This window comes from Symphalangus syndactylus, chromosome 2 (assembly GCF_028878055.3).
Source record: "Symphalangus syndactylus isolate Jambi chromosome 2, NHGRI_mSymSyn1-v2.1_pri, whole genome shotgun sequence".
Classification (NCBI taxonomy): Eukaryota; Metazoa; Chordata; class Mammalia; order Primates; family Hylobatidae; genus Symphalangus; species Symphalangus syndactylus.
The window spans coordinates 5,006,212-5,077,203 of record NC_072424.2 but is presented as its reverse complement, the minus strand read 5'-3'; the positions used below and the strand labels follow the sequence as shown (position 1 = coordinate 5,077,203).

At 45.2% G+C, this 70,992-nt stretch overlaps 2 protein-coding genes and 1 pseudogene across 7 annotated transcripts; 2 read left to right on the top strand and 1 right to left on the bottom strand.

Moving 5' to 3' along the window:
• The first annotated feature begins 36,585 nt into the window (after positions 1–36,585).
• LOC129478097 (uncharacterized) lies at positions 36,586–36,634 on the top strand (annotated as a pseudogene).
• Positions 36,635–39,848: 3,214 nt separating this feature from the next.
• On the top strand, positions 39,849–52,109 carry CYP2E1 (cytochrome P450 family 2 subfamily E member 1). Its single transcript, XM_055244549.2, has 9 exons — positions 39,849–40,059; positions 40,870–41,029; positions 43,958–44,107; positions 44,497–44,657; positions 44,976–45,152; positions 46,042–46,183; positions 49,299–49,486; positions 49,985–50,126; positions 50,983–52,109. Exons 1-9 carry the CDS (start codon positions 39,883–39,885, stop codon positions 51,165–51,167), a joined length of 1,482 nt encoding a protein of 493 aa, XP_055100524.1. The 5' UTR covers positions 39,849–39,882; the 3' UTR covers positions 51,168–52,109.
• Positions 52,110–58,194: 6,085 nt separating this feature from the next.
• SYCE1 (synaptonemal complex central element protein 1) lies at positions 58,195–69,836 on the bottom strand. 6 transcript variants are annotated; one of them, XM_055244605.2, is made up of 14 exons: positions 69,710–69,836; positions 64,378–64,440; positions 63,597–63,656; positions 63,173–63,247; positions 62,462–62,509; positions 62,159–62,213; positions 61,366–61,455; positions 61,056–61,119; positions 60,277–60,343; positions 60,076–60,199; positions 59,892–60,002; positions 59,646–59,733; positions 59,260–59,424; positions 58,195–58,620 (listed from the first exon to the last, which is right to left on the bottom strand). In XM_055244605.2, exons 1-13 carry the CDS (start codon positions 69,780–69,782, stop codon positions 59,287–59,289), a joined length of 1,056 nt encoding a protein of 351 aa, XP_055100580.2. In that variant the 5' UTR covers positions 69,783–69,836; the 3' UTR covers positions 58,195–58,620; positions 59,260–59,286. The 6 variants fall into 6 exon arrangements, with proteins under 6 accessions (XP_055100580.2, XP_055100570.2, XP_063472243.1 ...); XM_055244595.2 differs by having other exon boundaries at positions 69,707–69,816; XM_063616173.1 differs by lacking the exon at positions 69,710–69,836 and adding an exon at positions 65,972–69,681.
• Positions 69,837–70,992: the final 1,156 nt, after the last annotated feature.

The following is a 70,992-nucleotide window of genomic DNA, read 5'->3' as shown; positions in this document are numbered from 1 at the left end:
TTCTGCTTCCTCCACAAGGTTCCAACACTCAGTTGATAATGTTTGACATTCTAACAGGTATACAGTGCTGTGTCCTTGTGGTTTTAATTTGCATTTATCTAAGGACTAATGATATTGAACACCTTTTCATGTGTTTATTTGCCATCTGTATATGTACTCTGTTGAAGTGTCTGTTCAAAATTTTTGCTCATGCTTTATTAGGTTGTTTGAGTTTTGAGCGTTCTCATGAGCTCCCCTGGGGTGGTCCTTTCCAACTGTGGCCCTGGTACCGAGGGGTCCTCCCCACAGCAGGAACACAGGAAGAAAGTGTTCAATCAAGTCCTGCAGGGTGGCCTCAGCCAGGTCCAGATGTGGGCTTGGGGGCCAGGCCACACTAAGCACCTTCCTCCCTCTGGGCTGTCTCCCCACAGGACTCACAGAGCCCAGCCAGGTGTCCCATTGGGCACACAGGGGACCCCACCCTGACAGTGGCCCCCATTGTACTTTGGGCTGTTGCTGATCTTTGCTCTTGGTGGGCTGGCAGCTCAGATGTTGCCCAAGAGGCTATGGGGCAGGAGCAAAGGTTGGGAGACTGGGAGGCTCTGGCTCTTAGGAAGTATCAAAGGACACCCAGGCCTGTGGGAAGAGGTGTCTTGGAGAGGAAAATGGCGGTGGGAGATGTGTCTGCCCCAGCCGTGCGGGGCTGGAGAGTTGGGGAGAGAATAGATCTGCTATGGTAATTCAGTGTTAGAGTCCACGTGCTGGCAGAGCAGCCCCTCAACCTTGGCGCTACTGACCTTGGGGCTGGGTTGTTCTCTGCATGGGGCCATCCTGTACATCATAGGTGCTGAGCAGCATCCCTGGCCTCCACCCACCAGGTGCCAGTGGCAGCCCCCTTCCAGTTGTGACAATAAAAAAATGTCTCTAGACGTCACCAAATGTGCCCTGGGGGCAAAATCAGCACAATTGGAACTTCTGGGTTACCAGCAGATTGGTTAGGATGATGGTGAGTGACTGCCTAAACCGTCACCAGCCTGTGTGAGCTGAAAAAGGAGGGCTCCTTACTTATGAGTTTATTTGTGTAAAGTCTTAAAAATTTAAAGATATTAGCTTAGTAATTATACATGTAATGAATTTACTGAAAAGAATAGTATGTAGAAAAAATGAGAATTTTAACAAAATTATTAGATGGCAATGAATGTGGTGTCTCCCTCCTGAGATCTGGTTGTTGAGTGTGGCGTCTCCCTCCTGAGATCTGGTCGTTGAGTGTGGCGTCTCCCTCCTGAGATCTGGTCGTTGAGTGTGGCGTTTCCCTCCTGAGATCTGATCAGTGGAAAGTGTGGCGTCTCCCTCCTGAGATCTGGTCGTTGAGTGTGGCATCTCCCTCCTGAGATCTGATCAGTGGAAAGTGTGGCGTTTCCCTCCTGAGATCTGGTCAGTTGAGTGTGGCGTCTCCCTCCTGAGATCTGATCAGTGGAAAGTGTGGCGTTTCCCTCCTGAGATCTGGTCGTTGAGTGTGGCGTCTCCCTCCTGAGATCTGGTCGTTGAATGTGGTGTCTCCCTCCTGAGATCTGGTCGTTGAGTGTGGCATCTCCCTCCTGAGATCTGGTCAGTTGAGTGTGGCGTTTCCCTCCTGAGATCTGGTCGTTGAGTGTGGCGTCTCCCTCCTGAGATCTGGTCAGTTGAGTGTGGCGTTTCCCTGCTGAGATCTGGTCAGTGGAAAGTGTGGCATCTCCCTCCTGAGATCTGGTCATTGAGTGTGGCGTCTCGCTCCTGAGATGTAAGTTGTTGAGTGTGGTGTCTCCATCTTGAGATGTGTTCAGTTGAGTGTGGCATCTCCCTCCTGAGATCTGGTCGTTGAGTGTGGCGTTTCCCTCCTGAGATCTGGTCAGTGGAAAGTGTGGCGTTTCCCTCCTGAGATCTGGTCGTTGAGTGTGGCGTCTCGCTCCTGAGATGTAAGTTGTTGAGTGTGGCGTCTCCGTCCTGAGATGTGTTCAGTTGAGTGTGGCATCTCCCTCCTGAGATCTGGTCATTGAGTGTGGTGTCTCTCCCTCTTTCTTGTTCCTCTTTTGTCACGTGAGGCACCTGCTCCCCCTTCACCTTCCACCATGACTGCAAGCTTCCTGAGGACTCCCCGGAAGCAGATACCACTCTCCTTCCTGTACAGCCTGCAGAACCATGAGCCAATTAAGCCTTTTTGTCTTATAAATTACAGAGTCTTGGGTATTTTTTTACAGCAGTGCGAGAACAGATGAATACAGAGCCCCCTCCCAAGGGAACATCCTGTGTCTAATTGGTGGTGGGTGTCTCACTGACCCCAGAGTTGAAGAAGCCCCTTTGCTTAGCTTGTTTCCCATAGGCTGAGCACAGGGTCCCCCAGGGAGTGCCTGGTTGACAGTGGTCAGGTGACTCAGACCTGCTGAGCCTTACTGGGGGTGGCCCTGCTGCCTGAGGATCCCAAAATGTTGGAAGATGAGGGACTGTCATCGGGCTTTGAGGATCCCCGTAGCCCTAGGACAATTCCAGGTATGTAGCAGGTGCTCCCCACATCTTACCACTTAGCTTGGATTTTGAGGTTTAAATGCTACAAATATGGTTACTTATTGTGGGCCATGAAATAACCTTAAATCAGTGTTGCAGTGACCTTTGATACTGAATGTTTTTATAAATCAACATTATTTTTTAAGAAAAGTGGTGTGCTTGATTAGGAAAATCTGGCATAGCTGAAGGTTATATCACATTTGAATAAATTAGAGGAAGTGTTCAAATCTTGGGTTGCTGAAATGCTATTACATACACTGTCATGGCAAATAGATAATCATTGGCCAGAGATTAAAAATATATGCCGATTGATTGAGTTGAAGGATGTTAGGAGGTTTGGAAAATCAAAGGGGCCAGTTGTCTTCCTTTGATGAAATTAAGAACCACTTTAAATCAGCCATGGCCATGTCTCTGGTTCTTTTGCAATGACTGTTTTCTGCATGTCTTATTTTCTGCACTTGGTCACTAAGATAAATTGCTAGGTTTCTCCTGAGCACAATTATCGTCTCAGTTCTAACTATGGGCACTTTCTGTGACCACCTACACATGCTTTACCAATCAGTTGTGGGCCTTTGGCCCAAACAAGGAAGCGAGTCCACCCCCATGGGCTCACAATGCCTCATCTACATGGCCAGGCCTGCTGGGTGCAGAGTGGGGGTCTGGGCTCCAGCCTGCCCGAAGACTCTTCGTCTCCTCAGACCCTTTGGATGCTCCATCCTTGAAGGCAGGACAGTGTCTCCCTGGACACTGCAGGCCACCTCAGCGTCTGGATGGACACATAAGAATTGTGATGAAAATATTAACCTTCTCAAGTTCACATCAACAGCAAGACATGCTGACAGTGTGCATCCCGGTGTGGTGTGATGAGAATGTCACGTGCCTCTGTGTCCTTCCGCCCCAAAACCCATCACTTTAATCATGAGTAAAAAAATAATCAGGCACATCCCAGTCAAGGGAAGACATGGCAAATACAAAATACCTGGCCAATGTTCTCCAAAACTACCAAGTTCATCAAGAGCGAGGGAAGTCTGAGAAAATGTCGCAGTCAAGAGAAGCCTAAGGAAGCTCCTAACTGTGATGTGGACAGAAGGACGTTAGGGGAACACGGAGGAACTGGGAATCAGCCACGGATTGCAGTTGATAGTACAGGATTGATACTGGCACATTAATGTAACACACGCTAATGGGAGATGTCAGTAACAGGGGAAACTGGGTGGGGGCAAATTTAAAACTATTCTAAAAGATTAAGTCTATTTAAATAAAATTCCATCCTCCTGCAGGGAGGGTTGCACATGGCCCTTGCGTGTCCAGGGCAGAGGTGCTGGGGAGAAGCCTCCAGCTCTGGCTTTGTTCTCCCCAGGTCCATCACCCAGAAGCCCTGCAGGTGCCCTGGCCTGTCTCTGCTCGAGCCTGGGGGCGGTTCCCACGGGGACCTCTTTCTACCTCCGAGTGGGGTAATTGCTCCCTGAGAGCCGCTCCTGGGGGGCACATGGGCCTCTGTAGCAACCTCAGCGTCCACCCCAAGGGGACAGACTTTACTCAAAGGTCAGCATCAAACACAGGAGACACTGACTGGGAAGAGATGGGCATCAGCCTTGAGGCACCATCATGTCCATGGACATGTGGACACCCATTTAGACAGGAGCTGGCCCAGCCACACTCCTCACTCAGTGAGTGGCTGCAACCCTCCGCGCCTTCCTCCCACATGGATGACCCACCTAATTTTCCTTTCAATGTTTTTGAAAAGTCAGATCTGATTCTACCCTGCCCTGACCTACTTTAATGTGGAAAAAATGTTGCTGAAATTGCTTTGCTGTTGTGTTGAGGGTTTCCGTTTGAAACTGTAAGTGCCTGGGAACCTCTGTGGACCTGCTCTGTGCCCTATCTGTGCCCTCGATCAGGTGATCAAGAAGCCGGAGCCCTGTGGTTTGGCCTTTAAGGCAGATCAGGATCTGGAAGAGGGGCCTGGAAGCTTCCTGTGAATCTGGTGCAAGGCTCTGGGGTGCAAGGCTCAGCCCTGCCCTTGGTTTCGCGGACAAATGGGGCTCCTGTGATGGAGGGTGGATTTCGGGCCTCAGACTGGACAGCCAGGGGGTCTTTGGGACTGCCTGGGCTGAGGGCTGCCTGACTGAGGGCTGCCTGGGCTGAGGGGCTGCCTGGGCTGAGGGCTGCAGCTGAAGGCTGCCTGGGTTGAAGACTACCTGGGCTGGGTGCCTCCTGGGCTGTGAAGGAAGTGGGCTGGGCCTTGTTTCCTCTGATGTTGACTAAGCAGCCTCTCCTTGCCCTGGGCTGGGCCTGTCCTGCCCGAGGAGGCTAGGTGGTCAGAGATGGGTGGTGGGAGAGGTACGTGAGGTTGGTTGAGTGGAGGCACTGGATTAGGGGCTGCGCAAGGCTGGGTCTGTGCCTTTCTTTGATGTATCCAGTCTCGAACACAGCCTGACACCCGCTGAGGGAACAAACCTCCCGTCCAGACCAGGAACAGGGATGACCAGTCCGTGCCCGCTTCTACATGGAGTCTGCCCTCCCGAGGGAGCGGCCTGGGGTGGCCGAGGTAGGGCCGCAGTTGTGGTTTCCACTAAGGAGCTGTGGCCAGGTCAACCCACAGCCGAAATCTGACAGCTGCGGTCACCTGGCCAAAAGAGCTGGAGTCTGGCCTGGCGGTAGTTGGAGCCACTCACTGCCCTGATGTCTCCACGTGCCTCCCATTGGAGAGTGCCCCTCACAGCCTCTGCAGGTGAAACCTGTGCTGTCCCGAGGCTAACTCTCCATAAAGCCCACGCCTGCTGGGTGGTTTTCCTTCTCTGGGACCCAGAGTCCTGTGCCCAGGTCACTGATGTGGTGGTCTCCGCCTGCCTCGGGGGCCAAACACACTTGCACACCACGAGCTTCTGTGTGCTGGAATAATGGAGGAAATGTTTAAAATCAAAGCAATGAGAGGCTCTTGCTGCACTTTTGTTATTCACTGTGATGCCGGCCCCGCTGCAGGCCGGCAGGGAGCACTGTCCTCGGGGGTGAGTGACGCTGGGCTTGTTGACCCCCCCGCAGAGTGGAGGGTTAATGCTCTGATTCTCCCCGGGCGCAGGGACCCATGTTAACATCTTAATTATGTGCTTTCTGCAGCAAAGTTGCCAACAGCAAACTTTCCCAGAGAGTCTCAGCAGGACAGCGAGCAAGGGGACAGGTCGCCTAGCCACCCTGTTCCTGTGCTGGTGGCACTAGCTGTGCCCAGTGACCCCTGAGGGCCTCGCACTCCTAATGGCAGCAACCAATCACACAGCGTAGAGGCGTTTGTCCTGCAGGGTTTCTCTGAAGACCCTCCACTCCAGGGCTGCTGCTTTGCTTTTTTCCTCCTCTTTTACCTGATGGCACTTGTAGGAAACATCCTCATGGTCGTGGCCATCAGCCTGAATCCAGTACTTCTTTCTCACGAACCTGGCCCTTTAGACATCGTCTGCACATCCATGGACAACAGCAGAGTGGTGGCTGTGCTGCACACAGTGGTCAGCCCCACCCCGAACCCCTCACCTACTCCCTGGGGAACAAGCACGTATCAGTGGCACTGAGGAGACTGTTTCCTTCCATCAGGTAAAAGGAAGGGAAGTTTCCAGTGTGAAATGTTCCAGGTGTTAACAAACTAATTTCAACATATGACTTTGAGAATCTCATGCAAGCAGCAAGGAACAAGAAAGTAATTAACGCCACATATTTATAAATAATGTGCTCCCCCACGGGGCTGCCGTCATTCAATGTGGAACTCCCAACATCCCAAGGCCATATGGATAGGTGCAGTCAGGGCTACAAGGCAGCAGGGAGCTAAGGGAGGGCCAGCGGCTAGCAGAGCAGGAGCCCAAAAAGGCCACTGAACACCCTCCGACACCCCATGCACCTGCTTGACTCCCTTTCGCTGGCAACTGGGACTCAGGAGCAATGCGGGAGCATTTACCTTGGGGGTGCCGCTGGCCATGTCTTCTTTTAGTCAGGGGTTCTTGCCCGGGGATGAGTTGAGAGTCACATATGCGCACTGTGCACACTGCCTGATCTATGTTGACGGGGTGGGGGCGTTTCTTGATATCCTGCTTTGGAGAAAATCACCCAAACCCCAACTCTCCAACCCAACGCCTCTTGGTGTGAGGTCAAGGAAAACACGAGAAATGCTCTCCTCCCTGTGTGAGGTTTCGTGGTCCTGGCACCATAAAGGGTGAGAGATGGGGTTATCCAGCCTTTCTTTTTAATGACCTACAGGAAATACATGGGGCTTTACTGATTCACTTCCTTTCAGAGAAGGGCATTCTCATTCTTTAATTTATGCACCAATCACTTACATTCTGTCATTAACTTATTATTTTTGTTTAATTGATTATCCTTGTGTCCATCACCAATCCATCTTATTTTATGCATTTCAAAGCCAGTTGCAAACATCAGTTCACTTCTTAAATACTTCTGCGTGCATATCATTAAACATTTGTTTATAGTTATTTTTCCTTTTAAGGTAACATTTTCAAACAACAAAATGCATAAATAAGGGTGTACGTTTGCTGAGTAATGCAATTATCAAATCAGGTGCCCGTGTGTGATGATCGAATCAGTTACTTGTGTGTGATGATCAGACCAGGTACCCATGTGTGTGATGATCAGATCCTTCTGTCTAATTGTATGTTTGTACCCCTTAACAACCTCTCTTCATCCCCTTCCCCCACACCCTTCCCAGCCTCTGGTAACTATCATTTTGCTCTCTACCTCCATGAGATCAACTTTTTAAGCTCCCACATGTGAGTGAGAACATGCAATATTTGTCTTTCTATGGCCGGCTTATTTCACTTGTCATAATGACCTCCAGTTCCATCCATGTTGCTGCACATGATAAGATTTCAGTCTTTTTTATGGCTGAGTAGTATTCCATTGTGTATATATACCACATTTTCCTTGTCCCTTCCTTCACTGATGGACACTTAGGTTGATTCCATATCTTGGCTATTGTGAATAGTGCTGCAATAAATATGGGGGTACAGGTATCCCTTTGATATACTGATTTCTTTTCCTTTGGATAAATACGCAGTGGGATTGCTGGATCATATGGTAGTTCTATTTTTAGTTTTTGAGAAACCTCCATACTGTTTGCCATGATGGCTGTACTAATTTACACATCCACTAACAGTGCACGAGAGTTCCCTTTTATCTGCACTTTTGCCGCCATTCGTTATTTTTTGTCTTTTTGACAATAACCGTCCTAATTAGGATGAGATGACATCTCATTGTGGTTTTGGTTTGTGTCTCCCTGATGATTCGTGATGTTGAGCATTTTTCACATACCTGTTGTCTATTTGCATGTCTTCTTTTGAGAAATGTCTATTCAGATTATTTGCCCATTTTTAAATCTTCTTTTTTTTTGTTGAGATGTTGCAGCTTCTTTTATATTCTGGACATTAATCACCACTCTTTTGATTGTTTCCTTCACCATGTAAAAATCTTTTAGTTTGATATAACACTATTTGTTAATTTTTGCTTTTGTTGCTTGTGATTTCAAGGTCTTATTCATAAAATCTTTTTTTTCAGACCAATATTCTGAAGCATTTACCCTATGTTTTCTTCTAGCAGTTTTATAGTTTTGGGTCTTACATTTAGATCTTTGATTCATTTTGAGTTGATTTTTGTATAGAGTAGAAAGGGGTCTAGTTTCATTCTTCTGCATGTGAATATCTAGTTTCCCCAGTACCATTTATTAAAGAAGCTGTCCTTTCCTCAGTGAATATTCTTGGCACCTTTGTCAAAAAGCAGTTGGCTGTAGATATGTGGATTAATTTCTGGGTTCTCCATTCTGTTCCATTGGTCTATATGTCTGTTTTTATGCCAGTACCATGCCATTGCTGTTTTGGTTACTGCAGCTTTGTAGTATATTTTGAGGTCTGCTAATGTGACGATAGCTCCAGCTTTGTTCCTTTTGCTCAGGATTGCTTTGGCTATTTGGGATCTTTTGTGGTTCCATTCAAATTTTATGATTTTTTTTCTATTTCTGTAGGAATGTCATTGGTATTTTGATAGAGATAGCACTGAATCTGTAGATTGCCTTGGGTAGTATTGTCATTCTGCTATCCATAAGCATGAGATATCTCTCTATTTGAATCCTCTTCAATTTTGTTATCAATAATTTGTAGTTTTCCCTGTAGAGATCTTTTACTTCCTTGGCTAAATTTGTTCCTAGGCACTGTTTTTTTGTATCTATTGTAAATGGGATTGCCTTCTTGATTTCTTTTTCAGCTAGTTCATTGTTCATGTGCCTTAATCCATTTGTGTTGCTATAAAGGAATACCTGAGGCTGGGTAATTTATGAAGAAATTAGGTTTATTTGGCTCACAGTTCTGCAGGCTGTAACAGAAGCATGGCACTAGCATATGCTTCTGGTGAGGGCCTCAAAGTTTCCACTCATGGAAGAAGGCAAGAGGGAGCTGCCTCACATGGTGAGGCGAAGGGAGAGAGAAAGATGGAAGGAAGGTGTCAGGCTTTTAAAATATAATCAGTTCTTGCTCATTACCATGAAGATGGCACCAAGACATTCATTAGGGGTCTGCTTCCATGTTCCAAATACCTGCCATTAGGACCCAACAATGGGGAACAAATTTCAACATAAGATTTGGAGGGGACAAATATCTAAACTGTATCGTTATGTATAGAAATACTACTGATTTTTGTATATTAGAATCCTTCAACTTTACTAAATTTATCAGTACTAAGAGTTAGAACTTTCTTTTCCTCTAAGCACTGAAACAAGGATACCCCCCCCCCAACTTTTCTTCATTCAGTAAGATGTTAACTCTGGGTTTGTCATATATGTTTATTATGTTGAGTTACTTTGATTATATATTTAATTTATTAAGAGTTTTTATCATGAAGGAGATGCTGAATTTTATCAAAACATTTTTCTGCATCTATTGAGATGATCATGTTTTTTTCCCTTCATTCTACTGATGTATGTATGATGTTTGTTGATTTGTGTATGTTGAACTACCCTTGCATTCCTGGGATAAAGCCCACTTGAGCATGGTTATTATTTTTTTGATGTGTTGTTTAATTCAGTTTGCTAGTATTTTGTTGAGGATTTTTGCATCTATGTACACAAGAGATATTGGCCTGTAGTTTTCTTTTTGCTGTTGTTGTTGTATCCTTGTCTGGTTTTGGTATCAAAGTTATTCTGGTCTTGAAGAATGAGTTAGGAAGAATTCCCTCTGCTTTAATTTTTTGGAATAGTTTAAGAGGAAGCAGTATTAATTATTCTTTAAAAATTCTATAGGATGCAGCAGTGAAGCCATCCAGTACTGGACTTTTCTTTGTTGAAGGACTTTTTAATTCCTGATTCAATCTTGTTACTTGTCTTGGTCTGTTCAGGTTTTCTATTTCTTCTTGGTTTAATCTTGGTAAGTTGTATGTGTCCAGAAATTTATCAGCCTCTACAGTTGTTCATAGCAGTCTCTAATGATCCTTGATAGTTCTGTGATATCCATTGTGATTTCTTCTTTTTCGTTGCTGCTGTTATTTATTTAAGTCTTCTCTTTTCTTAGAGTTAGTCTAGGTAACGGTTTATCAACTTTCTCTTTTCAAAAAACCAACTTTTCATTTTTTGTTATTTTGTATTGTGTTTTTGTTTAATTTTATTTCTGCTCTGATCTTTACTATTTCTTTTCTTCTACTAATTTTGGGTTTGGTTTGTTCTTGCTTTTCTAGTTCCTTGGGGTACATTATTAAGTCATTTATTTTCTTTCTAGTTTTTTTTTTATGTAGGCATTTATTGCTGTAAACTTGCCTCTTAATACTACTTTTCCGTTGTGTTTCTATTTTCATTTGTTTCAAGAAGTATTAAAATTTCATTCTTAGTTTCTTCCTTCACCCATTGTTTGTTCAGGATTATGCTGCTTAATTTCCATGTATTTTCATAGTTTTGAATGTTTTTCTTGTTATTGATTTCTAGTTTTATTCCATTGTGATCAGATATTTGATATAATTTTGATTTAAAACATTTGTTGAGACCTGTTTTGTATCCTAGTATATGACCAATCCTGGAAAATGCTCCATGTAGCGATGAAAAGAATGTGTTTTATGTAGCTGTTGGGTGAACTGTTCTGTAAAGGTTTATTAGACCCATTTGTTCTATGGGGCAATTTAGAACCAATGTTTCTTTGTTGATTTTCTGTCTAGATGATCTGTCTAGTGCAGACAGTGGGGTGCTGAAGTCCCCAACTATTATTGTAGTGGGGTCTACCTCTCCCTTTAGATCCAAAGATATTTGCTCTATATATCTGGGTGCTCTAGTATTGGGTGCATATATATTTAAAATTGTTATGTTCTCTTGCTGAGCTGATCCCTTTATTATTATATAATGTCTTTCTTTGTCTCTTTTTACAGTTTTTAGCTTGAAGTCTGTACTTTCTGATATAAATACAGGTACTCCTGCTTGTTTTTGTTGTTGTTTGTTTGTTTGTTTGTTTTTTGTTTTGACAGAGCCTCATTCTGTTGCCCAGGCTGGAGTGCAGTGGCAGTATCTTGGCTCACTGCAACCTCTGCCTCTCAGGTTCAACTGATTCTTCTGCCTCAGCCTCCTGAGTAGCTGGGATTACAGGTGTGTGCCACCATGCCCAGCTAATTTTTATTTTCAGTAGAGTTGGGGTTTCACCATATTGGCCAGGCTGGTCTGGAACTCCTGACCTCGTGATCTGCCTGCCTCGGCCTCCCAGAGTGCTGGATATATGGATGTGAGCCACCATCTCTGGCACTTTTGGTTTTCATTTGCATGAAATATCTTTTTCCATTCCTTCCTTCACTTTCAGTCTTTGTGTGTCTTTATAGGTAAGGCAACGCATATAGTGGGGTCTTGTTATTTTTTTGTCCTTCAGCCAGTCTCTAGCTTTTAAATGGGCAATTTAATCTATTTACATTCAAAGTTATTACTGATAGGTGGCAACTTACTCCTGTTATTTTATTGATTGCTTTCTGGTTGCTTTGTATATTCTTTGGTCCTTGCTTCATCTATTATTATTTGTTTTTGCAGTTGGGTGGTTTTCTGTAGTGATAAGGCTTGATTCCTTTATCTTTCCCCTTTGTTATATCAGTTAGTTTTATAGTTTTGCATGTTTTCATGATGGGTTATTGTCTTTTCACTTCCAAATGTAAGGCTCCCTTGAGCATTTCCTGTAAGACTGGTCTAGTGGTGATGAATTCTCTCAGTTTTTCCTTCTCAAGAAAAATTATTTCTCCTCCATTCTTGAAGGATAGATTTGCTGGGTATAATATTCTTGGTTGACAGGTTTTAAAAATTTATTTCAGTACTTTGAATGTATCATCTCATTCTCTTCTGACCTGTAAGGTTTCTGCTGAGAAATCTGCTGTTAATCAAACTGGGATTCCCTTATATCTGAATTGATGCTTTTCTCCTGCTACTTTAAAAATTCTTTATGTTTGACTTTTGACAGTTTGACTATAATATGCCTTGGAGAGGACCTGTTTGGGTTGAATCTATTTGGGGTTCTTGGAGCTTCCTGGGCTTGGACGTTCATCCCTCTCCCAAGATTTGGGATTTTTCTGCTGTTATTTCATTATATGTGTTTTCAATTTCCCTGTTTTTTGCCTCCTGGAATGCCCATAATATTTGTTTGCTTAATGGTGTCCCATATATCCTGCAGGCTTTCTTTATTCCTTTAAATTATTTTTTTGTCTGCCTGTATTATTTCAAAAGACCTATCTTCAAGTCCAGAAGTTCTTTCTTCTCCTTTGTTTAATCTGTTGTTGAAGTGCTTGATTGTATATTTTAATTTCATTCATTGAATTCATCAGCTGAGGATTTCCGTTTGGCTCTTTTTAATGATATCTACCATTTGGTTAAATTTCTTATTTAAATCATAAATTATTTTCTAATTTCATTGAATGTTGTATCTGTATTCTCTTGTAACTCACTGAGTTTCCTTAAGATTATTATTTTGAATTCTTTTTCTGGCATTTTATATATTTCCTTATGATTGAGATCTGTTATAGGAGAATTATTATTTTTCTTTGGAGGTGACACGTTTCCTTGCATTTTCATGGTTAATGTGTTGAGGTGTCTCTATGTTGATTTCTATACATCTGGTGGGAAAAAAAATCACCTCTTTTGCTTGTATGGAGTAAGTTTTGAAGGGAAAGACTCATTCATATGAATGGGCCTCAGGGCATCAGTTCAGTGGGGTGCATTGCCCTGGGCTCTAGATGGATGCAGTAATGTAGTCTCTGTGTAGTTTTTTCAGCTGTAATCTACATTAGTGGTGTTTCAAGTTTCTCAATGGCCTATTCTGAGAGAGTCTGTGGCACTGGTGGTGCAGCTTTCCCTCTCCTTTTTAAAGAGCTTGTGCACTTAGGTCAGGCTTACCAGGCTGTTTCTCAGGTTGGGGTGTGTGTGCATAGGCACAATGGGCTGGTCAGCTTGAGGTCTGGCTCCCTGGGGTTGGGGCCACTGGGCTGTTACTCTGGCCAGGAGCATGAGCATAGATATTTGGCCAGCTTATGGGCATGCTCACCATGTGTGGCGGACAGGGCTGTTTCTCAGGTCTGGTATGCAGGCACAGGGCTGCTTGACTGGCCTGGGGGGTGTGTCTGCTGCAGGCAGCCCATGGGACTATTTCTCAGACCCAGGACACAGCTGCATGACTGCTCAGCTGGCCTGAGTGTGTGTCTGCTGAGGGTGAGCCACCAGGCTGTTTCTTGGACCTGGGATGTGGGTGTGCATCTGCTCAGCTGGACTGGGGATTCGCCCACCAGGATTGGCCAGCTGAGCTGCTTCTCAGTCCCAGGGCACACAACTGCTTGGTTGTTCTGGGTGTGTTTTGCAAATGGCAGCCCCTAGAGCAGTTTCTCAGCCACTGATTGTGGACATAGGGCCATTGGGCAAGTCGGGGCCTTGTCTGCAGGGAATAGGGCACCTCAAAACTATTACTCAGGCCCTGAATATAGGCACATAGCCACTCCACTGGCCTGGAAGTGTGTCAGCTACTCAGAGTCTTGAGGACCTCTCCCACTTGGAGGAGGGCATGCAGTAGTGTGGCTGGCTCAAGGGCAGTTTTGCCCTGGGTGGGACTGCCAGACTTTTCCTCTGTCTGGAAGTGAGGGTGGTAGGAGTTGGTTTTTCTGCTCTCCAGGGTCACAGCCAATCCTGGGCCCAGGCTTCATGCTGCCAGCATTGTGGTGCTCAGCCTCCAGTGTGGGCTTGGTGGAATAAAGACAGAGCTCCAGTGCTGGAGAGGTGCAGTGGATACTGGCCTCCAGAATAGGGTGCACTCCAGACATGACTCTGATCTCAAGATGGTGCCCTGCTGCAGCAGACTGGCTTACAGGGGATAGTTGGGGGATGGGGAGTGCACACTTTGTGCTCCTAATCTAGGGCAATGGAGCTGTGTGAATGCCCTGCAGCTCTCCAAACTGGGTGACGATGGGATTCTCCTGTTGTAAGGACTTTAGGTGTTTGCAGTGGCAATCAGGGGTGGTGGGGATCTTTTGTTTATCCGCAATAAGTGACTCCTGACATTAGGCAGTTCTGTTCTGGATGAGGGACAAGGGGTTGCAGAGGCCAAGTGCTTCCACACTGCCCTCCTGGACTTCTAATCATGACAGGTGCATTTCCACTCCTCTTTTGCATACCAGCACTCTTCCTTCAACACTCCAGTCAACACTGAGCTGTTTATTTTTTGCTTTGGTTCCTTCTTGTCTGGGGTAGGGGGTGGGGAGGAGATGAATACTAGGCATCTCTAGTCGGCTATCTTGTTCCCAAGCTTAGAGGCTCGCTAATGCTAGGTCACATAGTCCTCCTTTATGGCTCTAGGTGGTACCTTAAAAACAAGCTCCCCTTGGCTCTAGTAAATGGTTAGAGCACTGCTCTTCTCAAGTTAGAGGTGGGGAAGTCCCAAAAGGATATCCCAGTAGTGTGGGAAGGCCGGCTAGGGGTTTGTACCTAGGGGATCTGTGGGATGAACCTCCTACAGCATGGTGCTGCTGAACATCCACTGTCATTCGCATCTCATGTGGCTGCATTTCAGAGCAGAGTTTCCAGGGCTGGAGATGGTAGTCCCACCTCCCCACTTTGTCTCTGCCTGTCTTCAGGGATACTGCTTGATGCTTCCCATGGGCTAAGGTAGGGACAGTTCTCCTGCCAGGGAACCCAAGATGGTGGGGAAGCTGTTTGTCTCCTCCATTTGCTTTTCTCAGTGTAGAAACAATGAGTTGGGGAAATTTTTCAACACATGTGGTGCCAGGCAGAATGGGGGAGGGGGCATTGCAAATGTGGGTGTCTAGTTCTCTTACCAACTACTCAGGGTGTTTTCACTTCTCTGTGGGCCTGGAAGTGGTCTCATCTTTTTATTTGGGTTCTGGGATATTTCTGGTGATAATCTTGGTGCTGTATATTTGTTTTTGGTTTTCTGTGGGAGAGAGTGAAACCAGTTTGCTTCTATTCTACACTGCCTTTTGAAACTAGAAAAAAAACCTCTCCTTTTTGAAGAGCTTATGTGCTTAGGTCAGACTTACCAGGAAAACCTCACTGTCTTAGGGTTAACTATGCCATGTAATGTAACATAATCACATGTATGTTAAAAATGCTACTTGAATAAGTGGGTTTATCAAGGTCACATAAAGTAAAACATACAAAAACAAATAGTGTTTTATGTACTAATAACAAGGATTGGAAATTGCAATCAAATAAACAACACCATTTGCAATTGCATCAAAGGCATGAAATAAGGATAAATTTAGCAAAATGTGTTTAAGACTTATTTATTCCACATGGAATAAAGACTTCCATGTGGAAGCTGCCAAGGCTTAGGGCTTGGACGCTCTGAAGCCATGGCTGGAGCTTTATCTTGGTCCCTTTTAGTCATGGCTAGGGGCAGCTGGGACACAGGACACCAAGTCCCTTGGCTGTACACAGCATGGGGACCCTGGGCCTATCCCAGGAAACCATTTTTTCCTTGTACACCTCCAGGCCTGTGATGAGAAGGGCTGCTGTGAAGACCTCTGACATGCCCTGGAGAGACATGTCTTTTCCCCATTGTCTTGTGAGTTAACATTCTGTTCCTCGTTACTTATGCAAATTTCTGCAGCTGGCTTAAATTTCTCCCCAGAAAATGGGATTTTCTTTTCTATTGCATTGTCAGGCTGCAAATTTTCCAAACTTCTATGCTCTGCTTTCCTTATAAAATGGGATGCCTTTAACAGCACCCGAATCACCTCTTGAATGTTTGCTGCTTAGAAATTTCTTCCACCTGATACCCTAAATCATCTCTCTCCGGTTCAAAGTTCCACAGGTCTCTAGGGCAGGGGCAAAATGCTGCCAGTCCCTTTGCTAAAACATAACAAGAGTCACCTTTGCTCCACTTCCCAACAAGTTCCTCATTTCCATTTGAGACCACCTCAGCCTGGACTTTATTGTCCATATTGCTATCAGCATTTTGGGCAAAGTCTCTAGGAAGTCCCAAACTTTCCCACATTTTCTTATCTTCTTCTGAGCCCTCCAAACTGTTTCAACCTCTGCCTGTTACCCAATTCCAAAGTCAATTCCACATTTTTGGGTATCTTTTCAGCAACACAACACCCCACTCCTGGTACCAAAATCTGTATTAGTCAGGGTTCTCTAGAGGGACAGAACTAATAGGATAAATATTATATATGTGTATATATATATGTATATATGTAAATGGGAGTTTATTAAATATTAACTAACATGATCACAAGGTCCCCACAATAGGCTGTCTGCAAGCTGAGGAGCAAGGAGAGCCAGTCCAAGTCCCAAAACTGAAGAACTTGGAGTCTGATGTTCGAGGCAGGAAGCATCCAGCATGGGAGAAAAATGTAGGCTGGAAGGCTAAGCCAGTCTTGCCTTTTCATGTTTTTCTGCCTGCTTTATATTCGCTGGAAGCTCATTAGATGGTGCCCACCTGATTAAGGGTGGGTCTGCCTCCCCCAGCCCACTGACTCAAATGTGAATCTCCTTTGGCAACACCCACGCAGACACACCTAGGATTAATACTTTTTACAGTCCTTATTTCTACAGCTGGTCATGTGGTCGTAGCTGATATTGATGACTACCTTCTTCTACTGCCCATTGTGTATTCCCTTTGCCTTCTGCAAGCACCTCATCAGGTCGAGGTTTTTTCCTGGTGGAGTGACTTAAACCTTCATTCCTGAAGGGTCTGGACCATTTGCAGTCCTCCCTGGCTTGGGTTGTTGTAGTTTCTCATTGACCTTAATCACAGGGCATGGTAATACTAAGTGAGGTCCTAATGAATCTCCTGTATTCCATGCATGCTCTTCCTTACCTCCGTTATGGAGTAGTAGACTGATTTCATCTTGATAGTCTGGGTCAATCAACCTAGACAACACTCTAACTCCCTTCTTAGCCTGTTTACTTAAAGGTAGGAGGAACCCGAAGTGTCCAGGTGACAATCTTAACTTTCAGTTTAATGGAATTGTTGTTGTGTCTCCTGGTGGCAGTGTTACTCCCTCTGGAACTAAGATCTCTAGGCTAGCAGAACGTAATGTTTCAGTAACAGGAAGCAAAAATTTTGCTAGTGGATCACTAGGGGTGATGGTGAGTGGTGCCACTTCCACTTCCACCCCTTGATTCCTGGACCCATGAATCCTGACTATGGGAGAAACAGTACCATATATCAGATGCTGATTCAGCACATACACAGACTTCTAGAGTACTTTGCCCCAGCCCTGCAAAATATTGTCACCTAATTGACATGGTAATTGTAGGGTCCAGCCCCACAGGGTCAGTGGGTTTTCTCCTCGTGTGTGGAGACGAGAGAGTGTAGAAATAAAGACACAAGACAGAGATAAAAGAAAAGACAGCTGGGCCCGGGGGACCACTACCACCAAGACGTGGAGACCGGTAGTGGCCCTGAATGCCAGGCTGTGCTGATAGTTATTAGATACAAGACAAAGGGGCAGGATAAGGAGTGTGGGCCATCTCCAATGATAGGTAAGGCCACATGGCTCACGTGTCCACTGGACAGGGGGCCCTTTTCTGCCTGGCAGCCAAGGCAGAGAGAGAGAGGAGAAAGAGAAACAGCTTACACCATTATTTCTGCTTATCAGAGACTTTTAGTCCTTTCACTAATTTGCTACTGCTAACTAAACAGCAGAGCCAGGTGTACAAGATGGAACATGAAGGCAGACTAGGAGCATGACCACTGAAGCACAGCATCACAGGGAGACGGTTAGGCCTCCGGATAACTGCAGGCAGGCCTGACTAATGTCAGGCCTTCCACAAGAGGTGGAGGAGTAGAGTCTTCTCTAAACTCCCCTGGGGAAAGGGAAACTCCCTTTCCCGGTCTGCTAAGTAGCGGGTGTTTTTCCTTGACACTAACGCTACCGCTAGACTACGGTCTGCTTGGCAACGGGTGTCTTCCTAGACGCTGGCGTTACCGCTAGACCAAGGAGCCCTCTGGTGGCCCTGTCTGGGCATAACAGAAGGCTCACACTCTTGTCTTCTGGTCACTTCTCACTATGTCCCTTCAGCTCCTAACTCTGTATGGCCTGGTTTTTCCTAGTTTATGATTATAGAGCGAGGATTATTATAATATTGGAATAAAGAGTAATTGCTACTAATGATTAATGATATATATAATCATATCTAAGATCTATCTCTGGTATAACTATTCTTATTTTATATTTTATTATACTGGAACAGCTTGTGCCCTCGGTCTCTTGCCTCGGCACCTGGGTGGCTTGCTGCCCACAGCAATTGTGACTTTGAAAGGCCATTCCACCGTTCTATCAATCCAGCTGCTTCAGGATGATGGGCAACGTGGTAAGACCAGTGAATTCCATGAGCATGAGCCCACTGCTGCACTTCTTTAGCGGTAAAGTGAGTACCTTGGTCAGAGGCAATGCTGTGTGGAATACCATGATGGCAGATAAGGCATTCTATGAGTCCACAGATGGTAGTCTTGGTAGAAGCATCATGTGCAGGATAGGCAAACCGATATCCAGAGTAAGTATCTATTCCAGTGAGGACAAATCTCTGCCCTTTCCATGATGGAAGAGGTTCAATATAATCAACCTGCCACCAGGTAGCTGGCTGACCACCCTGAGAAATGGTGACATATTGAGGACTCAGTGTTGGTCTCTGCTGCTGGCAAAGTGGGCACTCAGCAGTGGCCATAGCCAGATCAGCCTTGGTGAGTAGAAGTCCATGTTGCTGAGCCCATTCATAACCTCCATCCCTTCCACCGTGGCCACTTTATTCATGGGCCCATTGGGCAATGACAGAGGTGCTTGGTAAAAAGGCTGAATGGTGTCCACAGAAGGGGTCATCCTATCCACTTGATTATTAAAATCCTCCTCTGCTGAGATCACCCATTGGTGAGCACTCACATGGGATACAAATATCTTCACAGTTTTTGACCACTCAGAGAGGCCCATCCACATACCTCTTCCCCACATTTCTTTGTCACAATTTCCAATCATTCTTCTTTCAAGTCCCTGACCATCCAACCAAACCATTGACTACAGCCCATGAATCAGTATATAATCGCACATCTGGCCAATTCTCCTTCCATGCAAAGTGCACAACCAGGTGCACTGCTCTTAGTTCTGCCCACTGGGAAGATTTTCCTTCCCTACTGTCCTTCAGGGATGTCCTAGAAAGGGGCTGTAGTGCTGCAGCTGTCCACTTTTGGGTGGTGCCTGCATATAGTGCAGAAACATCCATGAACCAGGCCCAACTAATTATAGGGAACTTCCCATGAGGCCATCGGGGCAGGCTCAGGGAGAGAAGGCAGGGTGGCAGGAGTGGAGACCATGGGCATTTGAGCCACTTCTCATGTAACTTATTTGTGCCTTCAGGACCTGCTGGAACCTGATCACGTATATACCACTTCCATCCTGTGGTCATTTCCCTAGTGCCACTTCCGTTTGATGATGGAATGCTGCTGTGCACAACCCACTTAATGGCTAGATGGGTCAGAAAGCACCCAGTTTATGATAGGCAGTTCAGGTCGCATGGTGACTTGGTGACCTATAGTCAAACATTCAGTTTCCACCAAAGCCCAGTAACAGGCTAAGAGCTATCTCTCAAAAGGAGAGTAGTTATCTGCAGAAGATGGCAGGGCCTCACTCCAAAATCCTAGAGGCCTCCACTGTGATTCACCTATGGGGGCCTGCCAAAGGCTCCAAACAGCATGCCTATCTGCCACTGACACCTCAAGCACCATTGGATATGCTGGGCCATATGGCCCAAGTGGCAGAGCAGCTTGCACAGCAGCCTGGATCTGTTGCAGAGCCTTCTGTTGTTCTGGACCCCACTCAAAACTGACAGCTTTTCAGGTCACTCAATAAATGGGCTGGAGTAACACACCCAAATGAGGAATGTGTTGCCTCCAAAATCCAAATGGGCCCACTAGGCATTATGCCTCTTTCTTGGTTGTAGGAGGGGGCAAATGCAGCAACTTAACCTTCACCTTAGGAGGAATATCTCAACAGACCCCACACCACTGGACCCCTAGAAATTTTACTGAGGTAGAAGGTCCCTGAATTTTAGGCAGATGTTCTTCCCATCCTCTGGCACGCAAATGTTTCACCAGTAAGTCCAGTGTTTGCTACTTCTTGCTCACTGGATCCAATCAGCATAATGTCGTCAATGTGATGGACCAGTGTGATATCTTTTGGAAGCAAAAAGCGATCAAGTTCTCTCTGAATAAGATTATGAAACAAAGCCAGATAATTCATATATCCCTGAGGTAGGACAGTAAAGGTATATTGCTGGCCTTGCCAGCTGAAGGCAAATTGTTTCTGGTGGGCCTTATGGACAGGAATGGAGAAAAAGGCATTTGCCAAGTCAATGGTTGCATACAAAGTACCAGGAGATGTGTTAATTTGCTCAAATAATGAAACCACATCTGGTACAGCAGCTGCAATTGGAATCATCACTTGGTTAAGCTTATGGTAATCCACTGTCATTCTCCAAGATCCATCTGTCTTCTGCACAGGCCAAATGGGAGAGTTGAATGGGAATGTGGTGGGAATCACCACCCCTGCATCTTTCAAGTTCTTGGTGGTGGCACTAATCTCTGCAATCCCTCCAGAGACACAATATTGTTTTTGATTTACTATTTTTCTAGGTAGAGGCAGCTCTAATGGCTTCCATTTGGCCTTTCTCACCACAATAGCCCTCACCCTATCAGTCAGGGAGCCAATGTGAAGGTTCTGCCAGCTGCTAAGTATGTCTATGCCAATTATGCATTCTGGTACTAGGGAAATGACCACAGAATGAGTCCGGAGACCCACTGGACCCACTGCAAGTCAGACCTGAGCTAAAACTCCATTAATTACCTGACTCCCATAAGCCCCTACTTTAACTGGAGGTCCACAATGACATTTTGGGTCCCCTGGAATCAATCTTAGCTCAGAGCCAGTTTCCAGTAGTCCTTGAAATGTCTGATCATTTCTGTTTCCCCAGCACACAGTTATCTTGGTAAAAGGCCAGAGGTCTCCTTGGGGAAGGATGGGAGAAAGATTCACTGCATAAATTGCTGGTAATGTAGTAGGGTCCTTCCTCACGGGAACTTGGCTTCTCCTTCATTCAAGTGGTTCTGGATCTGTAAACTGGCTCAAGTCTGGAAATTGATTAAGGGGCCATGATTCTATGTTTTTATAATTCAAATTAGTCTTTTATCCATTCAACCTAGAAGTTTTCTGCTTGTATAAATTAAGTAGGAATGCAGTAGGCTTTCTATCAATTTCACTTCCAGGAACACCATGATTAATTAGCCAATGCCAGAGCTCTACACGAGTCAGACTATTCTGATTGCTGCTTTGCCTCTGCTGTCCATTATGATAGCTATGCCCACCTTGCTTTTGATGACTGAGTGCCACCACTTGGCCCCTGCCACCTCGGGATCCAATTGTTACCATTGTATTTAAGTTTTGTAGTTGAGTGACTGTGACTCCCACCATTAGATCTGACATACAGAGAAAAGCAATTGCAAGGCTCTTCAAAGATTCAGGTGCTGCCCTCACAAATCTATTTTGCAAGGCATTGGTCAAGGGTGTATCTTCTGGACCCTCCCAGCTGGGATGAGTAGGTCTAAAGTGACTAATCCACTCCACCATCCCAATCTCCCTAAGCCTTTGGATCCCTTCCTCTACATTAAACCAAGGGAGATCAGGCATTTCCAACTCGCTCACAGTGGGCCATCTTTTAATCCATATTTCAGCTAACCAATCAAACAAAGTATTAGAACCTTTTTTAACTCCCCAAGCTGCAACATTAAAAGCAGAGTTCCTACTTAGTGGGCCCAAATCAATAAATTCAGCCTGATCCAACTCTATATTCCTCCCCCATTATCCTATACCCTTAATTTCCATGCCCATGCCTGTTCTCCAGATTGCTGTTTATATAAATTAGAGAACTGAAGCAGATCTTTTTGAGTGTAGTGCACCTCCTCATGGGTCACACTCTCAACCTCACCTCTAGGGGCCCACCAGGACTTTACATCTAGTTACAGGTCTAGAAGCAAACAGAGGTTTTGGAGGGTATCTTCTGAGGAGAATCAACATTATCTTGCCTGGCATCTCCCTCAGGGGAGGCCATTACTGTTGTCTCAGGCAGCACAGGGTTTATCTCTTCAGACAAAGGTGGAAAGGCTGATGGCAGCATGGGTTGGGGAGGGGATGTTGCCACTACTGGGGATGGGGAAGCTGTTTCTTCTGGCCAAAAAAGTTCATCAGCATTTACGAACTCAAGTGTCTCCAGCCTCATCAGGGTCCTCCCACATGTCCCCATTCCAAGTTTCAGGGTCCCATTTTTTTCCAGTCAATGCACTCACTTTAACAGTAGACACCTGGTGAGGCTGTGCATGCATCTTTCATTGCAGGTCAGCCACTCGAATGATAAGAGCTTGTGTCTGTTTTTCCACAATTTCAGCTCTTTCTCAGAGCAGTCAATGTTGCAACCTATCCGTTCTCCACAAATTGATCTATAGATTCAGTGCGATTCCAGACATTTCAGCAGTTTTTGGTAGAAATGGACAAGATGACTTTAAAATGTAGGTAGAAATGCAAAGGGCCAAGAATATCCCCTAGGAGAGGAACAAAGTTGGAAGAGTTACACTATCAGATATCAAGAGTAATTTTTAAAATGTTCTAAATAAGACAGTGTGGGATTGGTGCAAGGAGAGACAAATAAACCAATGGAGCCACACAGAGTGCCGACTCACACGCATAGAACCTTGACTTATGACTTGTGTTTACCTTACGTTACAGCAACTTCACTTTTAGATATATAAACAACAGAAGTAAGCAACACACGTGCATTAAAAGGCAGACACTGAAATGTTCACGATAGCATTATGTGCAATAGCGAAAAAGTAGAAAAAACAAGTATCATTGGGGTATAATTGATGCATCATGCTATACTCATGAAGTGGAATAAAATATAGCAGCGAAAAACAATGAACTACTTCTGCAAATAACAACATGAGTGAATCAGGCAAACATGAAGTTAAGTAAAAGAATTAAGACACAAAGAATACATACTGTGTGATTCAATGAATGTTACATCAAGTCTAAAAGTGGCCAGGACTATTCTGTGGTATTAAAAGTTAGGATAAATTCCTCTAGGACTAGGGGAGGAGTTGGTGACAGAAAGTGATGTTTTTCTGAGGGCGGGTGATGTTTTATTTCTACTCTGAAAGCCCTTCAGCATGGCCAGACTCATGTTGTGATAACCCATCAGGCTATACACTTAGCATACTTTTCCTTATGCATTTGATAGTATTGAGATTACAACAGCTGCAATATTTATAGTTAAATGCACTAAACAGGACACAGAGAGGCAGCAGACAATTATAAAAGGCATAATTTATGAAGAAGATGTAACAGCCACAAATCTCTATTTACCAAACAACATGGAACTAAATATTTGAAATGAGATCTACTAGAAATAAAAAAAGAACTAGACCATAGTTCTATGACAGTGGCAACCTTCAAAACACAGTTTCAGAACTGGACAAATTTAGTACAAAAAGCAAATATGGAGAAAACTGAATAATGTAATCATTAAACTTACTTTTTAAACAGAAGATAACGTTTTGTTTGTGTGTTCATGTCCCAATTACAAAAATCAATTTTGTACTTGGGAACAAAGTAAACCTTATCAAATTATAAAAAGTAAACACTTTACAGTCCACATTCTTTGATCTTAAGTCAACAAAGTTAGAAATAGTTAAAAGGTGACTCCCCCAATCTTCATTAACTAGAAATTTAAATCAGATTACTGAAAAAAGTAAGAACTTTTGAAACTGATATACATTGGTGATGTCCTCATACCTACTATGGGAAGTGCCTTATTGCCAGCTTTTCACATTATGCTGTCGTCATCATTTAACGGACTCTTTTGCAAATTGATCCAACTCTTGCAACATATTATCATTCGATTTCATACAAAGGTTATTCCCTGGCATGCACTTGAGGAGTTTGGGCTTTGTAGGAGTTGTTTCTGGGCATATATTAACCTACAAAATATACAACACAGAAGATTGTCCTGGTAAATAGAGTTTCAAGTTTAAAAAATACAAACTATGGAGTGTTAGATAAGACTCTATTTCCTAGCCTATGAATACAAGTGACATATCTTCTGCACATGAAACTTCCAAATGAGATAAATATATTAAAAGCACCACAACTTCCACATGATTTAAATCCAGAAAATAATTCCCCAGGTTTCTGAAATGCTTCTCACAGTCTTGGCAATTTCAAGATGCCACTGGATTATTATAGGATGTCTGCATGCCATGATTGTCCTTAAAATCTCAGAAATGGATGCTAGAAAATTACTTTAAAAGATGCTGCATAAGTGGAAGTTACTGATTGTCTCCTTATCTAGTGCTCTGTGGAGGGACACAATCAAGGAGGAACTTCTACCTCTGAAAATTACAGGCGATCCCACAGCATTCCTGGAGCTTGGAAGGGCTGGAAAGACAGGGCCTGCTGAAGACTGGGGCTAAATTAGAACCTCAGGGAATGCTGTCCTCCTCCACACTCCATAATCTCACTGACAAGCATCATATAAAAATATCAGTGGAATAGAGCTGGTGGAACTGCAAGAGAGAGCCTCTCTCCCAGGAGCAAAGAGAGAGCAAAAGTGATGCACGCAGACAAACACGAAGTATGTCTAGGGGAATCAGGAGCTGCTGGTACGTGTTCACACAGAAACAACAAACTTGAAACTCAGCCTAACCCCCATTAAGATGAGCACAAGCCCCCACACATAAAGAACTAGCAAAATAAAATGTGTGCTCTTCTCAAAGCATAAAGCACTTTTGACCTTAGTATCTACTGTCTTACACAACATGTCCAGTATGCAAAAAAGCAAGGAAAAACAGAAGACATAAAATAATCATTAGAACTAGACTCAGATGTGACACAGGTGGCGGAACTATCAGAAAGGGAATTTAAAACACCTCAGTAATATGCTAATGGTCCTAATGAAAAAGACAGACCGTATGCAAGATCAGATAGGTCATTTTAGCAGAGAGCTGGAAACTATAAACATGAACGTAATGGGAACAATAGAAATTTTAAACCACAGCACTAGAGAAGAAAAATGCCTTCAAAAGGCTCACCAGTAAACTCGCACAGCTCAGGAAAGACTAAATTAACTTGAAGACAGAGCGATAGAAACTGTATGACTCCATTTACATGAAATAGCCAGAATAGGTCAATTCCTAAAGACAGAACACAGATTGGTGATTGCCAGGGACTAGGAGCAGGGAGAAATGGAGAGAAGCTGCTTAATGGGTATGAGATTTTATTTTGGAATGATGAGAATGTTTTGGAAGTAGAGGTGGTGGTTGCACAATATTGTGTATGTACTAAATGCCACTGAGTTGTTCACTTTAAAATGATCCACTTATGTTAAATGAATTTCACCTCAATACATTTTAAAAAATAATAAATGGGAAAATTAATGTAATTTTCTGTATTAACAGACTGAATAAGAAAAATTATATTGTCTTTTCCAAAAATACTGTAAAAACAATAAGATTCATCCTCCATTCCCAATAAAAATTCACAGCACTCTAGCAATAGAAAAGAATGTCCCTACCTTAACAAAGGGCAACTACAAAAACTTATGGCTAACATCATATTTGAAGATAAGTGGGTAAATGCTTTCTCCTAAGACTGGAAAAAATGCCAACAGTTTCCTCTCTCACCATGTATTAGTGTGCTTTCATGCTGCTAATAAAGACATACCTGACACTGGCTAATTTATAAAGGAAAGAGGTTTAATGGACTTACAGTTTCACGTGGCTGCAGAAGCCTCATGGTCATGGTGGAAGGCGATGGAGGAGCAAAGTCACATCTCACATGGCGGTAGGTAAGAGAGCTTGTGCAGGGGAACTCTCATCTATAAAACCATCAGATTGGCCAGGCGCGGTGGCTCATGCTTGTAATCCCAGCACTTTGGGAGGCTGAGGCGGGTGGATCACGAGGTCAGGAGATCGAGACCACGGTGAAACCCCGTCTCTACTAAAAATACAAAAAATTAGCCGGGCGTGGTGGCGGGCGCCTGTAGTCCCAGCTACTCGGAGAGGCTGAGGCAGGAGAATGGCGTGAACCCAGGAGGCAGAGCTTGCAGTGAGCCGAGATTGTGCCACTGCGCTCCAGCCTGGGCGACAGAGCGAGACTCCGTCTCAAAAAAAAAAAAAAAACAAACCATCAGATCTCGTGAGATTTATTCACTACCATGAGAACAGTCTGGGGGAAACTGCCCCATGATTCAGTGATCTCCACCTGGCTCTGCCCTTGACATGTGGGGATTATTACAATTCAAGGAGAGATTTGGGTGGGGACACAGCCAAACCATATCACCACTCCTATTCAATACTGTGCAGTAAGTCAAGAAAAAGAAATAAAAGGCAGGCAGATTGGAGAGAAGAAATAAATCTGTTTTCATTCATAGATTATATAATTATCTATATAGAAATCCCTACATATTTACCCCCCAAAAGCTACTGGAACTAATAAATGGGTTTAGCAAGGCTAGAATATAAAGTCAATGTACAAAAGGCAATTGTATTCCTATGTACCAGCAATGCATAACTAGACAGGAAACTAGAATTTTTAAATAAAATTAAATGTTTAAAAAACATTTACAATAGCATCAACATATGAAGCACTTACATATTAATTTAATAAAATATATGCAGGATATGTCATGTTCATGGGTTGGAAAAGATTCTTGTTAGTGCATCAATTGTCCCCAGTTTTATCTATAAATTCAATGCTATTCTAATCAATATCTTAGCAATCAGATATTGATCAAATAATTCTAAAGTTTATGCAGAAAGGCAAAGGAACTAGAATGGTCAAAACAACTATGAAAAAGAACAAAGTTGTAGGACTCTCGTTACCTAATTTATTCTTGCTGCCCAATTTAAAGATGTAAACTGGGTAGCGAGAATCCTCCAGCTTAAGGTACAGTCAAAAAGAGTGTGATTGGCTGGGCACGGTGGCTCGAGCCTGTAATCCCAGCACTTTGGGAGGCCGAGGCGGGCGGATCACGAGGTCAGGAGATGGAGACCATCCTGGCTAACACAGTGAAACCCCGTCTTTACTAAAAATACAAAAAATTAGCCGGGCGTGTTGGCGGGCGCCTGTAGTCCCAGCTACTCGGGAGGCTGAGGCAGGAGAATGGCATGAACCCGGGAGGCGGAGCTTGCAGTGAGCCGAGATCGCGCCACTGCACTCCAGCCTGGGGGACAGAGAGAGACTCCGTCTCAAAAAAAAAAAAAAAAAAAAAAAAAAAAAGTGTGATTTTGGTGAAAGACAAAGACAAGTTAATGGGTCAGGATAGACAGCCCAGAAATAGACCCAGACAATTATACCTTACTGAGTTTTTACATAGGTGCAGTAGCAACTTGATGGACAAAGGGTAGTCTTTTCAACAAACAGTGCTGGGACAATCGAGTGTCCACATGCAAAACAAATAAACCTTGACATATACGTCATACTTCATTAAAAATTAAACTTTCCCAGTGCTTTGGGAGACCAAGGTGGGAATATCGCTTGAGGCCAGGAGTTCAAGACCAGCCTGGGCTGCATAGTGAGACCCTGTCTCTAAAAAAAAAAAACCAGGCTTGGTGGCACGCACCTGTAGTCCCAGCTACTTGGGAGGCTGAGGTGGGAGGATTGCTTGAGCCTAGGAGATTGAGGCTGCAGTGAGCTGAGATCTCACCTCTGCACTCCAGCCTGGGGAGTAGAGTGAGACTGTGTCTCAAACACACACACACACACACACACACACACACACCCATACACACACAACACCTGGTTTTTCTTTTTTTTAAAAAAAAATTAACAAGATAAAAGTAAGGAAGGCAGGAGACCTTTGAGCCCGAGAGTTTCTATCCTGAACTTTGATTGTAAGGATGTTTTAATTCAGGTGATATTTGGACATACATATGCAACTTTAACACTGAATTATGCCAACATTCATGACTTTTCTTTAAATTCTCTTAAGCTGTTTAATATCTTATCACGTTTTTACACAGAGTAGTTGAACTGTCTGACTTTTTTGCACCTTAATTTTACATTAATGGTTTTAATCTAGATTAGTTTCTCCATTTAAATTATCCAATGAAGATTTGGTTTCTTAGTTTTTTTGTGGGGGGGTTCATATCCATTATTTTTAACTCATTATGACTTCTGCCAATATGAATTTTCCTTTGTGGCCAATATTTCTTCCAATCCTATATTTAAAGGAAAACTTTATTAGACAAATTAAATTTAACAGAGTTTAATTAGGGCAGAATAGGCTCAGAGAGACTGCAGTGGAGCCACGTGGTGGAAGATTTCTGAACAGAAAAGAAATGTACAAAAAATGAAAATGAGGTCTAGAAACAGCTGGATTGTTTAGAGCTCTGTGTTTGCCGTATCTGAACACAGTTTGAACAGTTGCCTGCTCTCAATTTCTGTACAGCCTCGTCACTGATGGTCTGCGTACCACACTCTAGGGAGCACTGTGCTAGGCCATACAGTAAGTTCAGTAAACTGTACAACATTTATATACACACCACATTCTCTGACAACAATGGAATTAAATTAGACATCAGTAAAAGTATAAACTAACAATCTTCATAAAATTATTTTATTTTTAGATGTGATATTGGCATTGTAAGTAGTTTGAGAGAGATTAGAGAGAGTAAGGTCTTAACTCTAAAGATGCAACAAAATTAACTGCATTTTGACCATTGCTGAGTTTGAGTGTTAGCTATGTGGGGGTGCTTTATCTTTCTCTCACTGTTTTTTCACACTTGAAATTTACTCTAATTAAAAAATAATTTCTATATATTTTGAAAAATACCCCATTTGCACATGAATCATGAATCAAAGGATGGAGTTTAAGAAAGCACACAGAGCTCAGTGAATAATGGAATCGTTAAATATCAGCACTTGGGGAAGCAGTAACAGAAGATCTTACAGGTAAATATATAATCATAAGTCCTTGTACTAAGAAAGACGGACTGAAAATTAATAAGCCAAATGTTCAACTGAAACTAAGCAGCATACTGGACCCAAAGAAGGGCAAGGGGCAAGATAACAAAGGCAGAAATCATGAAATACAAAATAATGAGGAAATAGGAACACAACCAAGGCTTGCTCTTTGAAAAAGATTAATAAAGTAGATAAACTGCTTCTGAGACTACTTAAGCACAAAAAAGCACAAATAAACAATGTTTGGGATGTAAAAGGAACATAATGATAAATACAACCATGACTGTAAACATAAGACAATACTAAAACAAATTTATGTGAATAAATTTGACAGCTTAGAGGAAATCACAAATTCCTAGAAAAAATGTAGTTTTCACAATCAATTCAAGAAGTGTAAAGCCTGACCAGTTATGCTACTCTTAAATACATTGAATTGTTAATTCTAAATGCTTTCACAAATAAAAATACCATATGGTTTCAAAAGTGAGTTCTTCTAAACCTGTTAGATCATTTCAATCTTATATAAACTCTTCGAAAGGATCAAATATGAATGAATGGTCATCAAATCATTCCCTGGAGCCTGGATAATTTTGATATTCAACACAGAGAAAGACAGAAGAGAAAAGTATGAGCCAGCCTCATACTCCACATAGATGCAAAAATCCAAAACAACCTGTGAGTAAACCAAATGCAGCTGCCAGCCAGCCCTTCCTCTGGGTGCAAATCCATCAATACAGTAAAAAGACAAAGTGTCAGGACCAAATTGTGTTTATTCCAGGGTCTCAACAGTGCTTCAACAGTAGAGAATATATAAATTTATTCACCACTTTCACAAATTAAAGGGGAAAATCATCTGAACATTTCAAAAGAAGCATTTAGTACAATTCAACATCTATTATTAACTTAAAAATTCTTAGTAGACTAGAAATAAAAGAGAATTTCCTTAAACTTAAAAAGCATACCTATCAAAACACCACGACAAACCTCATTCATAAAGGGGCAATGGCTACTGAGCGTCCTCTTAGAGAACTTCTGAGATGTTTCCCATTGAAATAAAAATCAAGGCAACAATGTACTGAGGATCTGTTTGTGCAGTAAGACAAGAAAAAGAAATTACAGGAATAAGGATTGAAAGATATAAAGCAAAACTCTCACTGGTCACAGATGACAGGATGGTCTACTGAGAAACCACAAAAGAATCTGCACAGAAATTATTGGAAATAAGAGAGTTTAGGAAGGGGGCTGCCTCTAGGATCAATAAACAAAAATCATTTGTATTGCTATACACTAACAATAAATAGTTGGAAAACATAATTTATCAAGAACTCTGCTTAAAAAACTCAACATTACCTAAGAGTAAGTTTAACAAAAATGTGTACAATTTACATGCAGAAAAGTATAAAATTTATTGAAAACATTTTAAAATGGCCTAAATAAATGGAAACAGATTCCACATCATGGATAGGAAAAATCAGTATTTTAAAGATATTTAATTCACAGAGTTTATGTGATTCCGATCAAAATCCCAAAAGACTTTTTGAGGAAATTTAACTGAGTCTTAAAATTTATATGGAAGAACAAAGACCCAAGGCACTCTTGAAATAAAAAATGGTGGTGGGACTCGAGGTATTGCTCCTCACAAGAGGGCATTAGCTGCGGGGGTCTGCCCGCAGACCCTGACCCAAACGACGGATGAATGAAACGTACATTGACACACAGATATTCTGCTTTGCCAGTCCAGCTGAGTGTTCGACAGCCTACACACCAAGAGAGGTTTGTCACTGCGGCTGGCTCTGAACAGCTTACACTTCAGGCATTTATGTAGTATACGCTTAACAACAGAAGCTCTGAGTCAACACACTTGTGGATAATTAACATGGTTAAGACAGTAGTTCTATGAATGATTAAAGCTCAGGTACCACGGTTTAAATACCATTAGGGGGCAATTTCCCTGGTCAACTTCCCCCGCACTGAGAGGGCCATCTGGCTCAAAGGTGAGTTAATGGAGGTGGGGTAAACAGACTTAACTGGGGAAGCCTCTATTGTCCCTAGTATTTACCCTATGACCTAATGCTCTAAGGTAAGAACCGGCTGCCTTCAGCCTGTTCAATTATTACAAGCTATGTAACCTTTCAGCCTTCCAAAAAGGTTTGTGACTATTCCCTATAACTTTCCCTAATATTTCCCTTTAATATTTCTGCCACCATCCTGAGTTAATCCCAACAGGACTTGCACTATTTGATATCAATACTACTATAAAGCTATAATAATTAAAATCTTGGACCAGGGAGAGACAGGCCTCTGATGCATCTCCTGTGTAAGAACTTTGTCTTGTTCTGGAAGAAGATTTGGGGATCAGAGACAGGATCCTGGGACAATTTATATCTATATGGGAAAACAAACTTCCTTAGTCCTTACTATGTACAAAAATAAATTCTACATAGATTTAGGGCATTAATGGGAACAGTAAAACCTTATAAATAAGCAGTTATCTTTATCATCTTTCTGGCTAGGAAAGGATTTTTCTTTTTGAGACATGGTCTCACTCCAACACCCAGGCTGGAAGAAGGGATTTTTTAAGCCCCAAAAGTGCTAATCCAAAAATGCAAGACTGATAACTTGAGAACATCTGTTGATAAAAAGAATGCCATAAATAGTGTAGAAAAGTAACCTAAAGAATGGAAAAAATTATTGCAACACATAGAACTGAGGACGGATCAGAATAAAGCATTCCTGCAAACAATGAGAGACCAAAACCCCAAGGGAAGAGGAGAGCAAAATACATAAAATACATGAGTAGGCATTTCAGAGAAGAGTGTGTATAATTCTGACGAGACAGAGAGAGGGAGAGAAAGTTTCTGTACTTTATAATCAGGGAAATGCAAAATGGGACCACAGTTAAATATCATTTTATATTGACTAAATGGGAAAATATTAAGAAATTTATTAGTACATACTGTTGGGAATAACAGGAACACTTAGACACCACTGGAAGCAGGTAAATGGTTCAAATACTTGGAAAACAATCTGGTTCCATGTATATTAGGTTGCCCAGGTATACACTTGGCCTAGAGATATTCTTACACAGTGCTCCAGGAATCATGTGCAAAAATGTTCCTAGTCTGCAGTAGCAAAACCTTGGGAATAATCTGACAGGACAGTGGTTAAACAAAGTGCCACATATTCATATCTGTGGAGTCACAAAGTCGAGGAACTGCAGCAACACCTCACGGCGTGGTAACGAAAAACGATCAGCAAAAAAATTCAAGCCTCAGGGAATATAAATGTTATGAAATCCCTTTAAAAATCCAATTACACAATATAAAAAAGAAAATCACGGAACATTCAAAGCAAAATTCGGGACAGCGGCCACCTCTGGAGGGAGGCAGTTGGAAGTGAGAGCTTCTGGTAGACGCAGCTTGAGTGAGATGTTGTTTGGGGTTCGGAGTGGGCTGCCTGGTGTTCATACGTCACCGCACTTGATAATTTACAGAAGCCTTTCACACGTTTTTTCCTGTGTCTCCAACGGGGTACCAGGAGCCTCAGGGAAACAGCGGAGGCGCGTCCCCGGTGGCTTCTCTCTGGCGCCCTCTGGTGGGCGGGGCCCAGGCGAGCGGGGTCCCCTCGGGGCCTCAGGGAGCTGCAGCCCCAGCGGAAGCGGGAAGGCGCCCTCCTCCACCCAGCCGCGCGGCCACTTCCGGGTTGTTCGCTCCTGAAGCCCTGACCGCAGCGGGAAGGCGCCCTCCTCCACCCAGCGGCGCGGCCACTTCCGGGTTGTTCGCTCCTGAAGCCCTGACCGCAGCTCGGCGTGTGGGCAGAGCCGGCTGACAGGAGACAGGACACAGCACAGAGCCCCGCGTCCTCTGAGGCGGGAGGCTTCGTTCCTGCACCAGCGTGGCTTGCCCTTTGGACGCGGCGAGATTGTGTGTTCTCTGCTTTTGTTTTACTTGGAACAGATGTTTGGCTTTTGTCAAGGTCGTTATTTCCAGTGAAGTATGGCACCGAACATCAGATACTTGCCCACACAAATGTCTGTTTTAAGGTTCTCAACCTTCTTGACAATACAAAACAAGAGGAAGTTTCCAGGGGAAGGCCCTCAAATCAGCCATTCTGAGCATGTTTTCAGCCCCATCCGTATTCTCCTCCCTTCTTATCCGGAGCCGTTTGGGTGCCCAGAAGAGTAATATTCTTCTACCTCGTAGCTCTGTGGTCCAAGGGTTTATGGCTACTGATTATCCTCCTAGAGCACTTCTGAGATGTTTTGTGCTTACTATTTGTGAGTGTGAAGGGAGGAGAGGCAAGTTCGCTGTCAGTCTGACAACATGTTTTTGCCACGTGATCTGCCACTGAAGAGACTTGGCTATGGAGGGAGGTCAAGTAGCCTAGGGAGGTGGGCATTCCAAGTGTACCTCCTCGTGCAGCCCACCCTCTCCACATAAAATTGGGTCCTGATTTTATGTGGAAGATGTTGTGTGTCTAGGAGCAGGAATCCACGGAAGACAAGATCTGATATAGAAGAAACAGGCAAAGGGACTGGTACAGCATATATTTGAGGGCAAATAATCACTCGATAGGTGGCTGAAAATGTGAATGCCTTTGATAAAAATTAATTTATAAAACAGAAGAAAGTATATTTGAACAAATTTAAAACTAATATTCTGAAACTAAAATTCCTGAGGTTTGGGGTAGAGTGTATTGCAAGAGAAGTAGAGAACAGTATGCTAAGGTCACTTCTTGTTCAGATCAGAAGATATTGACAAATTATTCAAGTGAATAAAAAAACTGTAGGTCTATATGTGTTTTCAGATTCAAGGGTAACCAATGGTAGAATAACAACAGGATTCCAAATCATCAAGCAAAAAGAAGAACAAACAAAAAATGATCAATCCAAACACAGGGAAAGGAAACGCACATCCACACATACATATACATACATACATACACACATGCACACACACATGCACACACAGATGCGTACACACATGCACATTATATTTAAGTGATCATGGTAAATTTAGTGATCATGATAAATATGATCGTTTAATTCTCCTATAAAAAGGAAAAACTTTCCGTTTATGTCAAAGCTATAGAATGTTTACAGGACACCTATCAATAACAAAAATAACATAAAGATACTTTAAATATTATGATGAGCAAAGATAGACCAGGGAAATACTACGAAAAGCCAACACATGTATCGGGGGGGGGACAAAAAGATGTTTCTATAACAGTAAAAGATACAATTAGAAGATTAATTGCCAATTTTTAATATATATTAACATATCTGAGTAGATTTTTAAAATAAAAGATGATGTAATAAAACATGATTCTAGTCAGAGAAATCAAGGCACCTTACCTAGAAATGACAAGATCACATAGATCTTTTCTAAAGGTGACTTTTTTTTTTTTTTTTGAGATGGAGTCTTGCTCTGTTGCCCAGGCTGGAGTGCAGTGGCGCAATCTTGGCTCACTGCAATCTCCGCCTCCCGGGTTCACGCCATTCTCCTGCCTCAGCCTCCCAAGTAGCTGGGACTACAGGCACCCGCCACCACGCCTGGCTAATTTTTTGTACTTTTAGTAGAGACGGGGTTTCACCGTGTTAGCCAGGATAGTCTTGATCTCCTGACCTCATGATCCGCCTGCCTCGGCATCGCAAAGTGCTGGGATTACAGGCGTGAGCCACCGCGCTCGGCCATAAAGGCGACTTTTAAATTAAAAATAATTGATGGGGAAGATCTTTTAGAAAACATTGTCTAAATTCCAAAGGCCATAAAGGAAAAGTCTGAAAATTTTAACTGTATAAAAATCTAATTTTCTACATGGGAAATCAACCAAGAGACTGGGAGGAACTTCCAAACCATCAAACATAAAAACAACTATTATTTATTTGATAGACAAAGAGTCCTTAAAATCTGAGAGGAAATATGTAAAATCCCAATATGAAAAGGGAAGGAATTGTTTCATTAAAAAAGAAATTCTAATAAATAATCAGTAGATGAAAAGATGCTCTACTTCTTTATTGACCAGAGAAATGCAAATGAAAGTAATGACATATGAATTTTCAGTTATCGGTGACTGACAGTATCTAGTGTTGGTGAATATGTGTAGAAATTGGCACTCCCATCCTACTGTGGGGGGTTTTGTTTCAACCTTTTGAGGAAGCAGTTTTATATACCTGTTAGCATTATAAGTCCACATATCCAGTGACCTAACCGTCCCACTCCCACAAAACTGACTTACAGAGATAGGTGCATGTCTGAACAAAGATACATCTACAGGGCACCATTGTGGCACCTTTTGTAACATAAATAGTTGGGGAAACCATTTGAATTGTTCATCAACTCGAAATAGACAAATTGTGAAATACAAAATGTAGTATGTGTGTGTATGTTTATATAAATTGTTTTTAAAGTTTGGAAGAATACACAGAATACTTTTAACCATAGTATGGTACACACTATTGATTAGTAATCAATCCCATTCCTAATTCCCTTAATATTTTGACACACTCACTTAAAAAGTCTTTCCACTTTCCAGCCCCTCTTGCACAGAGGAGTGATGACATTCTAACTGATAATTTAAAAAATCTCAGATTTTCTGGAAGTTTCTTGGAAAGCTCTCATTTTCCTGATAAATAGGATAGACAAGAGAAGCACTCCCAGAATGGCAGGATAAGAAGCTCTGAAAATCTGTTCCTCCAGAACGGCAATGTGAACACCAGCAAAAGTGTTGAAAAATGAATGGAGCCTCAGAGACCTTTGGGGCATCATCAAGGGTATCTAACAGGTACAATGGGAATCACAGAAAGAGAGAAAATAAGGGGACAAAAATACTATTTGAAGAAATAATGGGTGTAAATTCCCCAAATTTGATGAAAAAGATCCATCTACATATCCAAAAGCTTAATAAATAAATATTCATTTATTGTCATTTATTCTCAAAATAGAATAAATGAAAGGAGAGCTGTACCTGCACACACTGTAGTCAAACAATCAAAGGGAAACCGGGAGTCCTGGAAGCAGCAAGAGCGAGATGAGTCGTCAGGTAAATCAGCCCTCGATAAAATAGCAGCACCTGTTCACCCAAAACCAAAATGAGTCAACAGGTAAATCAGCCCTCGATAAAATAGCAGGAATCTGTTCACCCGAAACCGAACGAGTCGTCAGGTAAATCAGCCCTTAATAAAATAGCAGGAACCTGTTCACCCTAAACCGAAATGAGTCGTCAGGTAAATCAGCCCTCGATAAAATAGCAGGAACCTGTTCACCCTAAACCGAACGAGTCGTCAGGTAAATCAGCCCTCGATAAAATAGCAGCACCTGCTCACCCAAAACCAAAATGAGTCAACAGGTAAATCAGCCCTCGATAAAATAGCAGGAACCTGTTCACCCGAAACCGAATGAGTCGTCAGGTAAATCAGCCCTTGATAAAATAACAGCACTTGTTGACCAGAAGCCACGGGACCAGCAGGCAGGGAGATGACACAGTTAGGGCACTGAAGGAAAACACTGCTAACCAAGAATTCTGTATCCAGAAAACATGCTTCCAAAAAGAGAGAAGTATTACAGCTCTTTAGAATTTGTCTAGCAGGTTTTCTGGTACCCTCCCCCATTAATTTATTAATTAAAATTTAAAATATGTCTTAGCCTTTTGGCTAAGATCAAATGTCAAAAAGAAAGAGAAATTAAGACATTCTTGGATACACAACACCGAGAGAATTCATAAGCCTGTCATAAGAAATACTAAAGGAAGTCTCTTGGGTCAAAGTCAAAGAACACTAGTAACTCAAATGCACATTATACACAGAATTAAAGTAAGTACCAAAAAGTATTTTAGTAGGTACAAAATTAAAACTGCAAATAATAAAAAGAGAATTAGCAGAATTTTTCCTTCTCAGTGGGGTTTAAAATATGGAAGCTGCCTTTGTAGGGTGAATTTGTGACTTGCAGTTTCCACTTCACCCACTTTTGTGTTGTTTGCATTTGTTAAAAGGAAATATTTTACTTCTCCAAGTAAAATTATCTTTCTAATATTTATAAACAATTATTTAATTCCAGTAAATCTTCTCTATATTGCTTTACTAGTGAGTTCTATTAAAAATTTGAAGCACAGACAATTCCCCTACAGTATAAAGTATGCCCAGGCACAGAGAAGACAGGGGTTTTGCAATGATTTCTAGAATAGTGCAATTTTTATGCAAGAACCTAATATAACACAAAAATTATAGCCCGATTTTATTTGTGGGTATAGATGCAAAATTACTAAAAATACTATTAACAAGTTGAATCCTTAGAGTGTTAAAAGAGTATCACTCCATGAACAAGTTGGTTGTGATGTAGAACTATGAGGTACTTTTATGATACAATATAAAAGTTTATGGTAATTTTATGGTACATTGTGAGACAGTGTTTTCTTCTAGCATCATACTAGCAGGTCTACGGAGAAAAATCACAGGATTGTCTCAATCAAAAAGAGATTTCATTTACCCAACTCTCATCCCTGATAAACACTGTTAGTTATCTAGAGAAAGAAGAAAATTGTCCCAATACAGTCACCTCTTTGCCACACCCAGCCAACAGCAGACGTGACGGAAGCCTGAAGAACACCCTGCCACAGGCACAGGCATAGGCAGAGGCACAGGCACAGGCACTCTGTCATCCTGATTATTTAACCTGGTCACAGGCACAGGCACACACACACGCATTCTGTCATCCTGATTATTTAACCTTGTCACAGGTGCAGTCACAGGCACTCTGTCATGCTGATTTTTAATCTTGTCACAGGCACAGGCACTCTGGGGTCCTGATTATTTAACCTTGTCACAGGCACAGGCACGCACACTCTGTCATCCTGATTATTTAACCTTGTCCTAGAGTGTCCTGCCAATGGGACAGATGGAAAAAATAAAAGCCCCGGCTTCTGAAAAGAAGTACACAGAAATGTCATTATTTTCAAACGATGTGTTCCAGTACATAAAATTTGATGTTGGTTGGGCATCTAACAGTATTATGGCCAGAGGACTCAGACCACAGCTGTATCCCTGTGAGGCACAGACTTTCCAGGGCACGTGGGTCCCGCCTGGGATGTGCACACCCAGGTAAGCTGCACAGACGAGGCTGTCCTCAGCCCAGGGGAGCCAGAGGCCTGCTCTGCCTCTCCACCCTGATGCGTCCTGTTCTCACCCCACCAAAGCCAAGGCTTCAGTTTTAGTCTGCGGGGAGCTGACTCTGCTGCTCTCAAGCACTAGGAGAAGGAACCAGTAAGCAAGGAAACTTGTGGACCCCAATGGGTGTCTTTCCCGGCCAGGCCTGGCTGGGCCCACACAGGAGAACAGGGTGCAGGGGTCTGGACAGCTGTTTGTGCCCAGGGAATTGTCCCTGCCACCTCACACTGGCCACTGGAAAGGAAAGACAGGAGGAGGGGGCATGCTAACCCACCCATGAGCCAGTCGAATCTACATTGTCAGTTCTCACCTCCAGGGGTGCAAAAAACCAGAGGGAAGCAAAAGCCACTGAAGCTTCTGCCAGAGGCCAATGCCCCTTCTTGGTTCAGGAGAGGTGCAGTGTTAGGTGCAGCACAACCAATGACTTGCTTATGTGGCTAATAAATTGTCAAAAGAAAAACTGGGTTAGAATGCAATATATAGTATGTAGTCTCATTTTTGTATAAATACAAGTATAGAGTGGCATAACTCAAAATCCACAAGTGATTTGGTTGGATTATAAATGATTTTTATTTTCTTCATTTCTCATAATATTTTCTATTATACATAAAGATTCATTGTTTATATAAAAGTACAAAATTGCAACCTATGAATTAAGAACTTCTATATATTGCCAGTTAGAAGACAGAATGAAAAACATTCTCTTCATTCTAACCACACACACAAAAAAGCTCCACAAAATACCTATGGACTACCTTCATAGAAGGTGGAAGAGGGCCTGTATGAAGAAAATAATTAATACATGAAAGAAGAAGCTGGTCAATGTGGAGCTCCACTGTGTCCCAGGATCAACAAAGACAAGATGTCTTTAAAATCATCTTCCAAATTTACCTTAATGTAAAACAAATCCAATAAAACTCTAATGTAATTTTTTAAGAATTTAAATTTGGAATAATTCCAAAGAACAATATTTCTTAATTTTCTACAGCCAGAATATATACCTTTAAAAAAAATGAAAACAGAGATTAACTTTCTCAGAATTGGTTGACTCTTTCTTTCCTTTTATTTTTCTTCCATGGAATTTTCCAGTTAACTTGAGAAAGTGGAATCGAATTCCGATGTTGAATTTTCCTTCTGGCCCCATTCATGTGGCAGGTGGTGATTCAGGTACTACTGGGAGCTGCTCAGACAAACCTCCTCATCAGACATCAAGAGGCTGTTGCACCTGGAGGGCCAGTATCCTGTGTAGAGGTGGTTGGCATGTGGTTGGTGTTGTATTACATAAACCCTGCTCCAAACAAATTCATGGCAATGTGGCTGGAGTTCCCCTTTGTCTAACCAGTGGCAAAGGGCAGGACGGTACCTCACCCCGCGTTCTTAACTATGGGTTGGCAACATGTCCCTGGATGTGTTTGCTGGCACAGTGACAGGTGCTAGCAACCAGGGTGTTGACACAGCCCAACTCCATCCTCACCAGGTCACTGACTGGAACCCCTGGGGGCCACCATTGCGGGAATCAGCCTTTGAAACGATGGCCAACAGCAGCTAATAATAAACTAGCAATTTGGGCTAGATGAGAAGCAAGAAGGCATTGGTTGGTGGGTCACCCTCCTTCTCAAAACGCATGATAAAAAGCCCTGCGTGTCCACAGGATTGTCCTCCCAGGCTGGCAGCGGGACCCCAGCGGCACCATGTCTGCCCTCGGAGTCACCGTGGCCCTGCTGGTGTGGGTGGCCTTCCTCCTGCTGGTGTCCATGTGGAGGCAGGTGCACAGCAGCTGGAATCTGCCCCCAGGCCCTTTCCCACTTCCCATCATCGGGAACCTCTTCCAGTTGGAATTGAAGAATATTCCCAAGTCCTTCACCCGGGTAAGAGAAATAGTGTTGATTTTAGGGAGAATAACTCAGGAATTGTATCTGGTATGTGTGTATTCAACTCATTTGCAGACAGATTGTGGTTGTTCAATACCAGCCTGTTGTGAATTAACTGAATTGATAGCATCCTGGAGTGACACTCAAAATGTGTCGCTTGTGGTACAGCTGGAGCCCGGAGCCTGCGTGCTAGGCCCCGGAGGCCCCCGCCGGTGCCTTGTCCTGGGGCTGATGATGGGGAGGCCGGCGGGGCCGGGCTGCTGCGACGCCAGGATAACCGGGCTGGCGGCCAGATGCGCACCCGCCGGGCGTCAGCCTGTGTTTGCCAAAGCACGAGTTGAAACGTGAAGTGTTGGGCCAGCCTGTGTGGCACCAATACCTGCCGCCTACGACTGTTGTAAACACTGAATGGGCCGCCAAATCTAAACGTTAAATGAACTGATAACGCCGTCAGCACGGAGCAGGCGCTGGGTGTTCGCGCTCTGGAGCGTGCGCTCTGCGGGGCGCAGGACGGGGTGGTTGCTGGGCGCGCCTGAGGGAAGGGACGTGAGGAGCCGGAGTCCGCGGAGTTGCCCGAGTCCAGGCGGGGGGGGAGCAGAGCAGCTGGAGCCCCCCGAGCGCCCTGCAGACGCAGCAGCCTCTTGTGGGGAGGGCCTCCCCCACCTCGGGCTGTACAAAGACAGCCTTTCCCCACATCCCTCTGGGTTCTCTAGAGCAACAGCAATACCCGCCCGGCAGGGGTGTGGCTTAGAGCCCGCCCCTCCTCGCCGCGCCGCGGGCCTGACTTCCAGCCTCGGGTCTCCGCAGCTGGCCCAGCGCTTCGGGCCGGTGTTCACGCTGTACGTGGGCTCGCAGCGCATGGTGGTGTTGCACGGCTACAAGGCGGTGAAGGAAGCGCTGCTGGACCACAAGGACGAGTTCTCGGGCAGAGGCGACCTCCCCGCGTTCCATGCGCACAAGGACAGGGGTGAGTCCGCGTCCCTGGCACGGGGCGGGGGGCGCATAACACGCCCCGGGACGGTTACGGGCGGTAGCCACGTCGGCGATGGCCAAATACTAAACCAACAGTAATATTACAGTAACAGCATCCCAAGGATGGTACCAGGATTAGGGCGATGGCGCCCGCGCGTTGCCTGCGGCCCGAGGCGCACTGAGTCGCCCAGGAATCCGGCCTCCCGGCGACGGTGCGGGCGAGTTTACGGGGATGGGCGGGGCTGCTTCTGAGCGGGAGTCGCCGCCCCCACCCCCAGCGTTCCGCCTCTGGGCCCGCAGGCTCTTCCTGGGAGCGCTTTCCCCTCCTGTTCAACCGCCTGGGGACAGGTGGCTTCGTCCACCGAGGTCCCCTCACCCACGCTGAGGCGTCGCAAGCTGCGGACACTGCTCGCTTCAGGGCTTTGCTCAGCTGCAGCTGGTGACTTCCAGAGAGGGAGCCTCTGATGTCCCGCTGGGGTGGATGTCCTGAGACCGGGAAGGGGGAAGAGACCCACTGAAATCCCATCTCCCAGCCTCACCTCGCCGCCTCCTCCGCGCTTCCTGTCTCCAGAGCCCCGAGTTCAGCATAGCCAGAAAGCGGCCTGTTCCCTCTCTAGGGGGGGGAGGGTCGGGGTCTGGAGGTCTGGCTCGTCTTTATCTGCGCATTCTCCCAGCCTCCTGGCTTCAGACCCCAGCAAGGCGGCGGCTGCCGGCCGGCTCCCCCTTCCTGCTTGCAGACCTGGCCTGCTGCTGCTTTCTCCTTCCTCCCTCCCTGCCCTGCGGTTTCAAAGTAGACTAGAAATAACACAGTGTCCCACATGGAAGCCTCTACGTCTTCCTGGGTCAACTTTGATGACGAGGCTCCAGAAAACCTTTGCAATGCTGTGTGGAATTTTTAAATCGGTGAGCTCGTGCACTTGCCCTATTGTACGCTTCTGAACATTGTGAACATTGAATAGGCCAACAAATCTAAAAATTAAATGAACTGATAAAGAACGCCGTCAGCACAGAGCAGACGCTGGTGTTCGCGCTCTTGAGCGTGCGCTCTGCGGGGCGCGGGCTGGTGGCGGGCGGGGGTCGCCGGCTCCAGCTCAGGCTCCCGCGCCAGAACCGCGTCCAGAACCTTGTCTCCGGAAGCGGGCAACGGGGTGGTTGTATCACAGTTAGTGGCGTTTGGTTTTCCTTCTTCTGCATTGTGGGTTTTACTTCTCTGGGGTTGCCAAAAACGAAATTAACCATCTCAGTTGTTGTCGTTAACACAGGAGAAGCATTACTGGAGGAGGCTCTGGGGGTCTGTGGTTGAGGAGCTCAGTTCTGGTTCCGGGGAGCCCTTTTCTGCCACCCATGGGTCCAAGGCACAGTCGGAGGCAGCAGGGAGGGGAGCGGAATTCACATCAACACAGATGGGGCTCAAGGGGACTTTGCTGCCTCTGCCTGGAGGCTCTGAAGTTTGATTTTCATATGACCCACAGGGCACAGACCGGCGGAAATTAGCCGAGCCCTGGGCATGGGCTGCACCTGGCCCTTGAGGGACAATGGTAGAAATATCCCTTATTGGCACAATCCCGAGCACAGGCTGTGTGATAATGTGTCAAGGGAACTGCGGACATACTTACAGAAAAAGTTCATAAAACGGAGAAAGTTTGGTTCCCAAGCGAGATTTTTAACCTGTTGAACTCTGTCTAAATGGGTCATCTCGGGATGCCCTCCACTCAACATGACCATGTCTGCCCCTCTGTCCCACCTGTCTCCTCAGCCCTTCCTCCCCTCCTTTCAGGATGAAATGAAACCCTCAGTCCAGCTGCACCCCTGCCCCACCCACCTCATCTCATGTGCCCCCCGCCCCTCTCAGGCCGGACGGCCTTGCTTCTGGAACACACTAGCGCAGCTTCACCAGGCACTTTCTGAGCACCCTGCAGGCGCCTCCCAGGAGTGGTCAGTGGTCAATCAGCTAATGAAGCTGCATAGGACATGACCCTTGTTTACCACAGACTGCCCAGAGCTGGCAGGATGTCTTATATGCAGGAAGTACCAAAAATGTATTTATTGAGGAAGTGATGATGGATAAGAGGAAGACAGAGAGCGAGGGAGAGAGGGGCTAGGGGCCCCTGAGGTGTAAAGGGGGTGTGGCTGGAAGTGTGCAGGGGAACAGGGATCATTTCAAGGTTCCTATCTGGGAGAAAATAAAAAGATTTATAGTTAGTCGAGATAAGGGTGGGAATATGTGAACATTTTTAAAGAATAAAAAGTTTAGCTTTAGATTTGTTGATTCCAAATGTGTTCATACTCCCAGGAGGATCCATCAGGCAACTCTTGGGAGGAGAGACAGGGCAGAGTCAGGCCTTGACCGCTCAGAAGGGCGCAGAAGGGACAGTTCTTGGTTTTCCCAGCTCTGATGCTTTGCACAGTCAGGGACTTGTGTGACTTGTCAGATTTTAGTGAAGAAACTTGCTGTGGAGTCGGAAAGCTGCAAGTTGAGGTGTGTGTGGTATGAGGGTTAACAATCTGTGAGAACAGAATGAATGACTTCTCAAGAATGTTGCCGATAGACAGGAGAGAGGTGGGAGATGTTCTTGGAGTGGCCATATGTGGTTTTATGTAGCATGGGGAAGACTCAGCAGAAAGGAAAAAGAAAGAAGGTAAATTGACAGCATGAAGAAGAGCACCCAGGAGAGGCTACGTGTGATGAAGAAACCACAGTGCAGACTGTGAGGACCTCAGAAAGGCTCCTCCCCAGAACCTGACCAGTGGCCGGTGCTGGCAGCTCCCAGGCTGGGACATCCTCTGTCTCTCTGTCCCTCTGCCCCCTCTGTTACTTCTTTACACACCTGTAAATCCTGCCCTGCTCTCCAAGGCCCTCTGTAGCCCATTTCTCCCCAAAATGGGTATTTAGAATAACCTTCTGCTGGCCCCTCTGCCTTAGGAATCATTTTTAATAATGGACCTACCTGGAAGGACATCCGGCGGTTTTCCCTGACCACCCTCCGGAACTATGGGATGGGGAAACAGGGCAATGAGAGCCGGATCCAGAGGGAGGCCCACTTCCTGCTGGAAGCACTCAGGAAGACCCAAGGTGTGTATCTGCTGCCTAGCAGGGCCCAGTCCTCATGCAGACCAGCAGCGCGGGGAGCCCTGGCTGGGACTCCTAGACTGCATCTGAACCACAGGGACCTACGGACGAGGAGAGGGTCCCGTGAGTCCCCAGATACTGCATTTTACAACTCTAGTTTCCAGCTACACAGTTCAGGGCGCAAGGGTGGCCATTAAACACGTGACTTGTATCCTAAATACTGTCGAAAAGCAAAGGAAACTCAAACAGGTTCAGACATTCACTATCTTTCGTAAATTGGCAGTTTTCAGGGCACCTTCTCACAGGCCTTGGTGAACCTCAGCGGGTGACTGAGCAGGTGGAGGAGTCTGCTCGCCCCCATCTTCTGATTGCCCCGACTGCCTGTTTTCTAGGCCAGCCTTTTGACCCCACCTTCCTCATCGGCTGCGCGCCCTGCAACGTCATAGCCGACATCCTCTTCCGCAAGCATTTTGACTACAATGATGAGAAGTTTCTAAGGCTGATGTATTTGTTTAATGAGAACTTCTACCTACTCAGCACTCCCTGGCTCCAGGTGAAGCCACTTTCCTCTTTCATCAGTCATCAACTGTAGAGTTTACATTAGAAAAAGGAGGAAAATTCAGGTTATATGTGATAGACAGGACTGCAAAAGCCAAAGAACATAGCTTTGAGGGGTGTTTGATTAGACAGCCCAAATATTCCCCCCAGAGACGTCAGGATGCGTATCGACCTGTGTGTGCACATTTGCCCTGCAGAGTGTGCACTGCTGAGGAGAATGGTGCCCAAGAAGGACACTGTTGACCCAGAATATTCCAAATAAACAATGATTGCATCCAGAAAAAAGCAGTAAAATATTTTTTTCCCTCTCTAGCTTTTCAATAATTTTCCCAGCTTTCTACGCTACCTGCCTGGAAGCCATAGAAAAGTCATAAAAAATGTGGCTGAAGTAAAAGAGTATGTGTCTGAAAGGGTGAAGGAGCACCATCAATCTCTAGACCCCAGCTGTCCCCGGGACCTCACCGACTGCCTGCTCGTGGAAATGGAGAAGGTAGGCTCGGCCCTCCCATGATGTGGGCTCTCCGGGGTGGGCAGGGAATGCACAGTTTCAGATTTACAGTGTGACCTGCACTCGCTGGTGTCCGGACCTCCCACCGCAGCATGCTCTGAGTTTCGTACACACACTCTTGGCTTCAGCATGACCACGGGACGCAAGTCAGCCTGCCTGGCTGCCAAGCTGGCCTGGGGCTTTGGGGTCGCGTGGGCGGGACGCTTAGCTCTCTCCAGGCCCTGCTGCTCAACCCTTTCTAGTCTGCAGACTTTGAGAATTGCATTTGGTGTGGGGAGAAGCCCTCAGGCTTCCTTGTGGGCATGTACTCCCCAACTGTGCGCAGCTGCAGGACTTCCAGGCCTCCCCAGCTTCACCCACCTGCAGGCGCCCAGGATCCTGATCCCCTGCCCCCTTCCCAGCTTGGTGAAGCTTCTTGTATCCTTGTCTTGTCCTTTCCTATGGCTTGTGGCTCAAGAACAAATGTGGAGCCCACACTGATTTCCCGGGGGCTGTCTGAGCGTCTTCTCCACCAGTTTGGCCCCTCGTGGCAGCAGACACTAGCCCTATAGCAGGAGGGGTTAGCAGGAGCCGTTTAGCTCCTGCCTGAGCTGTGACCAAGGTCAGGGGGATCTCACCTCTCCCAGGATGGCCCTCATGCTGTGGAGGGAGACAGAGCCCTGGCCTGCCCTCAGCAGATTTCCTGGGAGCCTCAGTTTCCCTGGCTGTGAGGTGGAGATGACCCTGTCTGTCGCAGCTCCAAGTCACAGTTCCACTGGGAGAGCCTCTTGGACACTGTCTCCTGTGTCCCTGTGGAGCTGGGAGGTGGCTGGTTCTGTGCTGAAAGGAGACAAGCAGCCCCTTCTCCTCCTGTCTGTCTCTGGCATCACAGGAAAAGCACAGTGCAGAGCCCTTGTACACAATGGACGGTATCACCGTGACTGTGGCCGACCTGTTCTTTGCGGGGACAGAGACCACCAGCACAACTCTGAGATATGGGCTCCTGATTCTCATGAAATACCCTGAGATCGAAGGTAGACAAGTGACTGGAGGGACACCGTGCGTGCGGCTGCATCTCCCTGGATGGCCAGCCTTGCACATTTTAGGCTGCAGCTTTCTGTTTGAAGCTGCTTGTTAACCCTCATGGTGATGTGGTGAGATGGCTGGATGCACTGCTCTGAGGGGAGATGTTATGGTCTGTGCAGGACACCTGGCACTCTTGCACACTGGTTGGTCCATACCCCACTAGGAGGCCCCTGGTTGCAGAAAAGAACATCCCAACACCAGAGTGGAGAGAGGTGGCAGGGTCTGATTCTGCCCCATAAATAACCTCTTTATGACAGAGAAGATAATGTCCCAGTTCCCCCGAGTATGACCTGGTCTTCTAGGCAGAGCAGGTGGGGAGGTTGGAGCTGGAGGGGAGGGTCCTTGCTGGGGTGTCTTCCTCAAATGCGGACGTGAGGAGGGAAGTCCAGGAAGAAGCAGCTACAGCTGCCCTGGCCCCTCGTCATTCCTTCCACAGGGCTCCTCCCAGCGGCACCTGGGGCAGGAGGAGGTGTGAAGGGTCTGGGTCTAGGGGGGCAGAGGGTCATGCCCTGAGAAACACCCATCTGGGCCAAGTAGAGGTGATGTGAGGGCACCCGCATGCAAACAGGCCAGTCAGGGCTGGCTCCAAGTAAAGGGGAGGAAAGGGAGCTGCAGCCTGGCTGGAGAGTGCCGGGGGGCCCAGAGCCCCTGCCTCTTGCTGGGCTGGAAACAGGGCTGGGCAGCCTCTGCCCGAGGCAGTTCACAGCCTGAGTGGTGTGTGTCGCCCTCCTCATGAAGCTGCTGCTAATGGTCACTTGTGGTCTTAAGGCTCGTCAGTTCCTTAAAGTAGGTATATAGGCTATGAAGTTATTTCCCCCAAGAAAGTCGACACGTGATGGATCCAGGGTCAGACCCTGGGCTTTTCTTGTTCTTTCCTTCTTCCTTTCTTCCTCTTCTTCCTTTTTCTTTTTTCTTTTTCTTTTTTTTTTTTTTTGAGGGGACAGGGTCTCACTCTGTTGCCCAGGCTGGAGTGCAGTGATGCAATCACGGCTCACTGTAGCTTCTACCTATTGGGCTCAAGCAATCCTCCCACCTCAGCCTCCCAAGTAACTGGGCCACAGGTGTGCACCACCACACCCAGCTGATTAAAAATTAAAAAAAAATTATTTTGGCTGGGCATGGTGGCTCATGCCTGTAATCCTGGCTCTTTGGGAGGCTGAGGCAGGCGATCACAAGGTCAGGAGTTTGAGACCTTCCTGGCCAACATGATGAAACCTTGTCTCTCCTAAAATACAAAACAGTAGCCGGGTGTGGTGGCATGCGCCTGTAGTCACAGCTACTCAGGAGGCTGAGGCAGGAGAATCGCTGGAACCCCAGAGGCACAGGGTGCAGTGATCCGAGATTGCATCCCACTGCACTCCAGCCTGGCAACAGAGCAAGAATCAGTCTAAAAAAAAAAAATTTGTACAGACAAGTTGTTACTATGTTTCGTAGGCTGGTCTTGAACTCCTGGGCTCAAGTCATCCTCCTGCCTTGGCCTCCCAAAGTGCTGGGGTTACAGGTGTGGCCACCATGCCCCATCCCTGGCCTTTGCTTTTTCAATCACATGGAAATGTGAAGGGTGAAGGAGCCAAAAGTTTAGGGAAGGAATCATTTTATGGATCTGCAGTGATTATAAGAGAACTTTTGACTACTCTGCACTAGGGGAACAATGGACTCAAAAAATGTTTTAAAGTATTATTTATGAGGAGGTTCCAATATAGACAAAAGGAAAATAAATATGGTTGACATGTATATATCCATTGCCAAATTTAACGTTTATTAACATTTTGCGATACTTACATCAGAGCTCTTAAAAAGAAAATGTGTTACAGAGCCAGCCAAAGTCCACCTCCTCACGTCTCCCCACCTCTCTCACCAGAAATGGCTCCAGAATTGCTGTGTGGTTTTGCACTTTTAATAGTTGTTAATTATCGGCACGATATTCATATTATTGCTGTATGTGTTTAATATTTTACCTGGGTGCTGTACATAACATTTTGCAGCTTGGTTTTTTCACTCAACATATGATGATGTTCCATGGGAAACTCCAAACAGGGGAAGGCTAGGCAACTTGCTCAAGGCAGCTGTTACCTCTGTCAGAAAGACAGAGACTTTCAGACTTCAAGAAGTAGACCCTGCATGTCTGATTCTGTTCTGTAAACCCCCTTCATACTCAGAAGCACGCAATAAACAAGCCTGGGGTAATTATCAATGCAAAGAGTACCCTCCCAGAAGAAATTTCCAAAACACTTTCATTATTCTCTGCTCTTGACATGAAGAGAACTGAATAAGCCATCATCAACTAAGATAATGGATGCCAAAACATCCTGTAAATAACCTCATAGAGCTTAGCTCTCACTAAGTTTTTGGAGCATTTTCTAGTAATTCAAAGGACCTAGGGAAACTTAAGCACTGCTTAGGATGCTCCATAAACATCTTCTGCGTGGGTAGGGGAGTGGATGGATGGCCGGATGGGTGGGTGGATGGATGGACGGATAGATGGATGGATGGATGGTTGGATGGATGGTTGCGTGGATGGATGGATGGGTCAATGGATGTGTGGATGGATGGATGGGTGGGTGGATGGGTGGATGGCTGGATGTATAGATGGATGTATGGGTGGATGCTTGGATGGATGAGTGGGTGGGTGGATGCTTGGGTGGGTGGATGGAGGGATGGCTGGGTGGATGGGTGGTTGGGTGGATGGATGTATGGGAGGGTGGATAAATGGGTGGATGGGTGGTTGGGTGGATGGATGTATGGGAGGGTGGATAAATGGGTGGATGGGTGGATGGTTGGATGGATGGGTGGGCGGGTGGATAGATGGGTGGTTGGATGGATGGGTGGGTGGGTGGATGGGAGGGTGGATGGCTGGCTGGCTTGGTGGGTGGGTGGATGGATGGGTGGGTGGATGGATGGAGGATGGATGGATGGATGGAGGGGTGTATAGATGGAGGGGTGGATGGATGTGTAGGTGGGCAGATGGATAAAAGCGTGATTGAATAGATGGGTGGATGATGGGTGGATGTCCAACTGGCCGGGAACCAATCCCTGAAATTTGTCCCATTCATATCTTGGCAGAGAAGCTCCATGAAGAAATTGACAGGGTGATTGGGCCAAGCCGAATCCCTGCCACCAAGGATAGGCAAGAGATGCCCTACATGGATGCTGTGGTGCATGAGATTCAGCGGTTCATCACTCTCGTGCCCTCCAACCTACCCCATGAAGCAACCCGAGACACCATTTTCAGAGGATACCTCATCCCCAAGGTCAGGCGTGAGCCTGCAGCACACAGCATGAACACCATCCTATCAGCTAATCGCCTTCCTGCCAGGGAGCAGGATGGGGGCCCCAAGACCCTTCCCTTTGGCAGGGGTCACTGAGTGGAGGGGCTGGCCCCACTCCCACCCTGTGGGGTACTGCATCTCCAGGAGTGCTCACATTGGCCTGGTGACCAGAGAGGTGGAGGAAATCTGGAAAAGAGCCTCAGCAGATAGTGCCTGGGACTGTAGTGAACTCTAATGCCAGGAACAAACTATCACAACCAGCCCTGGGTTAATCCTGTGAGAAGATTAGGGCTTTCATCTCCACTTAGACCTGACCCCTGACTGCTTTCTATCTAATCCTTCACTAAGCAACTCCTTCAACTGGAAATATACTATCCTATATAGCATAATATTCAAAACAACATTCTTCACTGGGGGTTTCCAGATGAAAGCCCACATTTTGTTAACATGACTCACTGAGACAGTCTTTGTTTCTTCTAGGGCACAGTCATAGTGCCAACTCTGGACTCTGTTTTGTATGACAACCAAGAATTTCCTGATCCAGAAAAGTTTAAGCCAGAACACTTCCTGAATGAAAATGGGAAGTTCAAGTACAGTGACTATTTCAAGCCATTTTCCACAGGTGAGAAAGATCAGAGGCAGTACCTTCCCTTGAGGAGCAGCCCACACTCCTCATCTCCACTCCACATGTGCTCTGCCCTGGTCCCAGGCACCCACTGAGACCCCAAACCTCACTGTGTGCCCTGTTTCTATTGACAACATGACCCAAATGTGCTCTCCCCTGTTCAGAGAAGTTACATAACATCTTTTAGCAGCAATCCTGGGAATGAAGTGTTGTAGGTGCTAGACATTTTAGGCCAAAGACTAGATATTTTACATCATTCATTGCTAAATTCTGTTTCTATTTTAACAAGACTTAGTGAAAAGCTCTCAAAGCCGTATTACCCAATTCTCCCTAATTTTAAACCAGAGCTACTAAACAAAACCTAACCTTTGGTTACCTAGAATCATCACAGGAAGCATCAAAGCCTTCCTGGGATGTGACTCAGTGATTCTCTTTGAGGCACTTGTCCTCCTTCCCAGAGCCTCATCTTAGGGATTGTTGTGGGAAGATCATACAACCAACTCCATACTTTTACAGGGCACTACTTCCCTCATGTAGGCATCACCGGTGAGCACTGGGGGTGCCTTCTTTACTGGACAGACACGGTCTTCCCAACTTAACACCGGTTTTTGCAGTTGAGCTCTGGATAATTGAGGTTGTATGAAGGCTGGTCCCCGAATTAGTCAGTGTCGCTGGTATTCTTCCACTCAAGTACATTTTGTGCTTCTTTTAATAGGCAGAGAGGGGTGAGTCCTGCCTTGTGATGGCCGTTTGCCCACAGCCTCCTCCTCCCCACTTCCCCTAGTCTCACTGTTAACAGTGTCGTGTCTCTGAAACTCCCTCAGTGTCTCATCAATACCATTGTTACTTCTAGGAAAACGAGTGTGTGCTGGAGAAGGCCTGGCTCGCATGGAGTTGTTTCTATTGTTGTGTGCCATTTTGCAGCATTTTAATTTGAAGCCTCTCATTGACCCAAAGGATATCGACCTCAGCCCTACACATATCGGGTTTGGCTGTATCCCACCACGTTACAAACTCTGTGTCATTCCCCGCTCATGAGTTTGTGGAGGATACCCTGAATCCTCCGCTTTCAAACGAGTTTTTGAATTGTTTGAGGTCAGGATTTCTCAAACTGATTCCTTTCTTTGCATATGAGTATTTGAAAATAAATATTTTCCCAGAATATAAATAAATCATCACATGATTATTTTAACTATACATTAAGTCATGGAATATCTTAATTGTTCAAGTGATTCTCACAGAGAGAGGTTTTTTTTTTTTTTTTTTTTGAGAGTTTTTCTCTTGTTGACCAGGATGGAGTGCAGTGGCGTGATCTTGGCTCACTGCAACCTCTGTGTCCTGGGTTCAAGTGATTCTCCTGCCTCAGCCTACCAAATAGCTGGGATTACAGGCACCTGCCACCATGCCAGCTAATTTTTTGTATTTTTAGTAGAGACAGGGTTTCACCATGTTGGTCAGGCTAGTCTTGAACCCCTGACCTCAGGTGATCCACCTACCTCGGCCTCCCAAAGTGCTGGGATTACAGGCATGAGCCACCGTGCCCAGCCAGAGAGAGGTTTTAAATATATGTTTACTTTAATATTAAGTTATAACATAACTTTCATATTATTGAAAAGCTTTTCCATCTAGGATCACATCACTTCAGTGTCAGAAACATATTGAGATGGGGAATTTGTAGTAGGTTTCTCTAAAGGGACAGAAACAATAGGATAAATGTATATACGAAAGGGAGTTTATTAGGAGAATTGACTCACATGGTCATAAGGTGAAGTCCCACAATAGGCCGTCTGCAAGCCGAGGAGCAGGGAAGCCAGTCTGAGTCCCAAAACCCTAACAGTAATCCTTTCCTAACGTCAGGATGCGTATCGACCTGTGTGTGCACATTTGCCGTGCAGAGTGTGCACTGCTGAGGAGAATGGTGCCCAAGGAGGACACTGTTGACCCAAAATATTCCAAATAAACAATGATTACAGCCACAAATTCAGGTTTGGAGAAAGTTGTTGGACAACTCACTTTATGGGACAAGTTAATAAGATTTTGCAAACCCAATTGCACTATCATCCTCACTACTCTGGAAAGGTTGAATGGACTAATGGTATCTTGAAGCTAAAATTAGTTAAACTAACAGAGTCAAGTGTTTTATCTTGGTCAAAAGTTTTTACCACTAGCCTTAATGGTAATTAGATTAACCCCTATGGGAAAACACAAACTAACCCCTTATGAAATAATTACTGGAGTATCTATTCCTTTGATAATACAATGTTGTGTATTCCCTGTACTTGTTAGCTCTAATGTGACTCAACAATGCAAGGCTTTGATGCATTTTGCAAATGTACATTTCCACCAGTTGAAGTAGGCTTTCTATGAACCACCAATTGATAATGTTCAGATCTTCCATCACATAGAACCTAAAGATTAGGTCTTTTGGAGATGACGCTAGAGAGAAACTGCCCTTGAGTCTCACTGAAAAAAACCATACCAGGGTCTTCTTACTACTCAACACTGCAGCAAAGCTTCAGGGTCTTGAGCCTTGGGTTCATGTCTCTGAACTAAAGAGAGCTCCCTTGGATTCTTGGACTTGTCAACCTATAGGTGACTTAAAATTGAGAATATCCAAGGGAAATCTTTTTTAGAAACAGATGGCATCGCAAAGTAGACAGCTTTCCCAAGACGGTGCACAGAGACTTCATTTGACTCTTTTTCATTGACTAAGACTTGTTTTTGTTTTGCATTAACGTAAAGATGTTCAAACTTCCCCTTTTGTTAGGAACTTTCACTACTCAAACCAAACATCCTCTAAGGTCTACTGTGCAGAGTATAGCCACTTTCACTAACTGAAGCAATTGCTGACTATATCATCTAGTTATATGGGAAGAATCAAAAGTAATATTAGAACCTCATCCCATACACATTTGGGTGAGCAATTCAGGAAGCTGACTTTATCAAAACGTTTGGTATCCTTCCCTTGGCAGATTGGTTGATTTTTTTTCAATGTATAAATATTATCATTCTGTGTTTGTTTCATGATTGTGAAAACATTTGGAGAGAACTGATTATTATAATCAGAGCTAGGAAGATTATAAAATAATGTTGCTTCTGCTATTTGAAGGGGTGGCCTGCCCCTCCACACTTGTGGGCATTTCTCGTCGGGTGGAACGAGACACTTAAGAAAGAGACACAGAGACAAAGTATAGAGAAAGAAAAGTGGGCCCAGGGAACCAGTGCTCAGCATACGGAGGACCCGCGCCGGCACCGGTCTCTGAGTTCCCTTAGTATTTGTTGATCATTTATCGGGCATTTGTCGGAGAGCGGGATGCAGCAGGACAGTAGGGTAATAGTGGAGAAAAGGTCAGCAGGAAAACATGTGAACAAATGTCTCTGCATCATAAACAAGGTAAAGAAAAAAGTGCTGTGCTTTTGATGTGCATATACATAAACATCCCATGCCAGCATGTCCCACCTCCAGCCCTAAGGCGGTTTTCCCCTATCTCAGTAGATGGAATATACAATTGGGCTTTACACCGAGACATTCCATTGCCCAGGGACAAGCAGGAGACAGATGCCTTCCTCTTATCTCAACTGCAAAGCGGCCTTCCCTCATCTCTTAATAATCCTCCTCAGCACAGACCCTTTATGGGTGTTGGGCTGGGGGACGGTCAGGTCTTTCCCTTCCCATGAGGCCATATTTCAGACTATCACATGGGGAGAAACCTTGGACAATACCTGGCTTTGCTAGGCAGAGGTCCCTGCAGCCTTCTGCAGTGTATTGTGTCTCTGGGTACTTGAGATTAGGGAGTGGTGATGACAAGCATTCTTCCTTCAAGCATTTGTTTAACAAAGCACATCCTGCATAGCCCTTAATCCATTTAACCCTGAGTTGACACAGCACATGTTTCAGGGAGCACAGCGTTGGTGGTAGGGTTACACATTAACAGCATCTCAAGGCAGAAGAATTTTTCTTAGTACAGAACAAAATGGAGTCTCTTATGTCTACTTCTTTCAACATAGACACAGTAACAGTCTGATCTCTCTTTCTTTTCCCCACACTATTGTATTTTATTTTTTATTTTTTAAATTTTTTCATCTCCATAGGTTCTTGGGGAACAGGTGGTAGGTATTTGGCTACGTAAGTAAGTTCTTTAGAGGTGATTAAAAAAAAACTTGCTCATGCATGTTTATAGCAGCACATTCACAATTGCAAAAATGTGGAACCAACCCAAATGCCCATGATTCGACGAGTGGATAAAGAAACTCTAGTATATACATATGATGGACTACTACTCAGCCATAAAAAATAATGAGTTAATGGCTTTCACAGCAACCTGGATGGTATTGGAGACTATTATTCTAAGTGAAGTAACTCAGGAATGGAAAATCAAACATCGTATGTTCTCACTCATGAGTAGGAGCTAAGCTATGAGAATGCAAAGGCATAAGAATAGACTTTGAGGACACACAGTGGACTTTGGGAACTCACGGGAAAGGGTGGGAAGGGGGTGAGGGATAAAAGACTGTAAATTGAGTTCAGTGTGTACTACTCAGGAGATGCGTGTACCAAAAATCTCACAAATCACCACTAAAGATTGGTTGATATTTATGATCAACTATTTTGACATTGGGAAGAAGCCAACATATGAAAAAAAGATCAGCATCACTATCATTAGAGAAATGCAAATCAAAACCACAATGAGATACCATCTCATGCCAGTCAGAATGGCGATTATTAAAAAGTCAAGAAACAACAGATGCTGATGAGGCTGCAGAGAGATAGGAACACTTTTTTTTTTTTTTGAGATGGAGTTTTGCTGTTGTTACCCAGGCTGGAGTGCGGTGGTGCAATCTCAGTTCACTGCAACCTCCGCCTCCCAGGTTCAAGTGATTCTTCTGCCTCAGCCTCCCTAGTTGCTGGGATTACAGGTATGTGCCACCAAGCCCGACTAATTTTTGTATTGTTTTTTAGTAGAGACAGGGTTTCACTATGTTGGTCAGGCTGGTCTCAAACTCCTGACCTCAGGTGATCCACCCACTTCGGCCTCCCAAAGTTCTGGGATTACAGGCATGAGCCACCACACCCAGCCAAGGAACACTTTTCTACTGTTGGTGGGAATGTAAATTAGTCGAACCACTGTGGAAATTCCTCAAAGACCTAGAACCAGAAATACCATTTGACCCAGCAATCCCATTACTGGGTATATACCCAAAGGAATATAAATCATTCTATTATGAAGATACACGCATGTGTATGTTCATTGCAAGACTATTCACAATAGCAAAGACACGGAATCAACCCAGATGACCATCAATGACAGTCTGGATAAAGAAAATGTGGTACACATATACCATGGAATACCATGCAGCCATAAAAAGACATGAGATCACGTCCTTTGCAGAGACATGGATGGAGCTGGAAGCCATTATCCTCAGCAAACTAATGCAGGAACAGAAAACCGTATATTCTCACTCAGAAATGGGAGCTGAACAATAAGAACACATAGACACATGGAAGGGAACAACACACTCTGGGGCCTATGGGGGGGTGACACGGTGGGAGGGAGAGCATCAGGAAAAATAGCTCATGCATGCTGGGCTTAATACTTAGGTGATGGTTTGATAGGTACAGCAAACGACCGTGGCACACGTTTACCTATATCACAAACCTGCACATCCTGCACACATACCCTGGAACTTAAAAAAAAAAAAAAAGAATATCCTTAATATTTGACCTTAATTGAAAATGCCACATATCTTTAGTAAAAAAAAAATTAAAAAAGAGAAATATTCAGGAAGGACTTAGGGATGGTGAAAGTTAAGCTTACGTGGGTCCTATTGCAGATGGTCAGCTATCTGGTCCATGGGACATTCTACGGTTAATGGATCTGGCCTCTAGCCCTTATGGGATGGGGACAGGAACAAAATGTTATAAAGATAGGAGACATTATTAAAGGTCCTCATTTATAAACAGTCTTTATATACATAGAGATGAAACATATCCCACTTTAAATATAGGAAAGGGTGATGGGAAGGTTTTTCAAGTTGGTATAAGGTGTGAGTCTACAAAAAACCCTTCAGAGAGTAAGGTTTGTGGCAAGACAGAGACCTATTTAGGGATCCATTACTGAATTGAAATTTGAAAAGGGATTGTTTTAGGAGACCACTATGCCTCTTTGTTAAATCAGCTATCTTGGGCCTATCAGGGAAATTAAAGTTTTATTGAATGCCTCTTTCAAGAGTCCAGCGTTGTGTATCCTGACAAGTGAAATTGTTACTACAGTGCTTTGGTTATTATCAGTAGTGACTCCAACTCCAGAAGGAATAATGAATGATAAGGATATATCTGTATACACATTTGCTTGCAGACAATGCTTCTGCCATTACTACTACTGGTGGACTTACAGAATGCCTTTTCCACAACCATGGTATTACAACACAGCATTGCTGCTGATCAAGGAACTCTCTTCACAGCAAAGGAAGCACCTCAGTGGGTCCATGCTCATGGAATTAACTTGTCTTACCATGTTCCCCACCACCCTGAAGCAGCTGGTTTGACAGACTAATGGAGTGGCCTTTTGAAGACCCCAAGTACTAGCTAGGTGGCAATACCTTGCAGGGATGGAACAAGATTCTCTAGAAGGCTGTATATGCTCTGAATCAGTGTGCAATATTTAGTAGTTTCTTCTGTAGCCATAATTCACAGGTCCAAAAATCATGGGGTAGAAATGAGAGGGGTATCCGCATTATTACCTCTAGCGACCCATGAGCAAAGGTTTTGCATTCTGTTCCCATGATTGTGCTCTTAGGTCTTAGTTCTGAAGGAAGAAATTCTTCCACTCAGACACCCTGGTGATTCCACTGAACTGCAAAGCTGCCGCTGGCCACTTCGGGCTACTCATGCCTCTGAATCAACAAGCAAAGGGGGAGTTACTCGCTGGGGTGATTGATCCCAACTACCGAGTGGAATTCGGACTACTCTTTCATAAGGAAGAGTGTCTGGAATACAGAAGATTTCTGCAAAATTTTATTGAAATTATAATGGACTTATATGTCCTTAGGCAGGAAGGACATCTTTACAGTAATGAGTTTCCATTAATGAACATGACCTTTCCTCCATTTATTCAGATCTTTTAAATTTTCTCTAAAGTTGTTTTGGGGAAATAATATACATCTGTGACTACATTAATTCCTTGGTACATGGTATTTTTATAATACTGCATTTATTTTAAAGTTTATTTTTGCTTTTTGTAGCTGGCTATTAGTTCTAGCAGGTGTGCAATGGGCTGAGCTCTTTTGCTGGAATGAGATGTACCTGCATGGCAGTGACCCCTAACTGAGGTGTCAAATATACAGATTAATAAGTGAATCCAAGCTGAGTTTGGGTGTGGTTTGTCCCATCTCATCACCATTGCTATTGGTAGTAGTAAAACTGATGATTAAATAGTTTCCACTTGGTCTTGGTGAAAACATAGGAGGAGATCTTCTGTTGGGAGCTGGTTAACCGTGAGAATATGTCTACATGATCAGCAGGGTATATAAGAAGCCCAGCTTACACTATACTCCTACACTACGGCTCCAAATAGAGTGTAGAGAACCAGTTCTCCCGTTCTGAGGTATTCTACACATACAGCTGGTTTCTTATCTGAGGAAGAACATCCTGGCAGAATCCTGCAGAGAGAAAAAAATAGAGCTCGTGCCAGCCTCTCCTGACCCTTCACTGAGGCAGCCTTTGGCTGAGATGCTTATCCTTATCTGATGCATATCATTTTGTTACTGGTTTATTGTATCCTTTTCAATCAACCAACCGTAGATTCCTAAGTGATGTATTTTGTGGGTCATGTGCCCTAGCATTGAGACATAAAGGTGATTTTAAAATATTGACCTGTATTTAGCAAACTTTTATACTCATTTAGATGTTGTGAAATTTATCTGTAGATTCATAAAGCATATAATCATAAGTCTGTCTTAAGTATTTCACTGTATAGAACTTCCAGTATGATGAACAGTATTTGAATATTGCAGACATCCTTGAGTTATTCTTAACATGAAATTCTTCAAACATCTCACCAATAAATCTAAGGGAAGCTGACTGTTTATTAGTCTTTTTTTTTCACATGAATAGGTGAACTGTGTCAAAGGCCTTTTATTCATTAACTGAACAATTATTGATTTTTAAAAAAATTGTGGTGAACCAATAAAAGCTAAAGTTCCTTCTAATCGTGGGCTTAACTGAATTACAGTTTTAAAATGTGGTGTCTTCATTGCCATTCAGTTCAATATATTTTCTAACTTCCACTTGATTTAAAAGTCATGTTTGATAGTGTATTGCCAGTTTGTTTAAGACAGGTATGATTAACTGCATCTTAGAGAACTCGTCTGTCCTGGACTCACTGAAGAATTTCCGCACTTTGCCATGTTCCATTTTTCCATGGAAACAGTGCTCTGCAGTGAGCCTCTCTTTTCAACTCCAACATGTCACTGGTCTACCTGGTCTGGGAGCCTGTCAAGAAAAGGGATCGCTTTGTCATTAATTCAATGCATTCTGACTCAGGAGATGCAGACTTTGACTCCCACCATTGGCCTTGATTGGGTCAACGCATTTCAGTGAATTTGAAACATGCATCAGATGCACATGACTTACATCCTAGTTGATTGACCCCTGCAAGCTGAGGATTTCTATCCTGTTCCTGTCCAAAAGTGCCTGAGTTATACATTTTGTGTTCTTGAGAGCACAAACTACACAGCTAACCGGTGGGGACTACCATATGGAACCGACTGATTTTGAACCCCAGCTCACTGATCCTCATTTTTAATTTTTTTTTTTAAATTTCGGGGAGTCTGTGTAGTCCAGACCTGTAATGAAGGAATTGAAGAAATAATCACAAGGTGTGTGTATGCAGGTGGGTTCCAGACCTTCTGGGCCCACTGTGAGAGCATCTTGGGCCTGCATCCCTCTGCCTGCGGACCCAGAAGTAGCTGGCAGGTCCCAGAGATGAGCAATCCAGAGACCAGGAGGTTAAGGAAGCATTTACGGAAAACCTGTGATGTACCTCTGGCCCAGACCAAAAGGCAGAGTCAAGCCAAGGCTTCAATTAGTCACAGGAGACTGGGGATCTTGGGCCTGACCCCTACTCCTCACCAGTAGACTCAGCTGAGACGGGCTGTATCAAAATAGCTCCTTTATTTCCTGAAAGCCCCTTGGGCTAAGGTCGGGGTGGAGTGTGTCTTCCTGGCCTATGAGGACATCAGGCCCCGCTCGGTGTGCAGCTCCAGGTCTTTCTCCTTTTAGGGGCTTGGGACTGGCCTGCAGGAGGTTAGTGTCCAGCATGGGAATTCACACCCATCCCCATGGCCACATGGTCCCCTCCTGCCCCATCACCACCTTGGGTGGACCCACTATGGGAAAGCCCCTCCCCACAAACCATCCTCTGAGGAGTCCCAGGACCCCCTCCCTTGTCCTCCCGCCCCTTTCGCCGTCCCTTCAGTAGCTGTCTCTGTTCCCTGACGCCCACTTCTGGGGCTTACCACATCTCCTGGGCCAGCCTCTTCCTCTTGTGTGCTCTGGGCTTGGGCAGGGAGTTGCATTCCATGCTTTTCCAGCTCTTCCTTCAGCCTGGATAGGAAGAGGTAGGATGGGGAAAGGAAGAAGAGGAAAGGGTGGAGGAGGGACAAGAGGTTTTCAAGAGTCAGAGAGACAGAAGGTGGAGAGAGGAGATACAACATCGGTCGCCTTCCTGGTGGGGGTTGTGGGGACAGGGCCTCCACACGCACCTCTGCCGCTTCTGCTGCTGTTGTTGGCACTTCTGCTGCAGCTGCTGGTGGCGCTGGGCAGCAGCTGCTAGGAGCTCCTCAGCCTTCCTGTGCTCTTCCTGAAACAGCTGCCTGTGGGGGCCCAGTATGGGGTGGTCAGCACTGGCCACTACCTCCTCCCACCCTCTTCACCTCCACATCTTACACTGTGGCTGCAGCCTCCTGGCTGTGGAGAAAGAGTCCCTCATCGAGGGTGGAGGGGCCCTCAGCCCCACAGAGGGAGCACAGCTGATGCTTCACGTCTTCCAGTGTCGCCTTGACCAGCTTCTCTGCAGCATGAAGGGGCAGGTGAGCACATGAGGGCACGTGAGGTCAGATATGGGCCACCCACCTTCCCTGGCCTCACCTTCCTTGAGCAGCTGCTCCTTGCTGCTGTCCAGGGCACAAATCTCCCTTGCCAGCCGCTCTGGCCTCTGAGGGGGCAGAAAAGACGCCTGTCCACTCCTCTTGGCTTTCCCCCATGCCTCAAAGGCGGCTATCTGGATCTTGTTTCGTACTTACTCACTATGCCTCACTTCCAACAACTCTGCCCCTCAGTGCACACCAGCTACAGTACAGCCTCAGGGCCATGGCACTGGCCATTCCCTCCCTGTGCACTTTTGTCATCCCACATCTCTGCAGTACTGCAGTGGGGATGCTCATGGATTGTTATTTATAACAGATAAACCTGCAAACGCTGTGAGTCTTGGCTGTTTTCTGGAGGATCAGGTACCGATTTAGCTCTGCAGCTCCTCCCCACTCCCCTCTGTCCTGGTGTGACCTCCTCACTGAGCCCTTCCTTCCTAACACTCACTGTCTATTTTCTTGTTTAGTACCTAGGATCCTCCTGGGGGACAAACATGGGCTGCTTATCCTCATTGTCTCCCTAGTGCCTGTGATGGTCCCAGACACATCCACGGACATCGATGGAAGACTTGACCTTGGCCTCATCAGAGATCCCCCTGACCACTGAGCAGCAGGGTCACAAGGAGGTGACAAGGGACTGGATTCAGGCAATGTCGATCTTAGCACCACCAAGGCTTGCTTGGGGACTGGTTGTGGCAGGTGAGAGGAAGAAGTGACTGTTTGGGCCTGGTGCTGCTAGGGAAGATGTGGAAGGGGGAGGAGTGGCTTTGAGGGACTCACGTGGAAGTCCCAGAGGTCCTTGTGCTGGCCCATCAGATCTTCCAGCTGTTCCTCGAATGCCAACCTGGGGGCCAACCACAGGCATGAGGGGATATGGGCTGAAATCATCACCTTCACAGCCTGTCCAAGTCTGTGGGTCTTCAGGCACAGACTTTGGGGTGCTTTGCCCGTGGTCTCTGCTCCACTGGGAACATCTTCACCACCTGGAACCTCCATGGCTCAGTGTAGCCAGCCCTTCTAACCCCCATCTTTGACATTATATCCCAACTACCAGCCATCCAAACCCCCTGCCTCAGATGCTAAGGTTTACCTCAGCTGTCTCTGTTTGTTCTTCTCTTCTTCAATCTGCAAGTTCAGGGCAGAAATTCTCTCCTTGCACTCCTGCAACATGGTGTGCTTCCTGGGAGAGGTGAGGCAGCCCTCAGCCATGTTCTCTTAAGCCCCAGGAGGGCACTGGGCTGGGGCTTCTGCCTCCCTCTATTGAGGCTATTTTTTCCCTCTACATTAAGGTCCTTCTCTGTAACATGTGGTGGGTAGGGAGTGAGATGACCACTTGCCCCCTGGAAGTATTGTTGTCAGGTTAAGAGAGATTAATGTGACATGGTCAAATGAGCAAATGCACACACATCTTAGTATCATCTGGTTTTCCCAAAGAGCTGAAATCTCAGGGTGCCAGGGCCTGGGGCCTCTGGTAACAAAATGAGCTAAATCAGGAGGTGGAGAAATGGATAGACAAATCGATGGGTGCATGAAAAGATAATGGATGAATGGATAGAGAATGGACAAATGGTTGGCTCGATGCCTAAATGGACAGATGAGTGAATAGACATCCAACGAGTATGACAAAGAGTAAAAGGCAAAAAATAAAAACCAGCTGAAGAAATTTAATTGATAATTTAGCAAATGAATGTCTTGCCATTGAGAGAGTTACCCTTAACACTACTGCCAGCTGTTGGAGCCGAAGGGGAAAGACACTCTTTGGACTCTCCATTGTTTAGAGGGAAACAATGAGAGTTGTGGGTCTCAGATTCATCTTCCTGCCTCTTTCTGCTCTACCAGAATAAAGAGGTAGTGCAGAGTGAGGCTCAGCTGGAAGCTCTTACCTCTGTGCCTCACTTTCCTTTTCCTGGCAACGCAGCCGGAGGATCCTCAGGGTCTCTGTAGGGAGAGCAACAGGGCCCTATGAGAACCTGTCAAGGTATCGGGTTTTGGCAGGGGGAACACGGCCAGATCATGTCAGGTCTGTGGACACCTGATTGAGCTTTAACATTTACTACATGTCTGGTGGAAGCCACAGGAGAGAGGCAAGCTGGGACAGGTTTCAAAAGGCTTCAGCTGCCATAGGGAGAGTAGGCTTCTGTAGGTTGGCAAAGGCACAAGCCTGGAGACAGGGGAGCGGCAGATACCTTGTTTTTTGCTCAAGATCTCCTTCAGTTGTACTTTCTCTCCACGCACTGGAAAACAGTGACACATTTTGGCATCAGGGACTATGCACTGTACCCTCAAGGATGGGGCTTGCTCACGGTCACATGGGAAGTTGGGCACAGCCTTGGCCCCAACCCAAATGTGAACCCCTTGAGGTGAGCCCCTCCCTACCCTCTGGTGCCCACATTCCCTGTAAGCACCAAAGGGCCTTCACATTTACAGAGGGTGGCTGTGAGGGCCCTGGAGGATGCCCATGCTTTTACATGGGGAGGAGAGAAAAAATACAAACACCCATGAAGTGGGATAAGGGCTATAAAGAAACACATCAAATAGGATGGGGCATGTGACCAGATAGAGGCAGGGTGCCATCTTTAGATGGGATGACTGGGGAATGCCAGTCATCCTGTCTGGGGACATTCTAACTTAGAGCTGATGATGTGAGGAAACAGGAACCTGTATTATCTGAGGAAGCACAGACAGCGTCTAGCAAAAGCCCTGAGGTGGGAATGAGGTTGGGGGGTGTTTCCTGAACACTCCCACAAGCAGAGAGGAGAGGGGGAGATTGGCAGGACATGAGGCTAGAGAGGGTACAGGACCCTTGGCCATGGTAAGGATGCTGATCATCTGGAATACAGGGTTAGGGGAGGCTTAAGACACTGTGGGGACCTCTGGGTGACCCCCAGCTCTCTTACGTGAGTCCAGTTCCTTCTGCAGGGCCTCACAGATGGTCCGGGCCTCTCCTAGGTCTTTACTGGCTTTCTTTTTTGCTTCACCAAAGAGCAGAAAAACATTGTGTGAGTGCAGCCTCTATTCTCTTGCCAACAGTGACATTTCTCATTTGCCTTCAGGTAAAGCTATAGTGGCCTAGATTTTATAGAGTAGGAAATAAGGCTTCCAGCTCTCCTTGCCAGGCTCTGCTGAAAGCAGGGACAGGATCATGGGCATGTAACTATGGCAGTCACATGCTGAAATGCCCTGTACTTAATTTAAGGCTCTGCTGTTGCTGTTGTGAATAACCAGTAACTTTGGAACAAGGGACCCTGCATTCTCATTTGGCACTGAGCCCCGCAAACCATGTAGCTGGTCCTAGCTGGCAGCCAAGGCGCCTGAACTCACCTTGCTGGACCTCATTAATCCGGTTAATCAGGACCTCAACTCGGGGCTCTAGGCTTCCCACTGCAGGGAGGAAAGGAGGTTGAGTTGACAGGGCAGGCAGAGGTGGGGCGGTTGCCAGCCTTGTGTCTCTGCTGCTTTCACGCAACACAGATCTATTGAGTATCTCCTGCAAGCAGGGCCCTCATGGGGCTCACATTCTGGGTGGGCGAGACTGGGAACAGACACCATAAGATACCGAGTGGGGCTGTGGTAACCGTGTTCAAGAGAAATAAAGTAGGGCAAGGGGGGTTAAAGAGCAAAGGAGTGGGAAGTGCTACTGAGATATGGGAAGGTATCATGAGGGCCCCAAATCAAGTGGTGGGGGGGCAGGCCCTGCAGCTCTTTGGGTGGAGTTGGGAGGTAGTCAGTGCAAAGACCCATCGTGAGGTGGGAACATGGCTGGCAGGAGCCTAGTGAGCAAAGAGGGAGTAGCGGGTGAGGGAGAAGGAAGGGAAGTGAAGGTGGCAACTTCTGGATCTAATGGACTGCAGCGGAGCCAAATGGGTGACCAGTGAGAGGTTTGGGACAGGGTTTTGGGAAAACATTTTGCCTTCCATACCCTATTGCTTCTTTAATTTTGAATCATGGGGCCCTATTTTTCGTTTAAGTAATTAAGTTTTAAAAGGAAGAGAAGGTGAAGAGGATTATTTCCCAAATTCGTACATTGTGGGGCCTGAAATTAAACCCACATCTGCCTGGCCCCAAACCTCAGGCTGTGCCTCACACAAAGGAGACACATGACCTTTCTGCAGCTTCTGCACCATTTCCATCAAGTCTTCAATTTTCTGTGAGGATGTGTCCTGCCCTGTGGAGACAAAACCAAACATTTCAGAATCAAGCAGGGCGAGAGGCCAGCCCCTCGGCTGAGACTGAGGTAGGCTGAGGGCAGGTCTCCAGCCAGAGTGGTGCCCCTTCTCCTTGTCCTGAGGTGGACAGTACACTAGATGAATCGGGCTCCTCCATGGTCAGCTTTTCCCTATAAGGTAAAATTATACCAGATATCCTCTTTGTAAAACTGTGGGTGAGGGCAGGGGTGTACTCTCACTGCTGAAGCTATTCAAAGTAAGGTCAAAGCTCCTGATATAATAATTCAAGAAAAAAAATGAGGGTATAACAAACTGGAGCAAGGAGTCAAAAATCACTGTAACTGGCAGATGACATAATCTAGGAAGTTCTTAGAGAGTTTTCTACAAAACCATAAGGATTAGTAACAAAATGCATTAAGATGTTAGGTTAAAAACATATATAAATACAAATACCTTTCCTATATACAACCAATACTAACCCTGAAATTTCCCCATAAAATATTTCATATTAATTTTTATAATCACTATTGGAACCTATTTTTAACACTAAAATTAGTAGATCTAAGAAATTACTATTTATGGCATTAACATTGTGAAAGGAAAATAAATCTTTGAAAATAAATCAATTCAAAGTCATCCCTCTGCTCACTGAGATAAATGCATATCTGATTTTGTAAAATAAATATCTGAAAATAAATCAATTCAAAGTCATCCTCCTGCTTACTCAGATAAACGCATATCTGATTGCCTCCTTTGGAAAGGTTAATCAGAAACTCAAAATAATGCAACCATTTGTCTTTTATCTACTTATGACCTTGAAGTCAACCCCCCTGCTTCAAGTTGTCTCATCATTGCTTTGAGTTGTCCCACCTTTCCAGATCGAACCAATGTTCATCTTACATATGTTGATTCATGTCTCATGTCTCCCTAAAAAGCATAAAACCAGCCTGTGCACTGACCACCCTGCCACCCTGGGCACAGGTCATCAGGACCTCCTGAGGCCGTGTCACAGGCATGCATCCCTAACTTTGGTAAAATAAACTTCCTAAATTGACTGAGACCTGTCTCAGATTTTTGGGTTTCACATTTTGGCAATCACAAAGGGATTCTGAGTAGAGGTGCCCCTGATCTTTGACAAATATCCTATCAGTGCTTGCTAGCAGCTTGAGCTATCTTTATGGCTCAAACTGATATGACAAGTTGCTGAGTTCTGGAAGTCCCCCGTCCAGGGAATCCCTCATTTCCTAAAATTCGCTCCAGATCCAAAGTTTATTTTGCTAAACAACTCTATTCTTTTTTTGGAGTTTTACTTGCTTCCAACACGGAAGGCAAGTTTTCCTGCTTCCATGAAAGTTCTGGAGTTTGAACTCACTCCCAACAGGGAAGACAAGTTTGAGGGTTTTTTTCCTGCTGCTAAGATGATAGAGAGCAGTCTTCAGCCTAAGACCCATCCCTAGGTAAGTAACTGAATTGGGGTTTGTCTTGGCTAAAGGTAAACTTAACAACCAGTTGGTCTTAATTTTTCCTTACCATTAGAGTGTCCAGTAATCATACAAGTTGTGTGATCATTTGTTTCTTTTGCTTAACTGGTATTTTTGTTGTTGTTGTTTCTTTCTGTTTTTGTTGTTTTGGTCCTTTTCCTATTGTGTTTGGCCAATTCTGACTTGATCAAATCCAAAGGAAAGTTCCAAATTATGTGGAACAAGGCCTCTGAAGTGGCTAAATTCCCACCAGAAAAGGGGTGGTGGGGGAAGAAAAAACAGCCAGCAAAAGGAAAAACGGCGGGGAAGATTTTTGATTTTGACTACTTAAGGGGCTTTATTTACATAACAAGGCCACCTTTTTGCTAGCCAGGCCAAACTGAAAGAGAAAGGATTGTCACCCCACACTGCAGTTCCATAGCTAAGGTTCTGTCTTCTTTTTTCCATGACAGCCTGGGTTTGGTTCCTAAATCAAGACCTTTCTGGTTTGATACTTGGTACTTCTGAAATAGCAGCTATTTGTCCTAGCTGAAATATGTTGATGAGATTTTAAAAATTTTTTAAAAAGAAACTCAAATGGTTAAAAGTCATCTTAATTAAAAGCTAACATCCAAGATATGTGTGTGTGTGTGTGTGTGTATTTAAAAGGGCTTCATGATTTTTCTTTTTTCTCTCTCCTAGGACCTTGTGTTTTTTGAGCAAAAGTTTTTTTTTCTTCTCAGTTGACTGAAGGCTATTTTCTTCATTTAGTTCTGCTGTCTCTCCTTTCCCTTGCACGCTCTGCTGCATGAGGGACCTAAAATAGTTTATAATAGCCTGAGGTTCCTTCAAGAAAATGGAGAAGGCACCAGACTCCCTTTTGTGGAGAAAATTGTTTTTCCTTATGTATCCCCAAGAGTGTAAACACACAAGTTCATATCAGCTCTTAAACTGCTTGCTTTTGTATTGTGTTACCTGATTTTTTTTTTTTTTTTTTTTTTTACTAATTATTGCAACAAAAGCTACTCTTGGATTTTTAAGGAAGAGTATATTTTAGACACTTAGAAATATTTTTTAAATGTTTTTTAAGTGCACTGGAAAAGCATCCATGTGTCAAGCCTCATAATAATTCTCCCTTTTTGGAGACCCAGGATTTAGTGTGGCCTCTTCCCAGAGCTCAGAGACCCAGTTAAAAGATAGGTAGTCACTATCTAAATAAAATTGATCTCCTGTGATCCAAACACCTCCCACCAGGCCCCACCTCCAACACTGGGGATTACAATTCAACAAATTTGGGTGAGGACACAGATCCAAACCATATCACAGGCCAAGGCCGAGGCATGGTTGAGAAGGCTCAGAGGCACCTGACCAAAGTTTGTAACAGTTTTGATTGACATTACCAAATTACCCTCCACTGATATATACAAGATACCCAGTTTTTCATTTTTACCAATCACCTATGTTTCCAAATGTGTTTATCTTGTCAACCAGATATGCAAAATTAAGGTGTCTCCTTACAAACTTTCTGATAGTAAATATCAAAAGTTTGGGTGCATCTTCTTTTCTAAGACTATGTCCTAAGTAATTCTGGATATGGCTAATGGGCAAGGTGTTCATCACTATATTGTTTATAATAGTGCAAAACTGGAAGAAGCCTAAATATGCCTTAGGGGATTTGTTAAATAAATTATAGCACATACACAGGATGAAATCATTTACAGCCATTAAAAATCATGCACACATGCTAAAGGCCAGGCTCAGTGGTTCACATCCATAATCCCAGCACTTTTGGGAGGCTGAGGCAGGAGGACTGCTCGAGCATAGGAGTTCAAGAGCAGCCTGAGCAATGCAGCAAGACCCCATCTCTACAAATAAAAAATTAAAAAAAATTATCTGGGTGTGGTGACATGCACCTGTGATTCCAGCTACTCAAGAGGCTGAGGTGGGAGAATCTCTTGAGGCCAGGAGGTCAAGGCTGCAGTGAGCAGTGATTGTACCCCTGCACTCCAGCCTGGGCAACAGAGCACAATCTTGTCTCAAAAAAAAAAAAAACCAAGCATAAAATTTTGTGAAATGCCTATTTTTGAGTTTATGGAGTCCCCTCATTTTGGTCCCACCTGAACTCTTACACAAATTACTGCTCATAAGTTTTTGCATTAAGTTTTAAATTATTCAAGTAATTGGCATGTGTGAAAAAGCATGAAGAAAAAATTGAAACAGCAACATTCCCTTTCCCCAGTCATTCCCCTTTCTAGTAATAACTGCAGCCAGTTAGGTGAAGACTAATAGACCTTTTACTAAAATATATCTAGTGTCACTGACCCTGGATAACATCCCTGCTTCCTTTTCAAAACAGATAGACTAAAACTGGAATCTTGTCCTTTAAATTTCTTCTGTAGCTGGTCACTATAGACTGAATGTTTGTGCCCCCATCCATAATTCGTATGTTGAAATCCTAACCCCCTAGTGTGACTGCATTAGGAGGTGGGGCCTTTGGGAGGTGATCAGGTCATGAGAGTAGGGCCCTCAGCAATGGAATTAGTGCCCTTGTAAGACCAGAGAGGTCTGCAGCAACTTCCCCAACATGAGGACACAATGAGAAGATGGAAGTCTATAAGCAGTAAGCAGGCCCCCACCAGACGCTGAATTGCACCTTGATCTTGAACTTCTAGCCTCGAAAACTGTGAGCAATAATGGCATTTCTGTTGTAGCAGTTTGAACTAAGGCACAAGCGACGTTGGTTAAACCTTATCTAAATATACTAGGTTATGTGAGGAACATGGAGCCATGATACTGAAAGGCTACCACACTGGCGGGCCAGCAGGTGCTTAATGAAAGGGATACGTTTGCGTCTGTCCTGTTTACTTGCTTTGTTCTTCGCTGGGGCTTTCACTGTGCCACATCTCACTGTAGGGATGCTTTCTGTGCTTAGCTTGTTTCAGTATTTAAATCTTCATTTTGTAAGAACACAACAGAGCACCTGCCAGGGCATTCACGCAGGTAGGGCTGGAGGCAGTCCCTGGCGTTTGTTAATTGCAGCATTTTAACTCAGGGGAGACAGATGATCTCAGGACAGAGTGACAAGCTGAGTGACAGCAGGAGGGACGTCACCGTACAATTCTCTCCACTTTTCTGTAAGTTTGAAAATCCTCACAAAACACCCAGAGGCACATGGCGTCCTGAAGTGGAAACGGCCAGGACAGTGTCCTTTCTCTTTGTTGGGCTGCAATTTCTGGACTTCTGTACAACTCTGACCAGCTGCCTGTCCTCCCTTCCCAGGGTGAGGTAGGAGCCACTATGGCAGGTCAGGGTCAGGGAGAAACAAACGGGGGATCTGCGTGGAGTCGGCCTCCCCCGGCTCCCCGGGGGCGTCGGGATGCTGGGTGGGGGAACCCACTGTCAAGAACCAGTTTAATGCGACTGGGAAATCTGGACACTTGCTGGTTCTAGGGAGAGGAATGTGGAATTAGGAATTCCCTTGGGATTGGGAGCGTCAGGAAAATGTCCTTTTTGTTTTCAGAGGTGTATATGTAAAGTCTGTGGGACGACGGGAAGGGATGTCTTTTGACTAATTACCTAAACCAAAATTGGAGCAACTACGATAACAGTTCAATGCTTTAAGACAAAGTGGGGGGTGAGCGGGCAAGCACTCCCTCATCTTGGCCGAAATTTTTCTGAAGAAACCCGCTAAGTCTCAATCAGCACCATCAGGACTGAGAGGAAGAAGCAGCCGCCACCCGCGCCCCAACCCTGTCCCGCCTCGGCGAGGTCAGACCCTGACGCACAGTTCCCTGCCTCCCACCACTACCTCCGGCCTTCTCAGCCCTGTCCATGGCTTCTGCGGTGGGCTCGGCTTTCGATGTCAGACACCTCCCCGCCATTTCCTCTCAGCTCTCCAGAGCTGGTGCCTCAGGAGGGAGCCTCCAGTGGTGATTGGAGCAACCGCTGCTGGGGGCGGGACTCCAGGCAGCGCGCCTGCGCAATGCACTCCTGTGCGCGCCTGGAGATGTGAGGTAATTCTCTGGCAGGCTTGCCTGGCAGCTAGTGCGCATGCATAAAGGCGCGAGGGCTACAAACGTGGCGTGAAGCCCTCCAGGGCCATGTGCGGCCGTCCAGGCTTGCGATTGGCCCGCTGCCGGGTGCCCCCGCGCATGTGTGCTGGCTTCCGAGGGGACCGGCCCTGGTTCTGGAGGCCCTCCCCACCAACGAGCAGTACGCATGTGCCGCGCCGAAGCTTCCTGTGAAGTGTGCGTGTCTGACGGATGACTCCACAAGGCGCTGTGGCCCTGGTAGCCTCACGAGGTTGCGGCTCTGTGGGACCACACCGCCGCGGTAGTGCAGGGGCCCCAGCGAGTGAAGTCTGCGGCAGTCCCCGCGGGGCCCGCTGTTCCCGCGCGCGCAGAGGAGCGCAGCCTGCCCCTAGGCCGCATTACCATGAGCTCCATGCCCACAGTGGCCCAGGCCGGCCACACGCCCACGGTCCCTTCTGCACGGGCCCTGCCATGCTGGGGCCACCGTGGAGGCCCGGAGGGCCCTGGGAGGAGGGAGGAGGAGCCGAGGTTTTCTGGAGAACCCAGCCCTTCACCGGCCAGGGGAGGCCACGATGCATTGCGACTGGTTGTGAAGAGCCAGGGGAAGAACTTTCCTGTGCAAGTGAGTGGGAGACATCAGAACACCTGCCTGTCCTAAACATGAAGCCTTGAATCCTAACCTATAAAAGATTACCTTAGGGTTTAGGGTTAGGGCTACAGATTAGAGTTAGGGATTAAGGTTAGAGTTAGGGTAGAGTTAGGGTTGGGGTTGGGGTTTGTGTTAGGGTTGGGGTTAGGGTTTAGGGGTTAGAAGTTAGTTTTAGGGTTAGGAGTGGGGTTAGGATTAGGGTTTGGGGTTAGTGTTAGGGGTAGGGGAAGGATTAGGGGTAAGGTTGGGGTTGGGCTAGGGTCAGGGTAGGGGTAGGGTTTTACGGTTAGGGTCAGGGTTTTAGTGTTGGGGTTACGGTGTTAGGGTTTGGGGTTAGGGTTTGGGGGCTAGGGGATTAGGGTCAGGGGTAGGGGTTAGGGTTTGGGATTTGGCTAAGGTTTGTAAGGGTTA

Bases quoted from the DNA above. Each gene is read 5' to 3' on its own strand.
- CYP2E1 (XM_055244549.2), top strand. From the start codon at position 39,883: ATGTCTGCCCTCGGAGTCACCGTGGCCCTGCTGGTGTGGGTGGCCTTC. The intron at 44,658-44,975 runs GTGAAGCCACTT...TTCCCTCTCTAG, and splicing joins TCAGCACTCCCTGGCTCCAG to CTTTTCAATAATTTTCCCAG. The intron at 49,487-49,984 runs GTCAGGCGTGAG...TGTTTCTTCTAG, and splicing joins GAGGATACCTCATCCCCAAG to GGCACAGTCATAGTGCCAAC.
- SYCE1 (XM_055244595.2), bottom strand. From the start codon at position 69,782: ATGGCGGGGAGGTGTCTGACATCGAAAGCCGAGCCCACCGCAGAAGCC. The intron at 62,214-62,461 runs GTATCTGCCGCT...CTCTCCCTACAG, and splicing joins GATCTTGAGCAAAAAACAAG to AGACCCTGAGGATCCTCCGG. The intron at 59,734-59,891 runs GTGCGTGTGGAG...CTTCCTATCCAG, and splicing joins CAGCAGCAGAAGCGGCAGAG to GCTGAAGGAAGAGCTGGAAA.